Source organism: Ornithodoros turicata, chromosome 1, assembly GCF_037126465.1.
Source record: "Ornithodoros turicata isolate Travis chromosome 1, ASM3712646v1, whole genome shotgun sequence".
Lineage (NCBI taxonomy): Eukaryota > Metazoa > Arthropoda > Arachnida > Ixodida > Argasidae > Ornithodoros > Ornithodoros turicata.
This window is the reverse complement of record NC_088201.1, coordinates 219,577,872-219,649,960: the sequence shown is the minus strand read 5'-3', so window position 1 is coordinate 219,649,960 and position 72,089 is coordinate 219,577,872. Positions and strand designations below refer to the sequence as shown.

Sequence of the window (72,089 nt, the reverse complement as noted above, 5' to 3'; positions counted from 1 at the left end):
AAGGCAAAGCGATCGGCACGCAGAGCCCAGAACACGAAGATTATTAATGAGGCAAGTCTTCTTCTGGAATCTATCTTCGGAAGCCGTCAAGTGTCTTAAGGATCGACTAGAGAAGAGTAATGCGGAACTTGAGAGAATCAATTCCCTACACGAACAGTTCATCAAGCCGGAGGAAGCGGCTGCCGAGTTTCTCGCCGTTACCGACTATGATGATCAAGCGGTAGGAATGCGATCGAATTTGCAGTCCCATTACGTTAGGCTTCAAGCAGCGGCCCAGCCAACGCCAGCGCCGTCAGCTTCCCGTTAACCCGTGAGCGACACGCGCCAGCATTCTGAGTCTAGGCCTAAAGGTCCAAAGCTACCGTACCTTACGATAACGCCCTTTGATGGGGATCTCACCAAGTGGACTGCATTTTGGGAGCAATTCAAGGGCAAGGGACTTCCTCCGAAAAATTTCACTATCTACGTCGTCACCTGACGGGGTTGGCAGCGTCTGCCACTGCTGGAATGCCGACAAGTGCCTTATGCTATGATGATGCTGTTCATCTTCTTCAGGATCGTTTCGGGGACCTCCAACAGATTCGCGAGATGCACCTTAAGCAGATGCGTCAGTTACCTGTTGTGCATTCGGTCGATGACGTCCGTGGACTCCGGAGACTCTATGACCAATTGAAGTTCACGGAGCCTACAGGCTATCGAAATTGAACAATCATCACATGCGGCTATACTGACGGAGATGTTGACACAGGCCCTATCTTGTCAGATGACCGTGGAATTTAACCGTCAACGACTTCACGCAAACAATAATTCTCAAGGGGGTGCAGCTGATGTTGGTATTCAAACCGCATTTTCTGCAGAAAATGACATGAAGAAGTTGAGGGAGTTCTTCAAAATCGAAGTAGAGAGCCGTGAGCACTCCCTCCACGATAAACGGAGTAGCAAGGAGGAGGTCCCAAGGGTGGTCAAAGTAGGACAGTGCCGTCTGCAGCAGCCTTGTATTCTGATTCAACTTTATCGTCTTCAACAAAAGGCAACTGCCTCTTCTGCCAGGAACCCCACAAGACTCAAACTTGTTCAAGCGAGATACCTTGGGAGAAGAAGGCCAGTATATTAACTAACGATTATCGGTGTTTCCCATGCACGATAAAAGGTCATCGAGCGAAAGACTGCAGGGTTCGCATTACTTTTGCAAGTTGCAATGGAAACCATGCCGCTTCTGTGTGCAGAAAGGAGCCCTTGGACAAAACAGAGAACAACCGCGCAAACCTTGCTGCTGCGTCAACGGGAGCATCGCGGTTCGTTCGCCTATAGATGACGTTCTATTGCAGACTTTTCGAGCTTGGGCTTTTGGAGAGAGAAAATTCCGCTATGTTCGAGGTGTCATCGATGGCGGGAGCGACAGGACTTTTCTGATAGAGTCATTGGCAAGTAATTTGCATCTACCTGTTGTCGACGAGGTAACCCTGAGCATAGCCACCTTTGGCAGTGATAGGCATGCATCGTCTAGGGGGTACAAGATCGTAAGTCCTCGAATACGATCTCAGTATGATGTGCGGGAATTTGAGATCAAGGCCATCGTTGTTCCTGTTATCTGCCACGATATCCGTACCATTCCAAATGATTTGCCATTTCTTCAAGAACTGAGAAATGACGCAAAATATCTTGCAGATGAACGCTGCTTTCCTGGTGACACGTCACGTGACAACACAAGTTTATAAGTCGGATCCGATCAAAGTGGGCAATCCTCACCGGAGAAGTCGTCAGAAATAATGATTGTGACAAACTTGTAGCAATGAACACCTCCCTGGGCTGGACTGTACAGGGGCCTGCCCTCGTCTCAGTACAAATGGAACTTCAAGGGAAGACCTTGGTTAGGTCGTCTTTGGTGTCATGCGTTTTCAGGGTGTGCTCCGCCACACAACACGAGGATTCGAGAGATGACGAAGTCACTTGGGAAACCGCTCTACGTTCCTTTTGGGAGATTGACAACATGGGAATCAACCCAGAGCCTTCAGCTTCCTCGAAGAATCCTGTGTTGGAGAACCTCGCGGAGACAGTCCGCAAAAATGACGAGCGATATGAAGTTGCGTTACCATGGAAGCAACAGACCTGCTTAGAGTTAATTTCGAAGTCGCAATGAAAACGTCTCAAGAAGCTCTTGATAAAGCTACAACGAAGAGATGGTCTTCTGTTGGGGCATGACAGCGTCATAAGAGAGTATTTCAATCTTGGACATGCCGAAGTTGTCGATGAGCGACTAGAGATGCAAAATCCAATCTATTACATGCCCCATTCAGCTGTCATTCGAGAAGATCGTGTCACCACCGAGGTTCGAGTTGTTTTTGATGCTTCATCCCATGCCCCCAGTTGTCCGTCGCTGAATCAATGTTTTGATAAAGAGGTCTGTCTAAACCCTGACATCTTGCAATTGCTACTCCGCTTTCGAAGGTACAAGATAGCTCTTACGGCGCACATCGAAAAGGCATTTCTTCAAGTTCAGATTCGCCGAGAGGATCGAGACATATTTCGATACTCCAGTCACCAAGTCCAGATGCCTTTCCTGATGTTTCGCACAACGTTCAAACGCTGAGAGTGACGGAGGGTACCCTTTGGAGCGACTTGAAGCCCATTTCTCCTGACTGCTACCATTCAGCATCACCTCGCCTGCGTAACTGGTGATTATGAAGCGACTGCGATGAGACCTAAGCAGTCATTCTACGTGGACGATCTGGTCACCGGAGCAGATTCAGTAGAAGAAGCGTGGGCTTTGTATCAAGAAGCACTCATGATCATGATCATGAAAGAAGCTGGAATGAATCTTCGCAAGTGGATGACTAATAACGAAGACCTGCAGTTGTTATTGAACGGTGAGCAGAAGCAGCACACCGAAATCACGAAAACAGGACCTCACCTGTTCAATCAAGATAAAATTCTAGGCGTGTCTTGGGATAGAGATCAAGATAAGCTACAAGTCCCCATAAAGTCCCCTTTCACTTTTCTTTTAGAAACAGCTGATACCAAGCGCTACGTTTTACAGGCTTCGGCAAGAATATTCGACCTCTTGGAGATCCTCAGCCCCTTTACGGTCCGCGTCAAAAGGCGTTTCCAGAAACTGTGGATTGATGGAGTCGGGATGCAGGACTTCCAAACGGAGTACTACAGGACTGGAAATCGTGGTGTAAGGAACTTCCTACGCTGCGTCTCGTCAGTGTCAGCCGGTACGTCGGCATACGAACCACGGCCAGCAGAAGGCATCTTAGTCTATATACTTTCTCAGGCGCCAGCATTCACGCCGCAGCAGTCTACGTCAAGGTAGAAGATGAGCTACCCCAATTGCTAGTAGCTAAGGTCAGAGCTGCCCCACTGAAAGAGCTGGTCCTTCCAAGACCCGAACTGATGGGAGCTCTTGCGGCAGCACGACTGGTCAGCAACGACCGAATCGCTCTTTTTGACTGTTCTGTTGATTGCCATTTTTGGACGGACTCGTCTATTGTGCTTTGATTGATTCAAAATGAACCTACTCGTTGGAACCAGTTTGTGGCAAATCGAGTAGCAGAAATCCGAATACTCAGCAGTCCTGAAACGTGGAGTCATTGTATCTGCCGTGATAATCCAGCGGATTTGTTAACAAGAGGCATCACAGCAGAACGTTTGGTGGAAACACAACTATGCTGGAATGGTCTGCAATGGCTTAACAATGATCCTGTTGAGTGGTCACTCGACAACGGTTTAGTCCACGAAACAGATTACGAACTACGACACAAACACATGAAGAGAAAGCACGCTCTTCACGTGACAATGGGACCCGTGGAGGCTGTTCTCGACATCAACAGATACAGTTCGCTGGACCGTCTATTAGAGGTAACAGCCTATGTCCAGCGGTTCGCCAGGAATTGATTGAACCCTCAAGACAGAAAAACAGGTTCATTGACCCCCTAATGAGGTACAGGAGGCCACGGTTTACTGGATTCGTAGGGTTCAAGAAGATTCTTACAATGAAGGTCGTGATCATGTGCCTCCGAAGGACATTCAGTTTTTCGTGGATACCGAAGGCATCATTAGAGCAAAAGGACGCCTTCAACATCTACAAACGTCTGAACAAGTGAAAAAAATGATCCTGCCAGCAGATCATCATTTTGCGGCTCTGGTGGTACAAAAGGCCCATGCTCGAGTACTTCATGGAGGCGTTCAGAGCACTCTCGCGGAACTCCGAGAAGTATATTGGGTTCAGCGGGGTCGGCAATCAGTGAAGCGAGTTATCAGAAAATGTCCCAGCTCAAGGTTCAGAGCTCGCCGTGTCGTTGTGCCTACGGCCTCCCTTCCGAGTTTTAGGATAGAAGCGAATCAACCTTTCACAGTGGCCGGCGTCGACTTTGCTGGCCCGCTATACGGAAAGAAAAGTAATAGGTACTGCATAGTCCTGTTCAGGTGTGCTTCTATTCGCGCTATTCATCTGGAGGTTACGTCGGCGGAAAGCGCTGAAGCGTTCCTGATGAGCTTCCGCAGATTCGTTTGCAGAAGAGGACTGCCGACAACTGTTTATTCCGACAATGCTCGGAGTTTCAAGAAGGCAGACAAAGAACTTCACATTCTATGGAAAGCGACAACAGACTTAGATGTCTGCGGGTACTTCACGCGTCAAAAATTTACATGGATATATATCCCCCCTGGGGCTCCCTGGTGGAGGGGTTGGTGGGAGAGGTTAATCCGGACCGTGAAGAATACACTTCGAAAAGGTCTTGGGAAAGCTTCTTACAATTCGAAGAGCTGCGACCGTTGATGACAGAGGTAGACTCGGTTTTAAAGTCTCGTCCCATCACCTACATAGAAAACGACACAGACGAGTTTGATGCTCCGGCACCGTCTCACTTTCTTTTGGGCAAAATAAGTATTGCGCTGCCTCCATCGGTTACCCCATCGCACCATGACTGCTCGACCGCAAGAAATGACGAGTTTACGCGTCGGTTGAGACACCGAGGGAAGGTCATGGATTATTTTTGGCAACGCTGGAAGCGTATTTATTGCAACTCCGATCAGCTCCTTACTTCTCTTCATCCTTCACGACGAAGTTGGCGGTGGGCGATGTTGTCCTCATCGAGAGCAAGTTGCCGCGGAACCTGTGGAACTTAGGAAGGGTGGTAAAGACGTTCCCTGGGCAAGACGGCACTGTGAGATTATGTGTCGTCAAACACACTAACGGCAAGTTCGTCACCACTGCTGTTCAACGCCTATTTCGCCTGGAAGTTTAGAACTCATCATTCGCCGCGGGAGGATATGGAATATGTCAATGAGGACGAAGACGATGATCGAGAACGGCTAGCGAGCACTTTTGATTACGCGCTTTTGGGGCATTCTAGTTTTGGAACTGACCGTTAATAAACGCTTTTCAGGTCTCCTATATTTAACACCCATACAATAACGAGAAATTACATGAGGATGTGAATCTAATACAACAAACGAACATCGCTTACCTGGACAACGTTTCGTGCATTGCTTCTCAGTGTCAAATAGGTTCTGTGTGCCCCAACAGCCACCGTAAGTATAGTTGATGCATTTTCTCACGGTAGAGTTGTATGTGAACTTGGGAATAGCCATCCTACATGAATACCTGCCAGTTATAGGTGGGAGCTTGCAAATGTCGCCATCGCTTGGGCCTGCGTTACACAATGAAGGAAAAACATAAGCAATCGTGATAGCAATGAATTAACACATACCTAGGCCGGTCGGTCTAGGAATGTCATTGCCAGCGATGAAACGCACACGCTCATTGATTGTAGCCAATGTAGTGATGAACACTGGAAGAAGCTGGGTTCGAATCTTATCACTGGCTGGGATATCTGAGGTTGTCCCCTTGTTTTCGACCAGACTTTCTAGGCGAATGTTGGCACAGTTCTCTCGGCCCAGCGGGCCCACTAACCCTGTGTCTCTCACTCCATCTTGCTGTCCTGTCTCAATCTGTCCATTTCGATACGCCGCTGAAAACCACAGCTGCTTCGCGGCGCTAACACGGAATAAAAAAAAGGAATGGCAGGACAATGGACGAAGCAACATTAAAATTTCACCCCAGTACTAACAGAACGTGAATGAGCCCAGCACAAGCATGGACTCCCGACCCGTCCTGCGGGCCGTGCCGGGCATTTTATTGGCTGGATCCCCCAAAAACAAAACGCCGGCACAGCGGGTCGCGCCGTACCCGGGATGGCAATCATGTTTCCGTGAGACCGTCCGGGCCGTGCCACATGCTCCATCAATGCAAGAAGATGAGTTCATACATTCACATGCTCGTGCCATTCTTATGCCTATATTTGCAGAAGCAAACAAAGGCTATTATGTTATGGGTCGGCGCTCTAGAACCTTCTAAAGCCAATTCGCATTGCTCATGACCTCTCCCATCTTTCACACTGGAATCCGTAAAGATCGGTCTGAGGAGTAGCGATTGGAAGGATGGGCCTGTCGACAACATTTACTTCCACAAAAACGCGTGCTTTCGGAACTTTGGTCTCGCGCTATTGTGCTGTTTTTTTTTTATTGTTCTGATTTCGTGTTAGCGCTGCGAAGCAACGGCGACTGTGAGCTGCGTACAGATGTGGAGAGATGTAGAAAGGACAGCAGGAAGGACTGGGGGACAGGGGAGTTAGTATGCATCCTTGGCAGACTTGAGTAAGAACTGTGCCGACATGCGTCTGGAAAGTATTCGGGAAACCTAGAGGACACCTCTGACAGCACAGCCGGTGGTCGGATTCGAACCCACCACCTAACAGTCTTGAGCACGACCTTGGCTACCACCAACGACTGGGACGCCTTAGCCTTCTTGGCCATTCCGCTGGTCTATTGCGCATTCGAGCCGCCATTTCCAGTGTGCTTGTAACATTGTGTTCTCATCAAAAAGTTTACTCAATAATTTGTTAAATAAGGCTGATGTCACAGCTGGAAATGCTAGGCCGGCATCTCGAGTAAAGCATGAACGTAAGAGATTTCAGAGTGAAGCACGTGACCTCTCTCGCGCTGCCTCACTGCCGGTGAGAAAATACTACAAAGATTAATACTACAAAGATTAAATGTATATATGTATACAAATATAATTATAAAGACACAAGATTTAGTCCGTAGAAGCACTTTAAGTGCTTTCTCTACACCACGACAGTACGACTTCTACAATGCCCTGCAGAACACTGGGGCACCGCTAAACAATTGCCGACTGCTCACTTTTGCATTACGTGCCAAGGTAAAAATGAAACGATGAAAAATGCACGCAGAAAGCTTGCCGTTAGAAGGAAAAAGCTAGGATGACCCGAAAGTACTTGAAAGCTTTGAAAGCGTGTTCCGGCAATCAAGGAGAAACGCAGGGCAAAGAGATGTGCCGTGAAAGAGCAAAGAAAAGTGTCAACAGCTCAGTCCCAGCCGTTGACAAAAGAGAATCGCATACGGAAGGGCAGGGTTTATATTCGCTGGAGAAATGTAGTTTTCTCTTCTCGGGTGCATTGGCCTGGTGCATTGTTCTGGTACAGGAGCATCCATAATTTTGAAGAAAAAATCGCAAAGCTCAATAAGGGCCGGGCGCACAAGTATTTTTTCCAGTTACAGGTTGTCGAGATCGATTCAAGTAATTTTATGGAAATGGTCGTTCAGGATTGTTAATTGCAGTGCTCGCCACTAAAGCGATGATTTATCCGAAATAACATTATTCACTCTTGTCTCCATCTTAGATCAATGTAGGCATACTTGCTTCTGTTGGCTTCGTTGAGCTCGTTGTTTCATCACTTTTTGCACCTTTCTTGGAACAATCCGGATCGTAGACGTTGTACTTTGTTGTTCCACACAGGAAATCGAAAAGAATGGTGCATCGCTTCGGAGGGTTTTTCTCCTTTTGAAGTATGGTTGCAGACACCCACAGTTCGCACGCATATTGCGATTCTGTGAAGAAAAGAAAAATGAACATTTATCCTCCATTTCCTTGAACGAACGGAACACATTCCTTTAAGTGCATGCAATGGGTTAGCAAAACGTAACCTGACCAAATGACAGACATGATTTAAAGTGCCTACTACACTCTAGGAAAAAGAGGTATAATTTTCACCACATTTCGGTACAGCTGCAATGCAACCACATTTCTACTCCAACCAGTTTTACCTTTTGGGTATAGCTGCAGAGTAGAAACAAACTATAGAGTAGAATCTGTCGTTTTACCTGCCTGGGCAGGAAATTCTACCATTTTCTCTTAGAGCAAACGTGAGAGAGAGGAGCAAGGGAAAGGAACGCCGCCGCTTATACCCGCGGGGGACAAGTCGCGTGTGGATTGGCACAAAATGGTAGAAGTACAGTCCAGCTGCAACTTTGGGTAGGAAATTTTACCTTTTTTTCTTAGAGTGTACGGTCTAAAAATCAATATCCATCGTATTTTGAATTGTACTACCCATTTTACACACGGAGTATTCAATGACCTTTGAACATGCACATAACGCCTCGAAGTGTGTATCGTGTCAACCTCCCATGGGACCATTCGAACCATTCGTACCATTGCTCTTTAAATAGTTGACGTCTTACACGCATGGTGGCGCTGCGTTCAGTAACCATTGGTTTCGATCCCCTTCCAAGTCTGCCGCAGTAAGCAAAACGCGTTTCCACGAATTTTCGAATAAACCCGAAACGCTGCATAGGTTCTCATCACCCAAGACTATGCCACGTAATGTTGAGGTACGTTCCTTTTCGCCTAGCAAGAGTGCGCGCTTATGCTCTCCGTCTTATGCTCGAAGACTAGAAACAGTGTGTTGTGAGACATTTGGTAGGTCCACCAAAAGTCGTTCTCGCGCGGTGGGACACCGACGCGGTTTCTATATCACGCGCACGAGAAATGCTCCATGTGAGATCTCAACTTAGACCTCATTCACGCAATCCTCAAAGTGGCAGCGAGAGATGTCCCACGCATATCCACTTTTGATCCGTGGACATTGTGATCTATTTCGGACGTCCACAGCAGACAGTGTTCCCCCTGGGTTTATTTCACCAAATACTGCCTGTACTGGATTATCGACATGACTGTCGATGAGATCGATTTTGTAAAACTCGCTAATACCATTCAAATGTATGAAGTGATACATCAGTCGAGCGGGCAGTGCCTCTTCGACAAAATATCTGAAAATTATCCAAGTCTTCGCTCTGGAAGATTCTTCGCCGCCTCTAAAGCACCACTTTCTTTCATTCACCAATTGTACTACCTCTTTCGACATGACAAAAGTTATCCGCAGGCACCATACGCGATTTGGAATATAAATTACGGAGACGTTATCCATGCATCAGGCGACGGATAATGTCATCCATAAGTCGCTCTACCCGATCCGTAAACGTGGTCATCTTCCTCGAAGAGGGTTTGGAGGCAAGTCTCCTGGCGAGGTGTTTTTATTATGTAACATCAATTATAGTGGAACGATGACCTAGTCGCCGTACTCATCGCCTGGCTTCGAACGCTTGGTTATGTCCGTTGTTATATCTGTGTCATCCTGAGTTCACCATCATGTCCAGTTACCACAAACACGCTCTTCTTGTTTTCTTGTTGTGAGGGGCAGGAACGCAGAGATGTTTTCTTTTTCTTTTCTTTTTTTTCGTGCTTCGTGCTACGGGTCAGAAGCAACAATTGCTGTTAGCGGCGTCCAGATGTTTACAGTTAGCGAGGACAGCAGGAAGGTGTTGGGAATAGGGGGTACATTTATGAGAACAAAAAAAAAGTTAAATTGTTAGTCAAACGGTAAGTCGGCTTGCTATTTCATAAAAAAATATTTTCAAAATCGGAAATAGAGGATACACCAATGCCCTAGCCAAACCGCAATCTTAGTGCACTAAAAGGAATTGCAGAACTTCACCTCCTAAGCAAACATCACCTCCAATCGCATCGATCTCTCCCATGGTTTGCGGAAGAGAGGAGGCGTACGCCGTTTCTGTTACAAATATGTACTGAAGAAATATCACCAAAAAAAAGGCGTACGCCTCCTGTTTTGAACAAATCAGAGAACGATATCATTGGAGTTGATGTTGGCTAGGAGGTGAAGTTACTGGCCATTCTGTTTAATACACTAAGTATGCCGTGTGTTTAGGGTGTAACAAAAGGTGAACGAAATTCGAAGTAGATTAAAAACAAATAAGATTGGGATCAGCGCTTGGTATGCATCCTGTTATGACATCAGGGCAAACAGTGCCCACATTCGTCTGGAAAATCTGCCAGAAAGTTTTCCAGAAAACAACAGTCAGCACTAGTCGGTGGCGGGATTCGAACTCGTATCAGCACCTACCCTCGGCTTGGAAGGCTGTCATAGCAAGAAATGTCAGAAGGCTTTTCCAACTGAGGGTGTTTAAGAAAATGGTGGAATTTAGAGGGGGGGGGGACATTTCTGATGTAAAACATTCTCGAATAATTGTGAGAAATTCCATAGTCCTAAGGTGACAAGCAGGCGGGCATGTCACCTACTGGAGGGAGTTTCAAGTTGGAGAAATGAAGCATGAGTTGGAATATTGACAGTTGAAAGCAGGCCATAAAGCTTAAAGCCTGGATTAATCGATTAATGTGGCCATTTGTCAAGGAAACACGGCAGGTACGCTCGGTCGACACCTGTGAAGGAAGGAAAAGCTTACCAGTATCTCTGTAGGGATCTCTGATGATTGCACATTTGCCGGGTTCCTGGTACACCACGGGAAAATATTGTTTGCCATCTTCGGGATCTGAAAAAAAAAGCCAAGCGAAACACAAAATCCGGACGTGTATTAGGGAGGTTGGAACTTCACGGAAATTTTAGATTTGGAAAAAATTTGAAAACGTTATTCCCAGCTCTTTGCGGGGTCATTTCCTAGTATCATATCGGATGGACCTCATTCCTGAAGCCATCAAAGGCGCCCCAAAAGGAGCAGATGTCTTCATGGCACCCAACTTGCAAGCCTCGTAACTTAAAAAAAAATACGGTTGTGAACACTAATGAGGGTACCGCCCATGAATGAATGTATGAATGAATGTAATTCAAGGAAGGCGCCCCACCTAACCCCGAATAGGAGTACGTCGTCATTGATTATAATTGGAAAAGGGGATTTACTGTGAGACAAAAAACAATACAAAACACAGACAACAAACAATACAAAAGACAAGCAAAAAACAACTCTCACTCTATACGATACCACAGTTCGTCTCTGCGCAGGGGAGATGGTTCAATTTGGAGGGACCACGCACTCCCAAGGTAGCAATGAGGTGGTATTCGAAGACCACACCGAGGCTCACAAGGAAACCACGCGCCCCTCAACGACAACGACAGCGGGTGCCTGTCACGCACGCACATTCTGATTCCGTTGACTAACTCATCTGCATTATGATGCTGTGCTGTCCGTGTCAGCATTATCCCCTGATTTGGGAAGGGTACCTATCAGTTAGCTCAATGGCATTAAGAGACAGAGAGAGGGAAGCTGAGGAGCTGCGCGGAGATCTGCCCGATTTCCACAGCGTATTGTTCTCCTACACTCTGATTATAGGCGGAACCTGTCACGTTAGAAGTTCCACCATCGTCAGCTTGGATGCTTAGTCATGAATCTATACTGTCCATTGGTGTGGATCTACCATACAGTGAAATAGCCGCCCGTATTTTCCCGATGCCACGAACCTTTTTCTTATTTCGGTGCGTGAGCCGTTATACTTAAAATTGACGCTGAAACCTTAGTTGACACTGACCATAGAGTTTATCAGCAGGGCTAAAAACCATCGCAAAGACAAAAAGAAACGCATGCCAGCTGGACTGACTAGTCCTAATGATTGAAGTACGCTTGTTTGTTAGAGCACATTTTGTCAACACGAGGGCTGATTTAGCACATATCAACTTTCAATTCAATCTCGCTGTAGAGGTACGACCTGTGCTTTGTTTTCATACACGTCACCGGGGTAAGCCAAGTTCGGAAAAGCATGCCACGAAAAAGGAAAGAGGATTCTCATAGCTGTAGTACTCAAGAGCGTGACGTGACTTCAGCAGAAAGTGTTACTGTTCCTCTCTCAAGTTCCCGATCCGCTTCGCGACACCCGTAGAGATAGTATTACTTTCCGCTTTTCATTTAACTTGCCATGTACAGTAAAGAAACATCGGAGCTGTTGTTTTGTTGCGCGGCTGCAGTAAGTATAAAACAGCGTAACACTTCAGTGCACGGTTCTGGGCACTGTATGCACTTCAGATGAATGCTATGCTTCAAATCAAAGCTCACACTGAAGGAAAACGAGGACTTCGCTTGGGGTACGGCCTTGTTGGACCCACAATGGCGTCACTTTTTTTTTTCGCCTCTCCCTCGATTCATCTGGCAATGCCGAGTGGGAACGCAGGCACCTATGTTCGAGTGCAGTTTTCTCTCTCTTTTTTTTTTGCTAACAAAAGGGAAAGTTTTGCTGTGGGTCGTAAACTTAAGTCACGTTCTTTCATAATGCATCGGAAACGGGAAATCTTTGAGAGGTCTTCCCGTGTTTCATTGAAACGAATATCAGCGACAATAAAGCGAGGTAGGCAAATGCACTTACATTTGGTATACTCCGCACTGAAGAATGTCGAAACGTTGTAGCCCTTCAGTGTCATGGCCTTAAAGGTAAGGTTCGTAACCCTCGAAAAATAAATAAACTCCATGAGCAACACCAGTGACAAGGTTAAGTCTTGAAGAAGAGCACGATATTAGTATTTATCGGTCTGAAACGTGATGCTTAATCATGACTGCGAGGTGGGAAGAACACTAGCTTTTGTTCTCCCTCTCATTTAAAGGGGCACTAAAATGCAAAAACAAGTTGACTACAAATTATGCTACAAGCTACGTTAATTTCGTACTTATTATCTTATTCAAAACATCGATTCCGTTACGGAGCTGCAATCGAAATCATATAGAACTCTTCCTTGCTTCGGCACAAAGGAGCCAATGTCGTTTCAGCTCGTTCATCAGTGGTTCTAGCCCATGCTGCACGTGCACACGCGTGTCACGCTATGAAGCAGACCCTGTGAAAAACATAGTGCGTGTTGCGAAGCGGACTGGCGTCACTGTCCGAAGGATGTTAGGATAAATGTTGTCAGTGGAACATTCGCGAGAACTGTGGTGGGCTACATTTCAGTGAATCAGTATTGAACAACGGAGGTGAGCGTATCACTTCACGCATCTACGGAACACTACCATCTGGGCCGTTCCAAATCTACACAGCCACGATAGGTATGCGCGCGCCTCCGCACCGTCTAATTGGATGCCGTCAAACTTTGCATCCTGGGGAGTCCGCTCGTTGCTGCCAAAGACGGCTCTGTTTTCATTGCGTTTTTTTTTCTTTTCGAAACGGTAGCGCTGTGTGAACTCAGTCTGCTTGCACCACACTAATTGAAACATTAACTTCCAATTGAGAGCAAGTTGGGATATACTACAGCAATGGTACTGACTTCCGCCATCCATAGTGAGGCACAGTCTCATGCCCGCAGCGCCTAGTGCGTCCCTAGTCCGACCCCCAATCTGGGTAATCTAACCTGACCTAACCTAACTAAAAAACGCTTACCTTACCTAACCCTCATACTCATACCTTTCGCAAGATCACCCATCCGAAACCGTTTCAGCGTGGCCATGTTTTTCCGTGGTTCAGATGATGTCTAGACCATATAATTTTATAATTCTTATACTTTTAGACTCGGTATAAGGCCTTCCTTCACTCCCATGCATTATTTCACTGTTTTTCACAACTTGCATTACCCATTTTTTTTGTGTGAAAAACCCACCTGTTTTTCACCCATGCATTAGTTCACAACTTTTAAAAGCCACCAGTCCTACTGGTGTAGTGCAGCCGCAAGCTGTTTGTGCAATTTAGGGTATGGTCACGTGCGTTTCAGTTAATTTCGAAACTAGAGTGTCCTTTCATTCCTCGTGAATCACCGACCACTTTATCGAAATTTCCACGCGAAAGAGTGGCGTAGTTTGACCGTTATTTGATGGAATACAGCGACAAGAGCAGACGACGTATTTCTAGAGTATCCCGTTTTCATGTGACAACTGTCAGAAATCTTTCCATTATTAAACAGTTGGATGCACGCAAAACCCCAAATCCACAAGCACGAACGAACGCCCAATCTTGAGCAAATACGGCACAGTGATCTGCTAGCTACTGCATGCTTCACTCACCGACAACGCACGCGAAACGGTTTTCTCAGGCATTTGGCATCCTTTCAAGTTCGAGAAGACGCCACTGCTCGGTTCACCGTGAAGGCGGGACGTCCGTGTATGCCGCCATAGACGCAGACGCCGTGGCCTTTAGTGGGAGTGAGTGTTCTGCTTACGACTTACATTTTGGCCCTCGTGCACAAGTGTAAGCAGGCGTGTAAGCGGGGACGTGTGATGATTCCACTGAAGTCGTGTTTAGTATTCTGTACGCAAGGGGATACCCTGCTCACTACACACTACATACATACTACATACACGCTAAACGAGAAGCCAGGCAAGGTGAGTGTACGCCCGCTGTTCCGTTGGGCAGGGCACACGGCAAGACAAACTGCCTAAGAGTGCGAAAACTCTCTAATGATGGCTGCGCCTTAGTACGCCGCTAGATAATGGAATAATGGATTTGAGTCTCCTCAGTCTTAATGGATCCTCAATGAGTAAGTGAGTAAGCAAGCAATACCTTAAATTGTCTGGATAACAAATGAATGCAACCTTACCACCATGAATCATTGTTGTGGAGTGAAATTGCTCCAAAAAAAGTTTTCTCAGTCTCATTGACTTCCACTCGCTTCACCCACACGCACGTAGAATTCTGCGGGTACTTCTTCTCTATTTCGAACGTCTGGTAGAGAAGCACGATCCGTGATGTGCTGTTCAGGAACTGCAGTATGCATACATGCAATGAAAGAAAACTGTTATAGCTACTAACACACGCTGTCTTGGAATGGGCAGCTATGGTACGTGAAAGCGAATAACGTATAAAGGAAACGACACACTACATTAGCCTTGCAATGTCGAGTTGCAAAGTTCCAAATGAATATCTCTGTAAAGGGAAAGGGTAAACCATATAGACTGTCTGCTCTGCTGAAATCCTGAAACAGTAACAGTACCTCAGCAACCACATTTCAAAGACTGCTTCTTTAAAGGGGCACTAAAACATAAAAGCAACACGCTCTCAAACGAAAGTCCGTTTTTCAATTAGTATGATGCAAGCAAAATTAATTCACCCAGCGCTACCGTTTAGAAGGAAACGCAATGAAAACATTTGAAAGATTGGCGGTATCCAATGAGACAGCAGGAGAAGCGCGCGTATACCTATCGTGGGCATGTGGATTTGGAACAGGTCCGATCGCAGTGTTCCCGATATGTGCGGCATTATACGCACTGTCACATTTTTCAATACCGATTCACTGTATTGTAGCTCACAACAGTTCTCGCGAATATTCCACTGACAACATTTATCTTCACGTCCTGCGGACAGCGACACCACTCCGCTTTGCAACGCGCACTATGTTTTTCACCGGGACTGCCCCATGGCGTGGCACACGCGTGCACGCGCAGCATGAACTACACAAACCGATGCACGAGCTGAAACGACGTCCACTGCTCAGCGCCGAACCAAGAAAGAGTCCGATATAATTTCGATTGTAGCGCCGTAACGGAATCAAGGTTTTCAATTATGATAACAAGTACGAAATTAACACAGTATGTAGCGTAATTTGAAGTCAGCTTGTTTTTGCATTTTAGTGCCCCTTTAAGCCAAGTTGGCGGAGTCAAGCAACACTGACACCCATACGAGGCAAAGTGTGTTGGAAGCGGTCGCGGCAACACTAAGCAGCTCGTCCGAAGCAACTTTCCTTACGCGCGTAGTTCATTGCGATTTCTTGATACACAGCGCAGATGAGGCAGCCGTGCAAGTGTACAGATTTTTTTTCTTTTCTGCGCACTACAGCCACATGAAGATGACGTTCGTTTTTTCGTCCTAGATGTCACATCTGTTTCCACATACCTGTAGAGTATCAGAAAAAAGGGTAGAGTCGTTACACGTTTTGGGAGGTAACCGGTTTGCTACATGTGTTGTTGCCAAAAGGTTGTAAAGTTACACTAATAGTAATGGCTGCAAAGTTATACCCCATGCAGCGGGCAAACTATGGCACCTATAGAAGGGTGTAATGGTGATAATAATGATTCGAGGCTTTACGTTGCGAGACAACTTTGATCATTAGCGCCACCACAGTGGTCGGGTCTGTTGGTTCATTTTGCCCACCTGACGGTTCTTTTAACGTGCGCCGAAACCTCGACACGCGGTACACCCTACCATGAAGGTGGCAACGAGGGCAATTATACCCCTTGTTGCCTTGTGCAAGGAGGTACGTATAAGGTGGTAACGAAGGTAGTTAGACCCCTTGTGGTGTTGTGCAAGGGGGCACGGGCACGCATGAGGTAGTGACGAGGGCAGTTAGACCCCTTGTTGCCTTGTGCAAAGAGGGACGCATAAAGTGGTAACGAGGGCAGTTAGACCGCTTTGGTGTTGTGCAAGGAGGTACGCATAAGGTGGTAACGGGGGCAGTTAGACCCCTTGTTGCATTGTGCAAGTAGGTACGCATAAGGTGGTAACGAGGCCAGTTAGACCCCTTGTGTTGTGCAAGGCGGTACGCATGAGGTGGTAACGAGGGCAGTTAGACCCCTTGTTGTCTTCTGCAAGGAGGTACGCATAATGTGGTAACCAGGGCAGTTACACCCGTTGTGGTCTCGTGCAAGGAGGTAACGTACGCGTAAGGAGGTATCTCGTGGATTTACCATCTTTTCACAGCTTCTATTCTGAGAGAGTAGGGAGTATACGACGCACAAGAGACAGGCTAACGGAGGGCGCATACGTTCCTGCGGGTTGGAATTTCTCAATAGTTGTTCAAAAGCTGTATGTCAGTTTAGAGCTCCGTTGAGTGACGTCGGTTGAAGAAATGGCACAATTATACCCTTGCCAGACGGACAGCTTTAACCCAGGTTACGCTTAACGGCAGTTAGCCGATCAAACCGCAGTTACCGTGAACCACGGTTCGTTGCAGTTACACACAAATCAGTCAGACCTTTGACGGAGGTCACGTGCGTTTCTCGTGGTTTCCTACGCCGCGCATTGATTACTTTCTTCCTCGATTGACAAGAGGTTTGTTAGCTCGCAATTGAATGGCGATGTTTGCTGCATCTTCTTATGGGATCATCAGTGTTATTATTGTACAGCACAGCATTCAATTGTCCTGCCATTGGAGTATAATTATTACGCCGAGTTCCCCCCGTAACGTCTTCGGTGACGTGGCATCATACCTTCTCCTCCTCATTATCCCCGGAGTGGCGAGTTAATGGTGAACGCGTAGAGCCACGTTGATGTGAGTTATTGATTTATTTTTTTTCTGAGTAACAAATTGCACACATCAAAACCTTTCGCGCTGTTCGGTAAAATGACACACACACTTTCATCAGACATCTTAAAACAGCATGGAAATCATCGTAATAAGACATGACGGGAGAAGTAGAAATTACGATTCCGAGTGGTGTGATAGATATCCGCACAAAAAGTTTGAGCGTAGCGCGCAATCCTGTCGCGCGAGGGAGCTTTGAATCTCGCGGCAGTAACGCCCCTTCTCTCGGTTGCCGGCCGAGCAGGAAGCGTTGTTGTTTCTCGGACGTCGTGGAAAGGACAGGTGATGAACTGAACACTCTACAGGCGACACGTCTGCCCTTTTTATGGAGTTGGAGTTTAAGCTCCGCCAGCTTCGATTTTGCCACACGAATGACCTGAAGACTCAAAAGCGATGCTACTAAGTGTCAACAAACATTCGTATTGAAATACAGTGCTTCTTCAAGGTTACAAATGCATAGTCATGACGATGCAACGCAGTGACCAGTGTTTTCATTTGAAGAGGTCGTCATGACTTCCATCCATCCGCCCATCATGACTCCTCCGTGTTGTGGTCAACACTATGGGCTCTGAACCGCATGGACACTGGCATATCCGAGGCGAAAGAGCGGACCGATAAATTCATAGCTGTGTAACATTGCACTTACCATATCTTACTGCACCAGGAGCGCAACATCTTCACAACAACCACCACAAATAAATTAATGCTAATGAATGGGCAAATTCGCCACATAAGGTGCGGCCCACTGCCCCATCTCCACAGGCTCAACAACACGGATACCAAAGTAAAGTCAGTAGCGTCAATAGCGTAGCAGCTCGCGATCTGTGGAAAACCCCAAAACACATGACCAAATAAGCGTTTTTTTATTAGTCATATGCAGCATACCCATCAGTGGCACATGAAATAAATCTCCAACTGACAGAAATGTATTTAGTCGTATCATATATATATATATATATATATATATATATGCTGCACACACAGGCACAGGGGCTCAATCTTGATGTGCACATTGCGATCGTTATAGCTATTTTGCAAAATTTGCGCGCTCATTCCGTCACGCGCATTGGCCGTCAACCGGGGAGCACGAGCGTTTAGCAAGCGTTACGGGATAGCGAAACGTTCAAAATCTAGCCCCAGTACTGTTCATAAGGTACCGACACCTCAACACAATCGGAGCAGAAACCACAACCGCGTACGATCCACCTCAACCCGGGCCATCTCGGCAACACAGAGGCCTAGCCACACCTTATACACTGCCTGCAGTCTTGTTTTATGCGAAACGTACGAGACAAATCATGTAAGAACGCAAGTGAATGTCAAACGCAAATAAACAGCAACAGCCCCCGTCTCAGTCGGTAAGTCGCCACGATTCCGGAGCTAGCAGACGATTCTGGCAGGGAGCGGACGCTTCCGGCAGCCAATGAAGTGCACGGCCACCTGACGTCACCACATGGCAGACTCGGCTGGGAGGAGACTGTCGCTGTGGAGCGCATTCTTACAAACTAATTTTCTCAGGAAATTCGCGCTTTTCAAAGGAAATATGTTGTGTGGCAGTTTATAAACGTAGTATGTTCATATCAAGCGGTGAAAAATATATGTTCCAAATGATTTCCACGCTGCTTTAATCTGACATTTTTTAGAAGGCCCTCTGTACACCTTTAAAGGTTGAAGTTCGTCGTTCCTGGCTGTCTCTGTGTAGCTTTTGTCGCCTTCGCTGTTGCCATGTCGCAAACGTCCCCGCTTTTTTCTTAGTTAGACATTCACCCGCTGTTATAGTTCAATGACAACAGTTTTCCATCACTAGTTAGCGCAAGAATGCACTAAACTGCACGAGTACAGAGGCCCAATGATAACGTCAATACCGTTCATGAATCTTGGGCCGAATGTTTTTCTATTTGTTGCTCAGAGGCCACTTCCGCAAAAGGCCTGGTGCAAGCTTTGTCTAGAAGCATTTTTTGCCAAGAAAATGAATTTGTTGTCATTTCTCGTTTGATACCAGGAGTTGCACAGATTCATAAATCGTTAAATAAATATCTACTTTCCACTAGCACACGTGGTTGCGTGCGCGATTGTGAACGCAACTTATCTGTTACACTTCCTGGCCATGATCATGCATTAACTATCTGGCATTCAGTACTAGCGTGCGAGAAGGTCCTGACATTCGCATTTCGACAACCAAAACATAATCATTATCAAATTTTCTCACCATCGAACGTCGACACGCGGCACTAGGCAAACGTAGCAATGTACTTGATGAATTCTTCAAAGTACTTTACGGAGTATTTTCTGATGTACTTTAAGTGCCCTTACAATTTTGGTACTTCGTACTGCACCTCAAGTGCCAGCGACGTCAAGTAATTCATACTCTACTTAATCGAAAAGGTGTTTTTAAATGGTAAAAAGGTACATTCCCAGTTATACTGCTTTCACCTTAGATTCTCTCCTCACAAAAGGAGAAAAACGATTCTTTTCCCTTGATTTGAGAGGAAGGCGTATAGGAGGTGTACTAACGTCACGGAGAAGAGGTAACGCATACAATCTGTTCGTTCTTCCACCTTCTCTCCCCTCCGCTTTGCACTTTCTTCCAGGGTAGAGGGAAGGTAGCTCCCAATTAAAAAAATAAATAAATAAACGCATTCAAAGCTCAAATGTACAGCTCAATGATGACTAGAGAGCCGCTTTTAAAGAACTAAAAGCGTCTGTTACACGTCTAAAAAACCATTGAAAGAGGCCCAAAAGGGCACGATGTTTCTTAGGAAGGGCACGATCAATATCGCACTACCAACATTAAGAACAATGCCCTCAGCATGGGTTGGTTTAAGGTAAGATACCACTCTATCGCGTGCACTTCTGTGACAATTGCTCCTAAAAGATAATACGCTTGTATTGTAACTTCTGAAGTCACAATAACCGCTCTCATCGCATGTGGGCTGTTTGAGATGTTTATTTTCAACAACTGCTGCATTCCATGTACGCTGTTCCAAAGCTTCAGATGTGGTTACCTTGAGCATGGGTAACCGGAAGTAATTTTTATGCTCTCACGCAGAATCTCACAAAAACTGAATATAAGGTGTTTCGCTCACATCGTAGATTTCTTAACTTTAATAATTTTTCAGTACACACACTGAAATCAAGCATGTTCATAATATAAAATACCTCGGTGCTATTTTCTACTTTTTTTTTTGCACTGGAGGCCCCCCATCAGGTATATATGTACTAGATTATCACAGGCATATGGGGTTTTGCTCAGAGTAAGGAACATGCTTCCAACACCAGTTGTGAGATAATTGTACTTTTCCCTCGTACAATATATTGCGTAGAATCATGAGGACACACTTACAAATCTTATCTAGTACCCTTAGAACTACTACAAAAACGTATCGTCCGTATAATCTCAAATTATCATCCTATGCAGTCAAGCTCCGTGTTGTTTAAAACCCTAAAAATTTTACCATTCGAACGAGTGTTCTTTGAAAGATGTGTTTTGTTTATTCGTAAAGACACTCTCAATGAGGAAATTGTTGCTGAATTGCAATTATCTGCTGTAACTCGTATCAGTAGATATGCATTACCCCATCATTTCAATGTTCAACAGTTTAAAAATGTATACGGTAAACGGTTATTTGCTCACGAAGGCGTAATCAAGTGGAACTCTCTACCAGTGTCTGTTGTGACGTCAGCTAACTTCCAACTGGCTGTTAGGAGATACCTATCTCACGTAGATAATCTGGACTAGGTGAACTAGCAGGATTGCGTAACTGTAGGACTATGTATGTGTGGCCCTTCCATTGTAGTAATTTACAGATTTGCTGTGTGTGAACCCGTTATGTGCTTTTTGCAGAAAGACTAAAAACGTCATCGTCACTGTGCATTTTAGCCATTTATAGATTCGTTGTATGGGTACGTGTTGTTTATGCTATACAAAATCGTATTTCGAGTATTGTGAAGAGACTAACAAACGTATTGCTTTTTATTGCCACAGGTTGCTGCGTACAACATCTAAGATGCATATGTTTTTAGGATCGTACTAGCTTACGCTATGATTCGTACGGTACGTTACAGTGCTTAATATGTATTCGTCTGCAAGCAAAATAAAATAAAAATAAATAGAGCAGTAACTCAATTACATTTCACGAGTAACTGTACCTGTTACTGAGGTATATTTCAGCCTAATTAACCTTTCCTGTAACTCCTTTACTATTAAAGTCGTGTAACTGTAACCTGATTCCACTTTGTGTGTAACTTACATTGATCTGGTCACCACTAAGTTCACCTGTAAAGGCGGACACGATGTAACACCGTGTGCTAGGAATGCAGGCGAATAATAATCCACTCTCTGTAACAGGGGGGAGGGGGGACTCTTGCAGTGTGTGACGTTATGTGACGTGAAACATGTCCTCCACTGTTACCAACTTCTTTTTTCGTTGCAAAATCTATGAAACAAACACGCAGCAGCAAGTAAACTACCCGTCTAGGCACTAATATATTGGGTGCTAATGGGTACCCTTCGACCGTATTCGTGCTTAGAACATTGAAAGGCAGCACCTGTAGGTGTCGCGACGGAAAGGCATATGCCTGAAAATCTTCCTTCTAATTGATGACATAATTCCTGCCATTAGTCCTCATAATACTGCAGTATACATGAGGACTAATGAGAGACAAGGAGCACCCATCACCCGTCACTCTATAAGAAAAAAAAAAGGTGTGATTTTCGACCCATTTCGGTAGAGCTGCATTGCAACCGCATTTCTACTCCAACCAGTTTTACCTTTTGGGTATAACTGCAAAGTAGAAGCAAACAACAGAGTAGAAACTGTCGTTCTACCAGCTTGGCTAGGAAATTCTACCATTTTCTCTTAGAGCAAACGTGAGAGAGAGAGAGGAGAAAGGGTAAGGGACGCCGCCGCTCATACCCGCGGGGGAAAAGTCGCGTGTTGATTGGCACGAAATGCTAGAAGTACCGTCCTGCTGCAACTTTGGGTAGGAAATTCTACCTTTTTTGCTTAGAGCGTGGTATCACCTAAAGTAGCCGTATAACATACGATTGTCGAAATACTTACAGCCCAAGCGTCCTGGTAGTTCTGTAGTTCTTGAACGCTCTCAGGGTAATCAAAGCTTGTTGGTGGAGTGTCCTCACGACCCACATGTATCACAAAGAAGGCTTGCGCATAATAATACAGGAAACCTAAGATATCCATCGTGGCTTTACGTTCACGTGCAACGTCCGGACGGCAACGAGGAGACCAGTATTAATTTGGCCGCCGTGGTATTAAATACATGTGGGTTCGCTATCAGAAAGCGTCACAGCTGCTATAATCATCGAATCACGACTGACGCCTCGCGCCCCGCGCAGACATCCAGCGATGTAGGCGATTAAAGAAGTAACTGAGCATTAATATGGATCGTAATAAACCCACTCGATGACGTGCAGGTGGCTTCCCCAGGTTTTACTCACACATTGTCTCGATGTCGCGCAGAGAGAAACAGTTGGCGCTCGATGAAACAATGCCACTTAACTGTACTGTCACTCCGGAGTATAAACAATGGAGTGTGCTTCGACAGACGGGCAGGAGGTAACTAGACGAATTTATCTGGAACGTCAAAGCAGATTGAAACGGTTTGCGCGATTGTATACGTATACACCAACGCTGCTAAACTTATTTTTCAGGCAGATAACCAAATGCAGTCTACAGGGTGTCCCAGAAAACGTTTCGAATAAGCTACGCCACCTAGAATCAAGCCGTCAACTGCATTTTTTTTAGTTCTGTGTTAGCGCCGCGAAGCAACTGTGGCTATGAGCGACGTACAGACGTGGACAGATGGAGAGAGGGGGCTTTGTATGCGTCTTGTGCCGACTTCGGGGGGAACTTTGCCGACATTCGTCTGGAAAGTCTTCGGAAAACCTAGGGAAAACCTCAGACAGCACAGCAGGTGACAGGATTCGAACCCCTGTCACCTCCCAGTCTCGGCGTGGAAATCGATCATCCTAACCACTATGCCACGGGAGGTGGTAAATGCATTTGTTCTTACTAGGTTTTTGCCAACTCCTCATGTGAATGTCATGTGACTTAAGTTTTATTATGGTAAATATTACCAACTGAACTCGCAAATTGGCGGAGTAAACCTGGATTTTTACCTCACCATTGTGAAGCGCGTGCCGAATTTACTCAGGTTCATGATAAATAACAGTGACAGTCAGGAGTTATCCCATTGGAAAAATAACCCAACGTTAGGCTTTTCGGAGCCTCCAAGGCATAGCGCTCGACGGTTTTTCGAGTGCTTTTGTGCTGTCCGACAAAAAGAGTTTGCAAAACCCAGTGCAGAGAGAAATAGTAGAAAAAGTGAGAGTCATTGAAATTCGAAGAGATAAAGCATGATTCTAGCGGAAGCCGGATTGTATAAGCCATCCCTGTCTTATCTCTTTCTACTGTCCCTGTGTGGGCTGAGCATAGGAACCCCCCTTTCGTCGGGCTGATACCGAAGGCGCGCAAAAACTGGTCCAGCGCTATGCTCTGTGCGCTCAGAAAAATATGACGTTAGGTTATTTTTTTCCGATGTGATAGCTCCTCAATATCAGTTTCAATTATCGTAAACTTGAGTAAATTCGGCCTGTGTTTCACATTGGAGGGGTGAAAAAGCGACCTTTACTTGGCAAATTTGACAGATCAGTTCAAAACTGACATTCTAAACTCTGATTAGATTAGACTCACATCAGGAGGTGGCAAAAATCTAGTTAAAACCAATGCTGTTGACCGCATGGGTCTAGGTGGCGTGGTTTCTTTGTTATAATTTAACGACACGTTTCATGGGGCACCCTATATAATATACATTAGACTTCTTTATTTGTTTTCTCTCTCTTTCGACTCAGTAGACAACTTCCAAGGCCGCCGATCGTGCACAGTAGAACGTGCAAAGTACGGTCTGTGTTCAAAGTATCGGAGTCTCTTATCCTGGGTTTCGTCCCTGCAATTCCAATACATGGACTAACATCCAAGGATCTGGAATTTGAACAGTGTGCTGTCGATAGTCGTCCAGTGGACGCAGATAAAATGTTTTTCATGCACTTTTCTCGGTTTTAAAATCTTGCATCTCTTCATTCGCGACACAAATATCGTTTACCTAAAAATATTATCGCTACGTTACACATATTTGGAAGGTGTGTTTGCACATGAGTGTACTACGCATTAAACTGTACATGCATTCAAGAAAGAATACCGAATTATAATCATTATTCAAGGAAAAATCCCCGTTCAAATTAGATCAACGAAGGGATATTCCAAATATGAACATGGAATTTGGTGGTCGTGGAGATGGTCATTTGATGAACACGTCAACCAAAAAAATTAGTTCTGAGGATATAAAAGATCATTGAAAAAAATTCGAGGATTACGCAAAATTTGATAAACTAGCTACATTAACAGTTGAAACACTCAGCATGGCAGACGCGACATGAGTATTATGTCAACGCTAAAAAAATGGTGGGAGCGTTCTCTTAAAAAAATTGGGAGGGTGCCTTTTTTTTTCTTCTTTGTTTTGTGTGTGTGTTTTCGTAATGATTTTTCCAAAGCAACACGTTTTCTACAGGAAAGCGCCGTGCTGTTGTATGATCCCCAATAAAACTAATAGACATACAGCGGCACCAGATCGAAGGTACACTTAATTTCAGTGACATCATTAGATGAACGACGAGGAGTGACGAAGTGGTTACGAAGAACAAAAGGTAAACGCTCATAGCAACAGTTGCTTCGCGGCGCTAACACGAATTTAAAATGAAAGAGAACTGAAGTCATCGCATTTGAATCCATTTCGCCAACAACAACTTTATTGTGAGATGAAGAATGGGGAGTTTCATCGCCAGGGGCGATACTCTACCCCATGGCTGGTGGTGATGCCTGGAATGAAATAATGAGCCCCTTCACAATAAGGGTCGAAGTCCTATGGTATCCAGAAAGGTGATGAATCTTTGAGGGCAGAGCGTTGGCTGGCTGGATGTGGCCAGGAACCAAGCAATTTTCAGAGCGAGAGGGGGCGAGAGTCCAGCTCGCTAACGGATCCGGAGTGTGCGGTGCGGGAAGGTTGGTACTGTGGGCAATGGAGAAGAATGTGCTCTAGATCTACAGCAACGCAGTGACAGCATTGGGGAGAGTCAACTTGCCTCATCCTATTCATCTCCCCATAGGGGCCATGTATTCGGGATCTAATAGCGTCTGCAACACATTTTTTTTTTCTCTAGGTGATGTATTGGGGGCAGGGGTATGTTTATTATATTTAAGAAAAGGAGGGAAAGGGTAGCCACCCCTATCGAAAATAATTCCTGAGGTTACCTCGGAGTCTGAGGTCTTGAGGTATTATGGGGCATCTGAGGTCTTGAGGTTGCCTCAGAGGTTGAGGTTCTGAGGTTGCCTCAGAGCTTGAGAAACAAAAAAAAAAAGAGGAAAAAAACATATTGAAATCTTGAAGGATCCATTTAGGTTCAAAATTCTGAACATGTAAAGAAGGTTTCATTTGCTACACTAAATCGTTGGTTTGGAGCCCACCGGCATCATATGTGCCATGCATTCCCAAGCACCTCATTCAACACAGAAACAACTAATATTGTAGTACAATACATGCATGCTTTGTGTGAATGTTGACGAAGCTGTGCAAATGTACGTCACAAGGTTGCAGTCTCTGTTTTTTTTTTTCTTTTTGCTGTCCGAGTCTATATTTCCCGGGACTTTAAATTCGCGAAGAAATCTTAATCGCCAAATTCGCCAAGATGAAGTCCTCGCACAAATTTCTACCATTACAGTATACGGCAAGTGAAACGCAATCAGGAAGAGCTATGCTGAAACCTGCAATTGTATGACAAACCAAACATTGTAGAGGTGTATCGTTGTGATTTGTAATGCGTGGAGAAATGTTTGGATATCCCTTAGAACGCATTAGAAAACATGCATTTTGCATGAACTCCCGGCTCTTATTATTATTATTATTATTATTTTACTGATGCCCCGGTGATATACTGTGTTTCGCAACCCGTCGGGCAAAATGACGGCCGAACCTTGACATTTCCTAGGAAGACCCTGGAACTGTTGTTCCAAAATTGAGCGGGAACCAAGTTTATCGCGAACATAATGCATAGTCGAGTTCAACCTAAACGGCATCAACTTTATTTTTATATGTTGAATGGGGAGTTTCATCGCCAGGGGCGATACTCTACCCCACCTAAACAACGGCACGCTCAAGCCACGTTCTACGCAGTGGCGTCGGTAGGGTACGCGTCACCCGGTGCGGGGGCTCTTCGCGTCACCCCCGCCCCACCCCATTCCCCCATTAACGGATCCCTTTCCGTACCAGGCAATTTACGATAAATAAACATATTACGCCACACTTAGAAAAAAAAAGCCTCATAGAAGGCCCCTCATGCTGTTTTTGACGTCATCGTGCCGCAGTGAACGGGAGGAATCAGCAGTATTGGAGCGGCGCGTCACCCCTTCCGTCGCTTCACCCGGTGCGGACCGCACCCCCCGCACCCCCCTAGTGACGCCACTGGCTCTACGCTTGATCCTATTGGCTGAAGTAGCCCGTAAGTCGTCACAAGCAGTGCGCCGTCGCCGAAACGACGGGGGTTCTACGGGAAACAGGTAGCCTAAGAACATTTCTAGGTACTTGTACTTTAGTTAACTACATTTTCAATGGTGTACTTTGCACTGTGCTTTTGGTGTACTTTTCTTAACTACTTTCAATGAAGTATTACTCGAGTACTTGGGAGTCGCACAAAGACAAAAATTGGAACATATCAAGTAAGCTTTGTGTTTAGAAGCATTTTTAACAAGAAAATGGATTTGCTGTACTTTCTCATAGTATGCACGTATGAATAAATCGGAACATAAATGTATACCTTCCACTTTGCCTTCCCTATGTGGACGTGAACGCGAATTATCTGTTACACTTTATGTTCATGAGCATGCAATAACGACCTGATCTTCAGAACTAGCATATATGCAAAAGGCCCTTACATTGACATTCAGTCAATCAAAACATAATTACTGTCAAATATTCTCACCATGCAACGACGACACGTGATGCTATGCATACGTCGCAATATACTTCACGACAACTTCCAAGTAATTTTGCGAGTGTTTTGTACTTGATTTTAAGTACATTTACAAAGCTTGTACATCGTACTGCACTTCAAGTACCAGCGACGTCAAGTTTCCTCTACTTTATTTTAAGTACAGTTACAATTAGGGTACTTTGTACTGTACTTCAAGTGCTAGCGGCGTCAAGTATTTTGTACATTACGTTAAAGAGAGTTGAACACCGTTAACCGAAAAGGTGTTTTCAATGGAGAAAAAAGTGCATTTCCCAGTTATACTCCTCTCACGTGAGAGCTAGTCCTCACAAAAGGAGAAAAGAGGCTTCTTTTATTCCGCTTCATCTGAGAGGATGCGTATAGGAGGTGTACGATCCTCACCGAGAAGTTGTAACGCGTGTATTTTACTCCTCCTTCCACTTTCTCTTCCCACTGCTCGGCCGCTTTGCACTTTCATCAGTGCTCATATACACGGTAGCTCCCGAAATTTTAAAACTTCTAGGCGCGCTAAAAGCTCAAATGTACACCTCAATGACGACATAAAATAGGTGCACTCTGTCTCTCATTAGGCCTCATATATACTCAAAGTATATACTTTGCTCGCCACTGGTGTCACCTAAAGCTGCTGTAGAAGATACGATATTCGAAATACTTACAGCCCAAGCGTCCTGGTAGTTCTGTAATTCCTCAACGCTCTCAGGGTAATCGAAGCTTTTCGGCGGACCGCTCCCACGACTTACATGTATCACAAAGAGGGCTTGCAGGCAATAATACAAGAAACGTGTAGAGGAGGTGGTGTCCCTCTACATGAGTCCTGACCGGCGATGATGGAATGTCCCAGCGGGCAGATGGTCGTGGCCTCACGCTAGGACGGTGCCGGTAGAACTGCCGTGCCAGCGCCGTAGCGCGTGGCAGCAGAGGCACGTCTTCGTCATCACACACGAGCCGCCACATCACTCCCCCCCTCAGACGCGGAGCGGTGTAGAGCTAGCGGTTGGGGTCCGCGTCGATACATGAAGAGGAGGAAGACGGGCGACAGGTGGAACAGGGACGACTTGTTCAGAAATCGCAGTAGCAGCAGAATGGTTGGTGCGGGCAAGCGCTGACCGGGCGGGTTCCAGGGGCGGTGTGAGGGCAGGTATGCCGAAGTAATTCAGAGGGGCGACAGAACCGCGACCGGTTCGTGAGCGCTGGGCTCGTAGTGTTGTCGCCAAGGAGACTGCGGGGAGGACCATCGTGAAGCACGGGGAGACCGGGAGTAAAACTCACTGGGGCCTCCGTGCGTGTCCCCGGTGGAATGTTGGTCCCGGAGCCTCTTGACCGCATCTGGACGAGCTGCCAGTGTCTTGTATGGAAGCCTGGTGGGAAGGCGAGGCGGGCAGGGTTCTTGGACCGCAAGCGTAGCAGATGCGGGTGGGGCGGTCGACAGCGGCGTACCGCGACCGGTACAGGAGCGTGATGCTCGGGAAGGTGCCGCTGGTGGAAGCCCGAGGAGTGCCATCATGTGGGACCATTGCGACGTGAGATGGGTAGATGGGTACAACCACGGTGTTTCGCGGCCGGGCGTTGCGATGAGTAGAGCCGCGGTGGATTGGCGTCGTCGCCTAGCGGTTCCTCGGTTGAACGATGCACCGCACCTTCGGATATGACTTCAGAGGTGGGCTTGCAGGAATTTCGGATGGTATTGGGCCGAATTACGCCGAACATGGTGTTCGTTGTTCGGGTCACCAAATGTAGAGGAGGTGGTATCCCTCTACATGAGTCCTGACCGGCGATGATGGAATGTCCCAGCGGGCAGATGGTCGTGGCCTCACGCTAGGACGGTGCCGGTAGAACTGCCGTGCCAGCGCCGTAGCGCGTGGCAGCAGAGGCACGTCTTCGTCATCACACACGGGCCGCCACAAACGTATCATATTCATCGCGGTTTCACGTTCACGTGTGAACTCTGGACAGGAACTAAGAGATCAGTGTTAATTTGCCGTCGTCGGGGTGTTATATACATATGTGGTCACTATGAAATAGTAATTGCAAAACATGACAGCTGGTTTAATGATGAAATTACGACTGATGCGTTGCGTGACGCAAACACATCCAATCATGTCGGTGATTAACGTAGTATCTCATTACCTGTAACTTTATATAATTGTAATAAGCCAACTTCATAACGTGCAGGTGGCCGCCCCATTTTTTGCTTACACATTGTAAAATCGATGTCTCAGCGAGAAAGGCTGTTGGCGCCCACATCAAACAATGTCAATTATGCTGTCACTCCGGACTAAACCAATGGTGTGTCCTTTTCAAGAGACGGGCACTAGATAGCTGCATGGATTTATCTGGAACCTCGTAGTTTGAAACGGTTTGTGCGAATCTAGATACACCTACACAGCTAAACTTAGTTTTCACGCAGATAACTGAATGCAGTGCAGCATATTGAATATAATATAAAGATCTTCACAACATGCGATGGTAGTTCTCGTGCTCGTTCAAATAATATGACACTATACAAGATTCAACACCTCGTACAAGGGCATTTCTGTACATGAGGCCGATCACAGGGTGGCACTTTTGCACTCATAGTTTTTGGCTGTTCATTGTCCTGAAAGTACGCTACGACGAATCATAGTTTGAGTATACGAGATAGCCATGAAGGGACGCAAACACAAAGAAAGGGTCCACGTCTTCCCTTACGAAAATAGGCTATGAACATTTTATACAAGTGTATAAAATTCTACTATATACACTGTATACGTTTTGCGTATACAATCGAAACACCTTTTTTGGGCATTCTGTATACCCAGTGTATAAGGCTTTTGTGATACAAAGTGTAGAGAAAACATTGTATACAAAAGGCTTTTCACGACGAGTTTATTATGTGTATACGCAGTATACTTAAAGTGCAAAGCATAGTACCTCTGTCCACACTCTTGCCCGTCATGCCTTACAATCGTTGGAGGAATGTCCGGACGCTCTGCTTGATTTTTGAGAACTCTGTACCGGGGCACGCTGCGCGGCACTAATCTGTAATCGCGATGGTAATATACGTCTATGCAAAACACAATAGTGAAATTACTGCTTACCAAAAAATTGCTCGCATGAAGACCGGGTCTACCTTTTCTTTTGGAGACGCATCTTTATGTGCGTTGCTTGGGTTTCCAGTGATGGGCTTGGCCACAAACTCCTGGTCAGTGACAAATCGAACACAACAAATCTCGAACTAATCCTGTCCGGTTTCCCCCACTCATCGTCTTTGCGCGGTCGTCTTGTAGTTTGTGAACCGGGTGCACATCTGCACCCCACACCACTTGACAAGGATATAAACCGATCACCACTCAGACAGCTCTGACGGCCGCGGCACCCCAGTGCCCAGTTCAACCGCTGAAACTTCGAATCGTCTCAGTTCAAACGCGGCGTCCTTTTCGCTCACAACCGTGACTCACACTGGCCCAACCACAGGGGCGAAAGTGAAAAAGCGAAAGAGACGTCCGACCCGCTACTCGCTACTACGTCGTGCAGCTAGAAAGCATGGCCTAATAACTAATGAAATTCAAACACAATATAGGACTTTTGATAATGATTTTCGAAATTTAAAACACTCCCAGTAACTCCCAGTTACAGAACAGAATATGATGCCTAGCGTGGCGTCCGCCGCCGTCGCGCCTTCTTTTTGGGTCACTGTGGCAACTTTGCAAATAGCGCCTTATTGGAGAAGCGCGATGGAAGCCATGTTATTGATATCGCAGATTGTGATTCCAATGCAATGAATTGCGTTATATTGTGCGGACTGTTCTACACTTCCCTCAATATGCCAGAATGTTATGCTCGTTGTCACAGAGCGCTCACATTCCTCACAATGAGTTCGGAAATATGGACACAATCAACTGGAAGGACATATCATGCAAATGTATTGCTATTAACTTCCAAGAAAACATGTTTGCATGCCCAGTCTGTAGGCATCGTATATGGAACAGCTGATTGGAGCAACGAGAACATATGCGTTCATGTCACAGTTTATAACCCATTGAGCGATGCAATACTGCAGTGTCATCGCCTCTTTTAATATATCAGGAGGTAAAACTGTTCTCCAATTCTGTTACTTTCAACATGCAACTTGCATATTTGTACAATGTTTCGAATAAAATTCTGGGTTACAAATGCTGAGAAAGACTTTTGTATACCATGTGTATGCGTTTAATCTTTACAATAACTATATCAATCTCGTACTCGACGTGTGTAAACACGTTTTTATATCCTTTCTATACAACTATCCTTTACGGTGTCTATCTCACTTCTGTATTCCGCTTGCCTAAAAACCCTTCTATACAGTTAGTATACATTTCTTTTATGCCATCTCCATGTGAATTTTATATTCACCCTGCATGAAGACTTTTCTATAAAAATTGTATTCGCTTTTGGTTATAGACATAGAGTCGATATACAATTATATGGAAGTCTATAGGTACTATATACCTGGTCTATGGGCCATTTTGATAAGGGACATGAGATTAATCCCTTGGGTGCATTCATCCCCTTGGTCGTTGGCTAAATACCCTTAATACATGTTTGGAAAAGGAGGAAGGAAGTCACTGAAAATGTTAGCCACCTGTCTCGATTATCCTGAGTGCAAATATCCGGAAAAGTCGTTATCCGGACTATATTATCGGGAACGAACGTGCCACCATTGGATTTTGCCTCGGTTATCCGGAATTGGTTATCCGTATCCGGACAGCAAGTACAGACAACGATCTTCCAGGACATAGGTCATTCTGATTCGCTTATCTGGAGAAGTGTTAATGTCCTCTGTTGCTTGCATGTGTTATATTCGCACTAATCCGGAAAAGAGTCATATCTCGCCATAGCATTCTGTACTGTTTGACTCCCCTTTCTTCAGAGGTCACTCCCTTTTGGTGTGTGTGGACACACGATAAGTGGAAGAGGTGCCCTGTTCCCGCATGGCGCAAGAAATCCACATGTGACCGTCATGTCCAGGCCTGTTTTTTGGCCTATGCCAAAGGCATTTGCAAAAAGACAAAAACATGTGCGCAGGACCAACCTTCTGAGACATCATCCTTCTCTGAACAACAGTGCGACGCAGCGGCTGCTGTGGCTGTGACGAAAATTCTGTCACACACATGCCTACAAATTTCAAGCAGCTCATTTCGCATCAATTTTTGAACAAACAATCTTTTACTTGTTTCCCTTTTTGGGGCTGTAACGAGGTCTTCCAAATTTTTCGGGTTTCCGCGGAAGTTTGCTTGGTTCGGTTTGCTTGGTTCGGAAGTTAACTTGGAACTTAACTAAACTTACTTTGGCAAAGTTGCCCGAAAAAGGAACGAGTTACCACGGCGCAAAATTACCGAGTTAAGTTACAAGTTACAAAAAAAAAGGAACTTAGTTACAGTAACGAGTTACGTCTAACTCTGGTTATGATACATATGACATTACAAATCAATGTACGAAACAAGAAAGGCACAACTCGTGCGAGCAAGAGGGGTGAGATTTACAGTTTAGGAAATACTTCTTTCGTCATCTTGCAGATGTGTGTAATCTTCACTGTGTCACGGATCAACCCTAACTAGGGAAGGGTAAGGACAGGCAGGGTACTGATGACGAGAACAGAAACGCGTACCACGGTCCTCCATTACCGGAAACAGAAAGGGAACAAAAATGATAGTCCGGTGCTGAATTTAATCTAATCCGGTAATAGCTACTCCTGTTGTGCAATGATATCAATGGCTTTTATGTATCGTGGTGGCTCCATTCCCTATACCGTATGACGTGAATACTACAAGATAGGATAGAAAGCGCAACACTGGATCTCGAGGGCGCATTAATCGCTTGTTCGCCCTAGTCCCCGTGACTCAAGACCTCGACACATGCAACTTGTAACAGAGTTTACGTAATAGCATGAGGATGCAAGGCTATTATTTTTATTTTATTTTGCCGTGGCTATGACGGTGTGGAAAACACTTGTGAAAAACCGGGTGCTGACAGAGCTCAACGAGCTGTCCTCCACTACACTCTTAAAAATGAACTTCACCGCATAGCACGGTCCTAGCCGACCATCATCTTTAATGGTATCGTTATCCTCCTTGACTTGTTGAAAACGGGAAGCGTACGCCTTTTTTTGTGACACTTATGCCGTTTGTAATTGTCTTTCGGCTGCTTTCATCGTGTTGGAGGTGGCATAATGTTAATTTATCAAAACTCTTACGAAACGTCTTGCAATACCCATTGTCGCATCTAGATGTAAACTAATTACGCAAAGGTGAAGGGCTCAAGGGTACGTATTACGTGGCATTTCCGAAGCAACTTGCACTCTAAAACAACTACGTAATTTTACTCAGAAGTCACTGCCTACTCTGTTGCCCGCATATGTGCCATAACCCTGTTATTGCACAGCTCCCATAAGCGAAAGGAATGACACTTACATTAAATGGATGTTGAATTGCGAAAGCCCTGTTCGGAACTGTGCGGTGTGCACTCCAAACGGATTTTGTACAGCATGTAAGTTACAGCACATATGCCGGCAACCTGGTTTGCAGCCACTTGTGCTGTCAAATTACGGAAATTTTTCTTACAGTGTGGGGACTCCAAGATCATTTCCATAACATGCGACTTGGCTACATCTTTTACAGTGTAACTATAACTAACGAGTGCACTTCTTTGAGGAACTTAGTCGGCCTCCAATTTGAATCTATAAAGCCCACTATAATTTTTTTCTTACAGTGTGGGGAATCCAATATCATTTCCATAACATGCAACTCTGCTACATCTTTTACAGGGTAACTATAACTAACGAGTGCACTTCTTTGAGGAACTTAGTCGGCTTCAAATTTGATTCTATAAAACCCACTATAAAATGTGCTGCAAGACCCATTATGACTTCAAGGACTGGGCTGATTGCTGAAAATTTGCTTGCTGCACGGAAACTCGACAGCATTCTAAACTTTCTTCGAAACTTCAAGTTCCTTTTTGTTACTTGTAACTTCGTTCATAACTTACTTCTGCCATTATGCAGCTACGTAACCTTCAGGGAGTTCCTTTTGTCGACAAATACCTGTGCCACACGGGCAGGAAAGTGTATTTGAGGGTTATGAATTGAGCCTTAATGTCATTCGTGCCGTGTAATACGGATATATTTAATGTCATTTGTCTGAACAGTTTTTGCTAATGAGATCGGCACAACTCATTCGTCCACGAAATGCGTACCCTCGCTCCCATTGTCTGAGCAATTTAAAACTTCCATAAAGTCACTCTGTACCGCGCACCGCGCAATTATTTTATAAATTACACGAAAGTAAACATTATTTTTGAGAACATGCCTGGCGTTGTTAACGATTTCTCTTTTAGATAGCTGCATCTGGCGTACACTGCCACCTGGCAGGCACGATGAAAACAGTTTTCCGGCATAGTACAGACCATCGATTATGAAATAAAGTACATTTTATCATTTTGTGGGATGTTATGGGTATTATGGGTATTTTCAATCTCTTTGAATGTGAACACGTTTACGCTTTTCAAGTACCCCATCTCTTGTGGTAGACCCGCGTCAACATCATCGCGTTTAATGACATTCTAATCGGACGTGTAGCACGACTGTAATTAGAAATGGCATTAGGGACCTGACTGGCATTACACGCCAATGTTTTTTTTTTCTTCCCGTGTGGTACCGGTATAAAATGCCCGTCGTTAGTATTTCGTCTGACAAAAAACAGTTGCATGCATGAACATGGGGGAGCCATTGGTACATAATAACTACACTCTAAGAAAAAGTAGTGTACGCCTAACAGTGTAAAATATTTATCACTGTGCTCACTCCGATGTAGCCCTACGCTAATTTTTTTCAATCCCAAACGTTACGCTACCGTCGAACAGCACTGTGTAGATTAACATCCTAAACAGTGGCATAGTCAGAAAAATATATATATATATTTTTTTCAGTCTATTACCACTGTGGTATTGAATGCATTTTGCAGTACAAACGGGAAATCCAGCATACGTTTTCTGCTTCTGTAAAAAAAAAGGAAAAAAAAAGAAAAAAAAAACGTGAGTTGGACTTGGCTAGTTTCCGAGTTCAATTGGGAAAATTAAATTTCTCTCGAATTATATTTGATAAAAACGCTCAGAAGAAATGGCAAAATCTTCCCTGAGATAAACATAGTTGAGCCCATGATGTTCAGACAAGTGGATCTTAGAATATAATTTTATGACACGGTAGGTGAAACGCCCTGTATATGATATCGTCTTACCGTTCGTCGATGCACACTCTCAGGACAGAACTTCAGCGCATAGCACCTTGTCCGCAAAGCATTTCCACGAATGATAGAGTTACTGCTTATACTTCGAAGAGACAGGGGGGCGTACTTCTTTTTGTAGCCACATGGATCTATGATAATTGCTACAAAAAGGCGTACGCCCTGTCTCTCTCTCACTCTGTCTTCGAATTGGAAGTGATAAACCTATTAATAATTTTAATAATTGGGTGTCTACGTCGCGAGACAACTGAGATCATGAGCGACGCCACAGCGGTCGGTCTGTGGATTGCTTTTGCCCACCTGAGGGTTCTTTAACGTGCGATGAAAGCTCATCAAACGGCACCCCGTATTTAACGTCCCTCGCCGAAGACGGCGTGACTAAGCAACTTGTACCCTGCCACCAAGTTGCTGGCGTCCTCGGCCGGGTTTGAACCCGCGATCTCGGTATCAGAAGGCGCAGATAAACCTATGATTCGTGCCCGTGCTTGACGGACAACGTGCTACGCGGTGTTACGGTGTGGTATAGGGATGACATAATTTTAATTTCGAATTAATTTATTAGCTGTCAATGATATAGTTAATTCACAAATGCAGATCACGAGGAACAAAATTTTACGCCCACAACATAAGGTACTGTCGAATGCAGAGACCCCCCCAAGAAGATCTTATGTAGACCTTATCTCTTCCCAATCGTCTATTGCTGATATTAAAAAGAGAAATCCGTAAAACATTCCGGCATGGTCGTTTGGCATAGGGTCAATAACTTCAATTATTGTAACTAACGAATTTCATCGGCTATTAGCGACTAACCAAAAACCAAAACGACGACATAACACAAATTGAAATCCATAAATGTAGATTATATGCCCAACACCTCCACCGAAAGCTCTCCAGCGGAAGAACCCCCGGCCCAAATAAAACAGCAAGCAACACTGTAGAACTGCCGAAGGGCACAATGTGCATGCTTTCCCCTCCTGGATTTTAGGCAAATAAACCGCATAAGTATATCGCATCAAGTGCATTTTTTCTGTGCAGTGTATTCTTGGAGGAGATATATTACGAAAGCACACCACTGGAGAGCTTGGATAAAGTCCTCCAAGATTCTACGTGGTACGCAGCCCTTAGATGCCGCGAACGGCAATTCCTCTTATCAGGCCTATCAGGCCAAGGTTAAAAGTTGGAAACGTGCCAGAGTGGCACGCTGCCTTCATTCACAAGCAGTTATCGGAGTCGACCTATCCTTTGTGTTCTGTCTCTCAAAAGGTATTTGCTTTGCGCTATCTTGTAGCGTCTGCACAGACAGTTTATTTGGGTGTGTTCGTGGAAACCGGCAGGACAATTTCAGGAAGGCCATTTCGATATCCGTGTCCCTCTGTGCGGTATCCGTTGATTTTCGATTCCGACGCCATTCAGGTGTAGGCAGCACACGGCTGCAGACCGATAAGATGCAAGTGCTAGGATTGTTTGCGGTGCCGGACTGGATGATCCTGGGCGTTATGGTGACAATATTATTGTACATGTAAGTGTCATAGCCTATTGCATCCTTTGTTTGTGTGTGTGTATGTTTTGTTTCGATGTGAATTACGACTGCCAACTGCCTGATGCAGGATGGGACAAGCGCAATGCTTGCCACGCCGGGCAACTAAACAAGACAATAAAACTAAACTACATTCTAAGACCAGTCGCGGATAAAGGACGGATAAGAGGGGCATATTTTGCTGCTGCTGTTAATTATTGTCTGCCAGCCTTATCCGCCACACTAACGAAACGTTAACAACAACAAAAAGAACGCAATAACAAGACAAAGAAAACAAGCTTCCCGCACGTGTTCACTGAAAGAAAAGTGGACGTATTTCTTTGTTTTGTTTGTTGAGCTCCTAGCGAAACAGTGTGGCGGATAGAATCGTGGCGGTTACCAATGTTCCCAAGTTCGCAGCTGTGTCATTGCTGCAGGTTGCATCACGTCGTGCAACTGTCGGCGTCTTGGTGGTGGTTGGTTAGGCGGACGCCGCTTATTTTCGAAGCAGTTTCTCAGTTTGCCTTCTTGGCTGTGATACATTGTGACATCGCCGGCGTTGTAGAAGGCCGGCGTATAGACTGATGGGCAGTATGATCGCATCGTTGACGTCGAACAACTTTCGAAAGACACAACAACTTTGTCCGTCGGGACATCTGTGCACAGTTGGTATCCGCCGATCAGCCATGAAAATGCTGGTACGCAACAGGCTGCGCATTGTGTGCCTTTTCGAGCACGTTTACGAAATATTGTCCATACTTGCAGCACAACCACCTCTCGTAGTTGCCTCAGACGAAGAAAATGACGTTCTGCGAGTCTATACCGGTAATTCACCTTACCATGATTGCGTTTCTACGTTGCACTTGCGTTTAATTTACCTCCGTGTGAAACTCTCCTTTCTTTCAGACTTAACTGGTGACGCTCCGTCCTCCGACTACACTGGGGAGAACACTGTGATCTGAATATTTCGGGTAAGGACATTTCGAATTATTCGTTTACTGAGATAGCTTAAGGGTAACCCTTATGAACTCGTGTCTATGTCGCACTATTTAATTCTCAATAATAAATTAGAAAGATAGGGGCATAAGCACGATAAAATCACGACACTTGAAAGTCGAAGAGAGTGAGCATGTGAATATGTGTCACAAATTATTCGGTTAATTGTAGAAATGCTTAAATGTCTGCACTGATCTTTTTCTCTTGGTCCCAGGTCCATCAAGCTCAATTGAAGAAGCCCTTATGTGATGAAGTACCTCATCCACTACAGTGTCCTTCAAGTTCATCAGACATTGGTGCTCCTGGTACAGTACTGTTCCCTGCTCTAAAACTGATTTGTTGTATTAGCAAGGGAACAGCATGCTGAGGCACGAAATTCTTCAGCTTTATTTCTGTTGCTGTTGTATCTAATTTACCATCTGGGCAATGCATTTTGATTGAAGCACTAAAAAAAAAGAATAATGTTCTTCTGCATTGCACTTGTTTTCAACAAGATCACCAGCAACAACCACGCTCGCATTGCTCTATTATAGCTCTTTTTTGTGAAAACCCAGTAGCTTAAGAACACAACTATCTTGTCATAAATACACCCGCAGGTCTGAAAGATACCGAAGTATTGGTGCTGTACATGATCTTTGTGTGTTGTGTGCCAATAAAGATTGAAGTCGCTTTCTACACAGGTGTGTAAAATGTGGTGATTGGAAACATAGCATATAGTGCATACCGGTTAAACCGAATAAAACGCGCAACGCATAGCAGTGGAGGCGTATAGGAGGCGCGGCGCATAGAGCACGCGGCGTGTAACGTGGAGGCGCATAGAAGCCGTGGCGGATATCCCCTGTGACTGATATATCCGGCCTCAGAGTAAGCGCTATAAACTTGCAAAAAAATAGCGCTTAATTATCCGCCACTGGGTTTAGTGTGTAATAATACCTATATAATTGAATTCCACCGAATATTGTGCACCAACGGAGATAAAGAAACAGAGTGAAACATCAAAGGTATTGTATATGGTGACAATTTTCGAAAATGTTTGGCGTCGGAATATCTCGATGCGTATCTTCCTCAATCGTGCTCAACGAATATGTTTTTAAAGTAACAGGTACTCTTCTTTCCAGAAGGCACATTCTACTTAATCAATACGGTGTTTACCTTTGGCATACTGCTACTGTTGTACGTGTCCTCGGTAGCTTAGTCTGTAACGTGTTAGCTTGCTGAGCTCAAGATCACGGGTTTGATCCCGGCCGAGGACGGTAGCAATGTGAGGGAGGTAAACATTGCTTCCAGCACCGTGTGTCGGAGATATCCGCCGCAAGTCAAAAGAACCCAACGTGGTCGAAGTTATCCGCAGTCCTACGCTGCGGCACGCGCAACATGTCGCCACACTGCGCGAACAAACCTTACGTGTAACATCATGCTACCATTATTATTACTGTTGTACGATATGTGATGGTGGTGGTTACGTCACTAATGCTCCAGTGTCCGTAACCTTCAAAGAAGTTGAAGGGTTACACACAAACAGGAAATCCAGTATTTAAATCCTGGACAACCACAAACCGCCCAATTAGTGCACCTTTAGTGCACCCCAGTCAGCAAGTGAAACCACGAAGACACCAAGACATTTGTTTTTCAAAGATATTCCTTTTTAAGAGTGTCTAGGATACTCCAGTTAAGTGATACGGGAACGCTCTCTAATTATACTTGGCAATGATAATTGTATTACAAGTAAAATGTGTTCGAAATCGCAAGAAATTAAGCATCTCCATACATGAATTTGAACTAGGCTTCTTAAAAGTACTTTACATCCGCGAAATCCGTTCTCAATTATCTGTTGCACTGCTTGAACCACTCTAGTTACCGTGCCAATGATGGGCGGCACCGAAGGGTAAACTAAAAATGGGGTCCAGCCATGGGAACATCAGCGCTATTTTACCGTGGTCTGCATAGCCATTCACGGTGTAGTTTCGGAATCATTGAGCAATGAGTGAGTTTTAGTACATCGTACGCTGTTGCCCTTGCGTACGTAAGAAATAGCGCGGTGGTTCTGAGCAGTGCTGAAAGCTCTGCTTATAATCAGCTATCCCTTACGTAGTCAAAGGCGATAGCGTACGATACACTAAAACTAATTAAAGGGAGACTTCGCAAGGATTCATAAAAAAATCTGGTGAGCATCATACCGAACACGGACCGCCCCGTTGATACCGATTACAGCATTCGCATTCACTTTGCGCGAGTAATTCATACGTAAATGATGACAGTACCAAACCGAAACGGATATGTAAAGCGCACGGCGGTTCGCCCGGAGGAAGATACTGTGACGTCACCCAGCATTGTCCTCTGCTACGAAGCTTGCATTCTTCTATGCAGGATGACGTCAGCATGTGTTGCTTTCCGCGCCCTCTTGCTTCACAGGGGCGAAGGGCTCACTTCGTAATAATTCGTTTGAATAAAATCTGCGCACTTTTGGAATGCGATATTTCGTATGTATGTTCCCGATATCCCAAGGGTTACTGCTATGCCACAATCTATCTGGTGATTTTGTTGCGGAGTCCCACTTTAATGTGTCCGTAGCGTAGTTTCGGAATTCCAGAATAAATATGGCCGTAAGCGTTTGAACATGGCCGCCAGAGAGGCGTGTGCAAAGCGTTCTCCTTGGTGAACGTATAGGTAAAATGCAAGCGAGCTGTTGTATGCTTGACGATGCTTGACATTGCTGATATGCTTGACTCAGGTGGAACAACCACATTACATAGACTGCTGGGAAAGCAAGTCGCACGTTAAGGCTAGTAATACGGACCTTTAGAAATATGCTTAGCAAGGTCAAGTAGACTATGTATTTTACATCACGTTAGACCAATAGTTGAATATGTGTGTATGGTACACCAATTACTCATCCTGTACAAGTAAAATAGAAAAACTACAAAATGATGCAGCCAGGTTTGTTTTCAATCGGTATCGTATCGCAGATAGTGTTACCGAAATGAAAACCATGGTAGAATAACCGTTACAGTCAACACCAAGAAGAAACCTGCATCTAAAATGTTTGTACATCATGACCAAAACATTTTGACCTCTTCGAAGTATTTGTTTCACACCAACACACATGTGTTGCAGGTGTTACAGGATATATACAGGTCGACTAGGATTGATCATGCTGAAAAAATATATGAATATAATAGAGGACAGACGTTTTCAATTTTTCTTTTTTCTCTTGGACGGTAAAACACTGGAACCGCTTGGCTAGCCCTATATTTGAGCAGTCTAGTGTTGACTTCTTTTATAAAGAACTGTGCAGCAGTGATGCTGAATAATGTTGTTTATGTGTCGTGTAATTAGTTTATTTTGAATTGTGCGTTACGATAACTGACTTCTATTCAACTGTCGTCCCTTATGGCGATGTAGGGTTACGACGAAAACAAAATGCAGTGGCGACCTCCAGAAATGAGAGTTTTTCCACTTGGCTGTGTTGTTGTTGTTTTTTTAATAGATAATTCAGCGTACTTTGTTTGGCATGATTCGTACCATTCAGAAGCGTGGAAGATCGGGTGATTAGGCTAGTTGGCAGAAGGTAATCATTGATTGAGCAGCGCTGTAGAAAGACACCGACGAATATATAGGACAGACGGGGCGTAGTTATTCCTCACTCCACAGATGTCTCTTTCCGAAATATTTGAACCAATATTACATGCAGATCCAACAGTACCATATTATAAGCCTTCGTCGCTGCTGCGCCATAAAAACGCTAATCATCATCATCATCATCATCAACAGTGCCATGAGAAATACTATATTTCTTGAACCAAGGTAACGTTTAGGTAGAAATAAAAAAGGAGTTTTCAATAACATACAAGCATCATGTTTACTCATCAAAAGATATTTAATATATGCACCGAGCGCATTACCGGAGATTAAAAAAATGCATTACCGAAGCAAGGATCGGAGGAGCTCGTCTACCACGGAACGGTAGCGCCCCGCTGCGGCCGCAAAAGCTTCGTGAAAGTAAGGTCAACACTCTCTCATTCGCAACCATTGGACTGGTAACAGTCTGCGAAAATTGGCTGATGTCCTGATTTTCTGCATCTGCGTGCGAAGGAGTAAGAGGATGCATTAAGGTGGCCTTCTGTGTCTTGAGCCCGTTGAACGAAGATGGGCCTCCAACGTGCCCTGTGCGCAAAGCGGGCCAGCTCGTAAACAATGTCTCGTCTGCGAGCTGCAATCTTATTCCGCCCTCAAACGTATGCTATCGTATTTTTTTAATTACAAAAAATAAAATAAAAATAATTCGTTACTCGAATTCTGACTCTGGGGAATAGACGCAGGCAGGAGACGACAGAAACTCCGCACACCACGTTTAAAGGGGAAACGAGTTCCGAATTATTGAACAAATCAACGTTGTGTATATTGTACGAAAAACACACACCGAGATGCTATGTGTCTGCCATACCGCGTTACGAAACTGTCGCAATCCAAAGGACACGGGCTGGACAAGCACTTACGTTGCTCTCAAATCTTCACCTCCTTGTTTTCGGGGTTCGTTTTGTTTTCAACCTTGCTTTCGGAGCCCGTTTTCGGAGCGACGTCTTATCATGTAGAAAGAGTGTGATACTTTTCCGTTTCCATAACGGTGTAGAAGGTTGCCAAAAGTGAGCTGGGCACCGGAGAGCTACCTTCGGTATATCGTGACCTTCTGATACTTAGGCAAGCGTGCACAGATAAAACGTCACTTCTCTTTTGTCTGCCGACGTCTTTTGGCTCTCTCGTCACGCTGTCAAGGTTAGATTTAAAAAAAATGTTGTTTGCAAAACCCACCAGTTTATAACTGTTAAAATGAGGAATGTGGAACTTTGTGTTTAGAATGCATGGGCAAGAAAAACGTATGAAACGGAGCTATACGTATGTTTAGTGGGCTACCTGTGATTTATCATCCACGGTGAAGACACCGCTAAAACCCCATTACCATGAACGAGCTGGAACATCATAGCCGCCATAGCCCCTCCTGGCTCGTCATTTAATCATAAATCCTTGCTTTTCTAAAATGTAGCTTACGCTAGTCCCATCCTACAGTTGGCAATACAAGGTCTAAACGGTCTAATGGCCGAGTGCAATACTACTTTCGAAATGTGATTTGGGCTAGCTTTCGCTTGTCCCATCCTACAGTTAGTTGGCAATACGATGTCGGTTCGGTTACGGTTACAGTTCAGTGTCAGAACTCTGAAAGAGTTTACGGTTATCGGGTTCGCCGTTTGGATACACATGCACATCCGGTAACCAAACAGTTGAACTCGTATGTTTTTCGATTTTCCCCAGGATGTATCTGCAGGCTGCCCGTATGTTGCAAAATGCGCTACACAGTGTAAACGAGTAAAAATGAACATATTTTTCTGTTGCGCTAGGAAAGAGTGGTGCATGCCATCTACCAGTTCGAAGAAAGAGTGGGCTCTTTCTTCGGCGCACATTTGCCGTTTGCACCATTCCCTGCAAAATAATTTGACGAGTTATGATCTCGTGCAAATTAATTTCGCTCGTGCTGTAACAAACTACAAGGCAAGAAAAACTGCCCGCGTTCAGCGGTTAAGCAAACAGAGACGAAAAAGAAAAAAAAAAAAACCACGTGCAACGCTTGGTATCTTGAATAATCACAATAATACAGTTCATAACTCATAAGGGGCGTAAGCAATACATGCCATACTGTGGGTACCTCATCCGTTTATGGTTCCAAGCTCATAAGATGGTGTGTTGTCTACAAAACTTCCGAGTGAAAAACACGTGACGAATAGATCCACTAAACAGAAACACGTACTACATCACTAATCAGAGTCAGAAAGCGATACAAATATCGCATTCAAAGTTGTTCGCGTTCACGCTTGAACCAATTCATCTGAACCGGAAACCGAAAAATTTGGGTTTCAAGCGGTTTTCCGTTTCCGGTTCCGTTCAGGTATCAGTCCCTGCATAAAACACGCCTATTTAACAACTGAACAATTTTCTGTAGAGAGAATTGGTAACATAAACTGTCCAGCTATTTGAAATACTGTTACATTGCAGTCTTACATACATTTCTAGAGGCCAATTTCCCATTAAAGGAGCAGTCTAGAGGCACACAACTTTGTTTCTGTTTTTGATCGGTATGGAATGTTACGCGACTGAAAACAGTTTCCCATAGTTAGTCAACTGTAGCGAAATCGGGACGCCTGCAATAGCCCCCCAAATCTCCCGTGCGCGAAACATCCTCCTTCGCCTTCACAATCGACACGCGATAAGCGCCGCCACTCGCGTCACTATGTCACGTGTGTTGTAGGGACGCTCCTCATTGGCCCTGGGATCATATTATCGAGGTGAGCAACATCGCGCACGCCGGAGCATCTGCTACCGCTTCAGAGACGCCAGGCATTCTCCGGCTGCGTGATATCCGAGACAGAGGATTTGAGGGCTATCAACGACACGACCTCTACATTTGGGGACCGCTGACGCCACGGGAAAAACGAGTGGTGCAGCACGAATATAACTGTGTGTTGTTCAGCGATACCCCAGTGCGTCCCGACAGCGTGCGGCCTGTCTGACCGTTACAGGCGGCGCCACAATAGCGCCGTCATTGCTTGCTTTCTGCTGCAGTTAGTTTTGGATTGCACAGAAGCCACGGGTATTACCCTTGTGATCGCAATCTTACGTTGTCCGTTTGTATCTTGTTGGATGCATACATGCTTTGTTTTTCAGAAAACGTGATATAAATCATAAAACTAATAGAGGTCAACAAGAAACAGCTTTCAATGTTCGTAGCAGGCGGTTTTTCCGGCTAACGAATGAAGGGACTCTCTACCACAAACGTCACACTAGAGTGGGAGACTTGGGTGAGTGGGAGGGCGATTATGCAAATTAATTGCGCCGCGGTGAAACAACTTTGGACAGAAATATTTTGCGGGAACGTTTTTCAGATACTGCTTTACAAGATGGCAGCAGTTTTTGGACATGTTAGCTACCACTTTAAAGCTCCTTTAAAAATAGTTGGCTTTCCCTCATTCCCGCTCACGCGGCTTTCTCTCTCGCATTTCTCTGACGCATGCAGGTATGCTGCGCGACACCGCAACTACTGGGAAAATCAGAACGTCCCTGCAGAGCCGCTCGCCCTTATTTTTCGGCCATGTTTTCAGCTATTCACCAAGGTAAGTGTGACAGGACTGAACTAGCAATATTTGCAGCTCTCGTAGCAGAATGTAGTTTTCAGATATGAGGAGGTTACTCGACAAACGAAAACCACTACCAGTTAAGCTACTCACGAAGCATCATGTTAGGAATTCTTTTGCTTGCTTAATTTCATTGACACGGGAATGGAGTCCCCAGGCGCAAAGGGCATAAGCATGAGGAAGACGCCTGGACCATTACAGACCTATTCATGCTGCGAGCAGTCATTTCTCTTACCTGTATGAGTTTTTTTTTTTTTGTTCAACACGACGTTTTTATCAAAGACAACTATCACAGCTGCAGAAATTTGGCTTTCTCATGTGGGCTGTACGCCGAGGCGGACACCCTGTATGGCAGCGTTTGCAGGGACTGGATGGCCTGTTAGCTAAATTCATCAATTAACTGATTAATTAAATGTGTTATGGCATATACGAGAGAGCAGAATCGGAGACTGTCATTATTCAAATCAATCGTCCTTATTAAACAAACCGACCAGCGGACGTACCTTGATATATGACCCATTGCGCAGGCTTCTCAAGCGAGGAGATCACCCATCGGCCTGCCGCATCAATACCATTCTGTCGTTCCAATAACGCGTTAGTTGTGGTTAGCAACTTGTAGCGAGTGCCCCCAAACACAGAACTAGTGAACATGAGAGAACTGAAGTTCTGAGGCAGGAACACATAGAAAGGACAAAATACATAGAAAGCCTCAACTGCCTAAGAAATAAACAATGAAAGTCACTGAAAAGGTTAGCCAGCTCTAGGACTCGAACCCACATCTTCTGGATTACTGATTGAATTGTCCCTTTATATGTCGCCCCTTGGAAGTCGCTGGGGAGGTGTGTTAGCTTAGCCCAATGGGCCTGTTGCTCTGGGCCAGGTGGCGCGAGTGAGCAGCAACATCAGCGCCCCAAATCATGCAGCACTCCCCAGTTTAGCAGACGACGCGGCACTTTCAAGTACACGGTTTCGAGTTGTTCGCGCTTTTCAAGAAGCACCGCTTTTTCTGTTGATTTCCTACAGGTTTTGTAGCTTCCTTGGCACCATACCGTTTGACACACCATGCAAAACCCGCTGATGGAACTCCTCACTGTTTGGATCCGCGGCCGTTTGGGCCCGAAATGGCGCTGTGCAAACTTCAGTGCAACAGCCCTATTGGTACAGCCCTGGACCGGTAATCCAGAAGATGTGGGTTCGAATCCTACAGCTGACAAGCCTTTTCAGTGACTTCCATCTTTCATCACTGAACAAGTGTTGGCACGACGAAGTCACAGCCTTTGTACAGACGTTGACAGGTTGAGGATGCCTCCCCGGTATACCTCATGGAAGCAGACCGACAGCCGTTTGGAAAGTGTCCCAGAAAAATCAGGGAATGCCTCATACGGGAGAGCCCGTGGTGGATTGGAACGCACCACCTCGGAGAGCTCAAAACGTCTTTGAACGGTACGACCAACGTACGGATACCTCACCCACTGAGTCACGCTACTAGTTGTACGAAGTGTGACAGACGTTGCATCCGTAATGCAGACCGGAACATTTTGCCGTGAAATGCTTATGACACTTTGGACACTGCTCTCCACGAAATGCCATGATATTTGGATGCGCGTTTGCGTCAAATCCAGTTTGACCTGGGTCTCCGCGGAATGCTTGTAAGATCTCAAGTGGTGCAGTTTTCCCTGATGTGACTATAAGACATTTTGAAACCTTCCTCCTGAAAGTTTGAGATTATGATAAGATACGGATATTTTGTTTTCATTACAGCCGACCTACATGCTTGACCAGGAACGATACCACAAATATGGAAAAGTGTTTGGGTACGTAACATGAGAGACTTTAGAGGTTCGCAAGTGCCCTCAGACTGCAACTCCGTATCCCTGTAAGCCAATCGGAGGGCGGCCCGCAGAGATGCAGGCCGAGCTCTTTGAACCAAGGTCTGAAACTTGAATTTAACACTTCACGAAAAGGAGTTATTGTCACTGAAACATTCATCACATCACCAACTACCGTTTCTGAAAAGGAATTGAGTGCTAAGTTTTACCCACAACCTACTAGATTATTGCAACCATTTCATGCGGACCCCTTTCCAGCGCTGCTTTTGGAGGTTAGCGGTGGCGCTACTCACCCGCTCGGTTATTGGTTCCTCAATTTCTAGAGTACTCTGTAGTTTAAGTTACATTAGTATTCTCGTACATGCGGAGGATGTCCGGATGCGGAGATGATTCCTTCTAAAGTTGAGTATCATTTTCATTCTACGCGTTTTCATAGGAACTGTTGCTGTCGTCTGCTAGGCTAATCGTACGAGGGTGGTTCCATAAGTTTCCGGCCAGAGGTAGAAAATGCACGCGGATTTGAAAATGCGATTAAGGACTCGTGGTGCCATCTGTTGGAGAGCCGGAGCACCAACCTCAACCCTCTCCATGCTCTTGTCGGTTGGAGAGCGGCATTTCAAACAGCCAGGGTGCACTCTTCAGTTAAAATGGAAAAAATCGAGTACCGCGCTGTGATAAAATTCTTGAGAAAAGAGGGACTTTCGCCTAAAGAAATTAAAGCGCGACTGGACAATGTGTGCAGGGAAGCCTCTCCGTCGTACACAACAGTAAAAGACTGGGCTAAGCAGTTTCGACTGGGGCGAGAGTCCATTGAAGATGATCCACGCGATGGTCGCCCAGTGGAAGTGGTGACACAAGAGAATTTGTCTCTTGTCGAGGAGGAAGTGCTGAGCGACAGGCGTCTGAAGGCTGGGGCTTTCCAAAACAACCGTTTTTCGCATCATCGGCGAGGGCCTTCACATGAAAAAGGTCAGTCACATGAAAAAGTCAGTGCGAGATGGGTGCCACGATTTCTCTCGTCAGTTCAAAAGCAACAGCGCGTCGTCTGTGCCAAAGAGTTTTTGGAGCTCTGTCAAGAGAATGAAGAAGAATTATTGAAGTCAATTGTCACAGGGGATGAGACTATGGTGCTCTACTATGACCTCCTTTCGAAAAAGGAGTCGATGGAATGGCGCAAACCAGGAGAAGCACCCTCAAGAAAAGCCAAGGTCACACAATCCACAAAGAAGATCATGGCAACAATATTTTGGGATTGTCACGGGATCCTCCTCATCGACTTCAAAGAGAGGAACACCACAGTGCATACGACTTATTATGCTTCACTCGTGCACCGCCTGCGAGACGCCATCAAGGAAAAGAGGCGTGGCAGGTTGAGTCGAGGTGTCCGGTTGCTTCACGACAATGCCCCTGTCCACACGGCTTCTGTTGCAAAGGCTGCACTGATGGAGTGCGGCTTCGAAGAAATTCACCACCCACCCTACAGTCCAGACTTGGCACAGAGTGACTACTTCCTGTTCTCAAACTTGAAGAGGGATCTCAGAGGACGGAGATTTCAAAACGATAGTGAGGTGCAAGAGGCAGTTTTCTAGCATCTTGCGGACAAAACTTCGGACTATTTTTTCAAGGGTATAAGAATGCTGGTTGAAAGGTGTCAAAAGCGCATCGAAGTTAAGGGTACTATGTCGAAAAATGATACACTTGTTTCGTCTCTATGACTATTAAAAGTTGGTCTGGCCAGAAACTTATGGAACCACCCTCGTACGTCCGCTTCTGCGCCTTTAAGATCCAAATTTCCGTCGTCCAATTATGATGCAGATCTCGTGGGCCGATAAGCAGCGCCCCTAGTGGATCGTGCTATCTATCGCGCTATAATCGCGCTATAATCTAGTAGGTCGTGGCTTTATCAACACCTGATCTCGGATCAAAGTTAACTGGCGTTGGTGAAACCGAGCCTAATATCAGTCAAATAAATATAGGATCAGGACGAGGCAGCACCACTTGCTTGGGGAACCTCATGAATCACATGCACGATGCTAACGGTGGACGGTGATTTACTTGATAGCGCGAAATAGGCTGTTAAAGATAACAACTAAGCGTGCGGAATGACAAAGTGATCCATAAATTTCCTCCCATTGCATGCATATGCGGCCTCGTCGGCGTTGTCGGAATCATACCATGCGAAGGCGTCTGCTGCGCTGAAGCAATTGAAAGGCCGCTCGCACGACACATAGGGCGTCGGAGTCTCGATGCGCTTATGATTCCCAAACACTCTCAATTACGGATTCCTGTAGCATCTTACGATTACAACAGCTTTTAGTATCAACGACATAATTCTGTAGTGCCGTGCGAATATCCGATTTTTTTCAATATCGTGGCGAATACTTATGTGTTCGATTCGAATTCCCAACAGGATACGAATTTCGGTATCCGAATTGCGAATCGAATCTAATGCCTCTTCCACACTGAATCACACTATTCGAATCTTTGCCGCGCAAAAAGCGACGGAAGAACAAGCCATTAACCTACAGCAAAACTGCCGCGAACAGTGTTTAAGTGCACTAGTAGACTCATCCTATCCATCTCCTTCAGTCAAAACGAAATGACGAATCAATCTGTTCCGTTCTCGAATGTATCGCCTTCTAAACGCACACTGACAGAGATTTGGCGCTTGTATACCACCACAAATTACGATATATCTGTTCTCTACTAACATTCCCGGTACGTTTGCACTTTATTTGCTATCGGCCCATGCGTTCTACAGGTCTACAGTTCTGCGTTTCGCCATTCGAATACCGAAATAGGTTAGTCGCTTTCGTGTTCGCTTTGATTTTCAAACTCCCTTCGCACGGGTCTAAATCGTACCATACGACGGCGTTCACTGCGCCTAGGCCAACATATATAATACAGGCCTCAAAGCTTCGCGGTTTCCCCAGTTGGCCGCGTCAGGCAGTGGCGCTCTTTCCGTGGCCCAGACTGCTGTCTATGTTGTTGGGAACGACCTATTTGTGTGGCGGCCTGCGCAAAGTTTCGGATTTCCCGCCGCATCTCTCGTTTTGAAAAAAGAAGTGATTTCTCAACGGTAATATGGATTAGCGCCACGATTGCATTCACGACCCGTCTGGAAAGACGGATGTACATGACCGTGAGGTATGCGTGTCGCTTTATATGCGTCTCTCTTGTATTTAATATATATATGTATCTTGATGAATGGGTGATCGTGTACTGATGGGGCAATAGCCTGCACTTTCACGCGCCTTCTCAGTGGGAAAGAAAAATTGTCACCAGCTTTTCTTACGTAATTTTGAGCCATTTCATTGATTTTATATTATTCTTACACCGTGACAGAGCAGGAGGACAAATTATATGAAAATAATATTGCGAAGAATATGAACTGCGGGAGTTTCGACTGCCCAAAAGCGGGCATCAGCAGTTTAATTGGCACTACTGAGCAAAACGTAGACAAATACTCATTTGTCCCTAAGACAAAAGAAAAAACAACAACAAAAACAAAACTATACTAACAATGGTTATTTACAAATATGTACGACACATCCAGTCATATTTCTGAGCTATTTACATGAAGTAGTAGGTACTACTTGCGACACGGTTGTCTGAAATCTCGATTTCATGATTCCACGGCATCCTTCGGTCTCCCATAAAAGTGGCCACTTAAAACGTGTAGCAAACACAAAAAATAAATTCTGATGTACCTGTTTGTTACTTGTTTTGAAAGGACATTTTTGCGAGGGACCGAAGGACGCTGTCGAATCATGATATCCAAATTCCAGACAACCGTGTCGCAAGCAGTACCTGCTACTCCATGTCAATAGCTCAGAAATATGACTGCAATGTGTCGTACATATTTGCAAACAACCACTGTTAGTATAGCTATGTTTTAGAGGGACAAATGAGTTTTTTTCTACGTTTTGCTCAGTAGTGCCAATTAAACTGCTGATGCCCGCTTTTGGCAGTCGAAACGCCCACAGTTCATATTCTTCGCAATATTATTTTCGTATAATTTGTCCTCCTGTTCTGTCACAGTGTAAGAATAATATAAATTCAATGAAATGGCTCAAAGTTACTTGAATAAAGTTGGTGGCAATTTTTCCTCCCCACTGAGAAGGCACGTCTACGTGCAGGCTATTGCCCCATCAGTACGCGATGATTCATTCATCAAAATCATCAAAATACATATATGTATATATATATATATATATATATATATATATATATTAAATACAAGAGAGAACTATATCAAGCGACACGCACACGCGCATACCTCACGGTCATGTAACATCCCTCCTTCCAGAAATCACTTCATTTTTCAAAACGACAGATGCTGCGGGAAATACGAAACTTGGCGCAGGCCGCCATACAAATAGGTCGTTCCCAACAACGCCGACATCAATCTGGGCCACGAAACGAGCGCCACTGCTTGCACACGCGGCGAACTGGGGAAACCGCGGAGCTTTGAGGCCTGTATTATATATGTTGGCCTAGACTGCGCTAAAGAACTTCAAAAGGCCGCTCCGTATAACCCAGTCGCAAGACGCATAGAGCGTCGGGGTCTCGATACGCTCAGGACTCTCTAGAACTCTCAATTACTGATTCCTATAGCACCTTACAACTACAACATCCTTGAATTATAACGACGATATTATTCTGATGTCTTTTACAGTATCTACGAAGGTGGAAAGCCGGCGCTGTTCGTCGCTGATCCCGATATGATAAAGAAGATTTTGGTGAAGGACTTCGTCAAGCTTTCGGAGAGGAGGGTGAGGATAAACCCTTACTTAAGAAACATCCTTAAAAGACACAGCTGTCGACCTACTTCCAGATTATGGTCGTATTTGACTGCCTGCTACGTCTTGCATGCAGGGGCAAAATATCCCAGTAGAGCGTAAGCGGTCTTGCAGAAAGTTACTTCAAGAAATATTCTGTTACATTTGTTGTTTCCGCACGAAAAATTACGCGGTTACCCTCTGAAAATATGCAATTTTTCTTATCAAATCCTAAGGGAATAATCCTCTATGGGATTGTATTTCCGCATTGAATACGGAAATCTATATTTATTTTTCTTATCTATATCTTTCCAATCGGACGGATGTAAACGTACCAATTTAAAATGTAGCGACATCGCTGCTCCGCTACCGAAAAAGGGTAGCGGCGCTACTAGCAGCGCCGCTATGTACAACACTGCGTGAAAGGCAGCAGCCGAGCAGCACCCATGCGGAGGAGCAAGAACGAGAATCTCCTCATCAACTGGCGTGGCGTTTCCGCGACCTTGTGACAAGATGATCACGCCCTCACCCACACATCCTGCTAACGTATACGCTCCGTAAGTAGGTCTCTGCGCAGCGGAAGAGAGCGAGGGTATAAAATGACGTGAGCGGCGGCGTGTCGCGCTCCCATTCACCAAGGCCGCTGTCGCCTCCACGTGCGAACCATAGAAAGATAAATGGTAGGGATTCCGCCATACGCTTCGCGTGTTTTCCTCTTTGTTAAGCGATACGGTGTTAAATACGTGTTGTATTTATGACTGTACTTCGTCGCATTTGGATGTAGTGTGTTTTTTCCCCGAGAAACACGGCTGCGTCGACGGCGGCAGAATGCGATTAACTGTTGCTGCTGGTGGCGGGTCCAAAATGCATTATGCGGCTATGGTAGTGTTTGAGTGTTGTGTTGTGTTTTATGGTGGCTAGAGAAGCAGTTGAAACATGGTGCACTACCAAGGCTCTGCGGCCACCTTTGTGGCGGAAACGGAGGGCACTCCGCCGGTCGTAGTTTAAGGCGCTCTTTTGGGTAGCCGAATAGAAGTCCTAGCGCCTAATAACAGTGCAGCCTCACACCTTACTTGGAACAAGCCTCATCATTGTCTGTTCGGGTGCCACTGCCACAGTATTAGGCTCCTGTTGGCTGACAGTGTAAAGTTCGAACCCGTGATGAGACACGGTTGTCTTCGTCCCGTCGTCCACGGTAGTTTACAAGATTGTACATGTCGTGTGACTACATTTGCCACTTCTATCAGGACACTGGAAGTTCGCCTTAGATAGTTTTCTACCCCGCGAGACCGTAATCTAAACACAATGGGAAAAATGTTTGCAGGATGCTCTCACGCACAATCCTGTACAAGAGCCGAATAGTGCAAACTTCAGCAAACAGATTGCGTTAAACTTCCGTTCGTCTTTTATCGATAAACCAATATCATTGGCAACAGAAAATCGTACCTCTAATACCGAAATCGGAGCTGTTGTAGCTCTCCCTGAGGCACTATGTGCATCGAATGCTCCTTTGTTTAGCTTTAAGAAGCGCGCGCATGGTCCCTCCGGCCGATCGGGAGCGTCCTAGAAGCGTCTCCGTGACGTCATGCGCATTGACCTGGCAGACTTGCATAGCGCATACGCCGCGCTTTCACAAGAGTGATTTCTCGGCTGAAGCGACCGATGCAAATTTTTCACGTAATTGGAAGCAAGTAAGAGGAACGCTACTGGTGTCGTCAGACTGACGTAGTGTGTTCGTCCCTTCAAGCCGTGCGGACCCCTGCGCTTCATAATGTTGATAACTAGTTCTTAAGTTCGGAAAACCGCACTTCCCGCGAAGGAATGCTCGGAGAGCGGACTATTCATATACAAAGAACGTGACATGGTTTAGAGAAAATGTTGTACACAGAAGCAGGAGGCAAGCAGGGTGGTGTTACGGACTTGTAGGCAACATATTCCTTGAGTGTAATGGTAAAGAGAAAAGACGCACAAAACAGGACACATCTAGCATCGTCGTCTGTGCCCTTCGTCCGAAGCAATATGTTGCCTACAACGGCAAAATGATCTCCAGATCGCAGTGTTATGTGTGGGTCGCCGGTCTTTCCTCCAGGACCATGTATGACGTTATGTTATGGTTTATAACATTGTTCTGTCCTCTCATAGCGCACATTATTCCACGACCATTTGCTGGATGAAATGATGAGCGGTGTTCCACTGGAACGATGGCGGAAGATTCGTCCCATCGTAAGTCCCGCCTTCACAACAGGAAAGTTGAAGAAGGTATGTGCCACGTTAGAGGAAACATACGTTGCATAAGGTTGATTGCATAAAGCAGGTCCGATGCTGCATAGTTCCCAGAGACCTTAGGCTACATTTACTCAAATGTCTTTATGTAACTAGAGTTTCTGGGGGGGGGGGGGGCGTACCGTAATCCCTGGAATCACGAAAGGTATCTTGTGCCATGATTGACCATTCTGGCAAGGAAATATCCCCAAGGACACGACTGCCGGACTTTCCATATTCCAGAGACATTAGAAGGAGAAACTGGGTTATTTGACACTGATTCATTTGTACTGCTGCCAACCACGGTATTGATATAGTGGAGCATCATGGGATAACAACAGAGCGGAGATGTGGTAGAGTTAAGTATCCTTGCAGTTTGTAACACAAATAAAAACGAAAAACACTGAAGATACCCTCTTAATGTACACAAGCTTTCGTGCAGTGGCCTGCACTTCTTCAGGAATAAATCACAACTGTTGAACGCATGAAAACATCGAGTGGCACAACGGGGAGAAAGAGAAACCCTAAGAGAGGGGAAAGTAAGGCAGAAACGTGACCACGTGGTGTAAAAGGGAGGGAATAGATCGGAGGAGGGGACACGAGAGGACGCTCAGAAGGTCAGTAACAACTTGTTGTTTTTAGTGAACTGTTTGGTTTATAGCCCACAGCTGGCTATCCTTTTCAGGCGACTTCCATCTTTCATTGTTGGGACAAAAGTTTACGGAACACGGCACTGCCGCATTTCTTCATAGCAGTGGCCTTCTGCTACCTGTGATGTAGATGTCGAATAAGAAACGGGTGACCGGCAAATCTGTCCATCTCTTAGTATCTGTGGTAATTCCTGTTTGCTTCTAGGGCATCGCTCCAATGAAAAAATGCGAGACCCCGTCGTTCCGTAAACTTTTGACCCAGGCTGTACTAGGCTGATCGGTGGCGACTTTAGACTTGCAAGGCGTACAGCGCCATCTGCATCGATACAGAAAGATTGTTTCGTACGAAGTTATGCCACGTTAACGCAATTCAAAGTGCTTAGCTCCATCTACAGCCACTAGAAGCCAACAGAGTGGGCCTCAAGACATGAACAACACCGACCCCCGTAGCACCACTTAGTGTTCAAAGAATTTATGTTGTTACTGAGGTCATCATGATCTCAATACTTCAGACACTTTAATTTGTCGTTCAGTGTCGCACGGGCTCGCTTCATTTTCTTTCTGGTTTCTTTGCCTTTCGCTGCTGCTCTGTTCTTGAGGCACTGGAGGTATGCACATAGAAATAGAATTGACTTTAGTACGATAACCAAAGAAATAATACAAAATAATAATACAAAATACCGAATAATGATTACCACCTTGAGTGAGCGTGTCGACACCTACGAAATTAAAAGAGCGAAAACAAGGTTTTAGGTCCTGAGGGAGAACCTCAGAATTTCCTGAGGTAACGTTACAAGGACCACAGCCGGATCTGCTGTTCTGATGTAGGGCCTGAGGATTTCTTCAGTTAACCCGAGAAGAACCACAGGCATTTTTGGGCTAATCTCAGACAACCTCAAGATATCCCGAGGTAACCTCTGGATTGCCGGGGTAACCTCAAGACGTTTTTGCAATAGCCTTAGTTTGATATAAATGCTTCCTTTTTTGTTTCCGATGGTTCATTGCTTGCAGTTGTTTAACAGATAGCATGTTATGTTACGGCTGTCATTTCTCCTGTACGTTTGGTGTTGTGCGTTTTCTCCTATGTTCGCCATGAAGGACGAGTAAATAATGCACATTTTTCTACGATACTTTCTTGTGGCCATAACAACTATGACTAAAGTGCCGTTGAACACACATCCGGCGTTGGTAATCAGTTAAGAGTCATTTCGTGCGAGTCATCCGCCAAATTTTAGCAGCATTAGATGAGTAGTTCATCACTAGTCTGTCTGAATGCAGTTTAAAAGAAACTTTATATTGCTGTATATCCGGTCTCGAAATCACATATAAACATGCAACTGCGTAGGTGCATATTTGCAGAGACGCTGTGGCATGTTATGTCAACATGTTTTTGTATCGCTAGTAGGTACATTCATATCGACGTAAAGCGGACGGGAACGAGGACAGAACAACTAGACAAGACAAAGCCCTTTTCCTGTCCAGTTCTTCGGTGCTCGTTCCTGTGCGCAGTACGCTCCGCGAGTAGTCTCGTCTATAGCCTGTACGTAACAAAATAAGGCATTTAATACCCCTGTCACACGGACATTTTCGATCCTGCTCGACCGAACCTGCTTGAACCCAATGCAGATCGGATGGTGCTACAGGCCGCTTCCAAGCAGGATCGAACTTTGATCCTGCTTGACTCAAGACAGTTCCCATAACAGGATTGAGAATTTCAAGACGGCTCGACGGCCGCCATTTGCATCCTCGATCCCGGTGAACTGTCATAACTTAAGACGGACATGCGCGCGAAGCTACAAATGATGCTTACATCGGTATACGATAAATTACCACTAATATCGCTGTTATATAAGAAACGCGAAATTAATGAGTCTCGTTTATTCATTTGCACAAGTCAACCATTCAATGCGCATTGAAAGTGGCCGTGTAGCAGCGTCAAACCTCGAGCGTGCTCTGGAAGTTCGATGCAGATCGGATTCGAGAAGGATCGAAATGCCCGTGTGACAGGGGTATTAGATCTTCGAAACACGGGAATACGCTGTCCAGTCGTTTCTTCTCAACACTTCATTTTGCTGTTCGGCAAAATATACAAAGGTTGCCAGATTGAACGGCACTCCTGTAAGTAAATGGCGACCAGTAATCAGTACGAAACCGTATGCTTTGCTGATTTATAGCGGTTGATCCACATTCGATCGGCTATGTTAATGCGAGATGAGTTTGTATTCCTCTACACGACAGCCTATCATGAAATCGCCGGATGTGTTCGGGACCTTACCAATTCGATGCCTCGCCCCAAGACTTCGTCGATAGGACGGAGTTATTGGTGCGCTGGCGCCCAGGTGTAGTGGGGTGTCGTCGTTGCTGTCCACGGGAACACCACCAAGATAAAAAGTTCGCATGCTTTTCCTCTTTTGCCACGCCGACATGTGGTGACGGTTGTGGTTGTGATGATACCGACTGTAGAGCCGTAGCGATGAGAGCCGGAGCGAGAGGGGTAGCCGCCCCGGGCGCCGTCGCTGGAGTGGGCGCCGGAGGGCAGGTCCTGGCAGGTTGGTTCGACAGTATCGAGCGGGAATGAAGATAATTTGAGTTTACGATCTCGGCAGTACAAATAAGCTTGTGGTTTTCTTTGTCTACAGAGCTTTTGAAGGCAGTGAGAGAGAGAGGAGGGAAGGGGGGCTGCACGTTTACGCTGCCCTGGGCGGAAACTCTCCTCGAGACGGCTGTGTCCGCATTCCATTGCTGAGTTCACTCGTGTGGGCAGCGGCACAACTGTAGCCAGAAGGGGATGCGATTAGGATATGTTGAAAACATGGCGGCCGAAAGTGAAGAGACACCCACGTGTAGTTAGTCGTGATGTCGGTGTATGATGGTGTGTGGTGGCCCGGGACCCGATTGTGCCTCCACCCAAACCCGAACCGAACCGAAAAAAAAAATCGGTTTGATGCCCTGCTTATAGGTCCCGTTTCCAATAATATCTGCTAGCACAATAATGAATCAATCAGGCAAAGCTAGCACATATTGGCGTCGCGCTCTCCTCCCTAGGGTCAACAACATCCCCCTGCCCAACATGGAAATCCTGTGCAAGGTGATGATCGGTTCGTACTGTGTTGTCGACTGCGGCATACACAACCGGTACTTGAGCTTGCGGCTCGTAATTCGGAAAGGACTACCACCACTTATGCCCATACCGCAACGATTGTTCATAGTTTATCTGAATTCGCAACTAATCCGCGGGTATCCGCTTTCATCCACGTGCAGGACATTACCAGGGCAATGTTTTATTGCTAGTGCAGCAACGCCGCTGAGTAGTAACATGGTACTCTTGAATTTTGATATCCAGGTAACATACTCCACGGCACCACATTAATGAAACACTGTTTTACAGATGACTACCATCATTGAGGACTGTGCAACAATCACTCGCAAACATTTGCAGAAGGCAGCTGAGGAAAACGAAAACGTCGAGATAAAGCAGTCAGTATGAGTCCCTTTAATACACGTTTTCATTAAATGTTGGTGTAAGACATAGTATTTTTTTTTTCTTTTCAATGCAGATTTTTCGGCCATTTTTCTCTGGACATTATCGCCAGATGTGCATTCGGAACGTTCCTCGATTCTCACACGGATCAGACAAACGAGTTTGTGACCAAGTCGAGACGAGCCCTTGGACACGGCTCAGTCAAACTCATCTTGTACGGTAGGAATGAATGTGTTAAGCGTGCTGGTGGGGTCTGAACATGAGTGAGAACGCGGAGATACAAAGACGACACACACACGAAAGCGTTCACACACACACACACAACACGACGCACACGCGGAAGCGTGAACGCTTCCGTGTGTCTGTCGTCTTTGTCTTCCCCCCCTCCCCCGACGTTCTCAATCATGTTCGTCTTGTACGGCAAGTTAGATCCGGGTAACATGAGCAACAATAACAGATACGAAAACAACTTTAGTAATGGCAATCATTGGGAAGCTCCATCGCCAGGGGCGACACTTCACCCCGTTGCTGGTGGTAATGTGGTGAAATGAAGTCAGTCGCCTGACGGCGATTGAATATAAGTGATTTTAGGGCAGAACGTTGGTGGGCTAGATTTGGCCACGGGCTAATCAATTTTGACAGAGCGAGGGTGCAGCTCGTGTAGATATATTTAAAGCGTGGTTCTTAGAGGTCAGTAGTACGGGCAGTGCATCCTTACACGCACCTCGTGAACGCTCTTGCTCGGGTGAAGCGACTTACGAGTGCCTATTTCAGGTCTCCTTCCCGGACTGTTCGACCTTCTCAAAATTTGTCAATTCGATGTGGACGCATTCCACTACTTCCAATCGATCGTGGTTAATATTATGAAACAGAGGAAAGAAACGTCCAGGGTAAGCCAGTCCATTTCAGTAATTCAATTTCAGGCGCCCATTTTAGTATTTTTTCCCCAAAGTGTTCTTTAACTTCCTAATTGTTTTAGAATGGTGTCGAAGGTTTAGAAGTGTTTCAGAACCCTATTTACAAGCCTGGAAGAAATAAGAAGGCTTCAGTTTAATGGTCTAGATTCAAACCGTATTTGCGGAAGTGTGTTCCTCCATCATCCGATGGCACAATTGGTGCCCGAAAACGAGTGGACACTCAAGTCAAAGTTTGCCAAAAATGTTCATACCCCTGGGGCTGATGAAATATATCAGTAGCGCGTGTTCTTTTTTTTTTTTTTTACATCACATTAAACGGTTTGTGGCACTTCAAGTCTACGAATGATACGTAGTAAAATTAAATCGACTGGCAGCACGCAGCTGTGGTCATAACAGTCAGTTTAGAGCTGTAAACAAAGCAATAGTCATAACAGGTCATAACTCATGCAGGTAGTCCTGTTCTACCCGATTGTAGTACATAGAAGATCTGCGGTTATAAAAAGTGAAGTTATAGCAAAACAAAGAAACAGTAATAATAGGTAATAAGTCATGCAGGTTGTCCCCCACTATTACAAAAACTAGTATTGTGACGATTGTGACGTCACTTACCGAACCTATTTAAGCATTGTGCAACCTCTGAATCCCTTTTGTCCTGATGAAGACAGTGCCACTTTCAAAACGTCGGCCGTTCTTTTAAACGTATCTGAGTACATTATAATATTTGTAACACGAAAAACGGTTAGGAGCAACTAAGATTTATTTGAACAAGAACTTTCGTGCAAGAGACTGCACTTCTTCAGGTTACACAACTAAGTGCGACACAAGTATATATACCAAGAGAACAGATGCAATAAAACAGGTTTCCAGAACTAAGTAAACAGAAAACAACCAGACAGTAATACAATGCATCACGTGAGCAACCGTCACATAAGAATCAGGAAAGAGAAAGTGTACGGGTAAATGAGACATTCGGAGAATTGGGGTTCAAAAGATTTGTTGGTGAAAAAACGGGGGCACAGGTGGATGTCTAGCCGCGTACGAGGACAACACAGCTTTTGTTGAACTGCGTGGGAAGCTCCGGGTGACCTTATGGGCTGAAGGGAAAATGGAGATAAGAATGCTAAGAACAGAAGGTGAATGAAGTAGCTTAGCTGGATGATGGGTTGAACAACTGCAGAGGACCGCCATGGACGTTTAGTCCCCGTGGTTTTAGAGAAGAAAATTTAGAAATGAAGGAGGACTCGCGATTTTTGCGTTTGCAATCGGTGGTGTAGCCAGATTCCAGAATTGCAATAGACAGGTGTGTATCCATGTCGTGCCCGGGAAGATTAAAATGTGTAGCAACGGGAGTGGGGCGATTATTGACAATGTCGGATTTATGACCGTATAACCTCTGACGCATGGTATTGGAGGTTTCACCAATGTACTGAACATTGCATTTCATACATGTTATCAGATAACAAATGTTAAAGGAGTTACAGTGCAAATATTGTTTAATTTGAAAGGTGTAGTTGTTTATGGTACTGGAGACCGAGGTGCAGGTAGAAATAAGATTACAGATTTGGCAGCGTTTGCCATTGCAGGGACCCGAACCAGGTGTTGTAGTACGGCGCAAACGCGAAGAAGTAAGGATATTCCGGATATTCCTTGACCTGCGGAATGTGACAATGAAGGCAGAAGGAAATGGTTTTCAATTTTTCGTCACTGTGTAGAATGTTAAGATGGCGCTGAAAATAGTTTTCGTGTTACGAAGGGCTGTGTATGTCGCTCGCTAGGCGACCCCTGGTTTGCCAAATCCAAACGATGCGCAACTACCCAGAGCTGGCGAGCCGGAAACACGGCGAAACACGTGTCCTCTGGTGCTGTCGCAACATTCCATGAGTATCTGCTTCTCTGCGTACAGCCATAGAAGCCATCTTAATCTGGAATATTGAATTTCAAACACGTCTAGTGTCATTTACTTGTTGCTTTTATGGCTTTTGTCCCTCATTATAATTCACTGGCTTGCACTGTGGCATTGAGGAGTGCTCAGTCACCCTCCCAGGTGTATATCGCTCGCTGGGCGACCCCTGGTTTGCCAATTCCGACCGATTCGCAGCTACCCAGAGCTGACGAGCTGCAAACACGGCGAAACACGTGTCCTCTGGTGCCGTCGCATCGTTCCATGGGTATATATATATATATATATAGTTGAAATAAATGGGAGACAGAAGACGAAAGTAGGGGAAGTAACAGGGGCAGGTAGTAGGGGTAAGGGAAAGTAGGGGTAGGAAGTAGGGGCAAGTAGTAGGGGCAGGCGGAAGATCCGCCTTCTTCGGGACAAAAGAGCTAAATGTGGCCACGAGGCTGATAAGGGGCTTGAGAATGACGTGGTCGGTTGGGGGAAATTCCCGCCACCTGGCGGTTGTCAATTGGGGAAATTTCAGAGCGTTTTTGTGTCAGGTCCAGGAGTGGGGTCATCGTCCTTGTGGGTCAGTGGGGATTTTGATCTGGCTGAAACGAGAAAAGGCAACAGGGTCTTATCTAGGTTGTTAGACTCCTTATTGTTGACAGCACGCCAGGGTCCTTGTTAATGGCCGATCGGAATTTGTAAATTAGGTAAGATTCCCGTTGTTCTCGGGAGCGGTCGGAGGTAAAGTTCGACTGGAGAATAAAAACTGAGGCTTCGTTGATTGAATGTTCTGGTTGTTTGAAATGGCGTGAGACTGGAAGATTAGGTTTCTTGGTAACATCCGATCGGTGATTGTTGAATCTAATTCGGAAATAAGTTTTTGTCTGACCCACGTATTGGGCCCGGCATGTGTTGCATTGGATTAGATAGATAACGTTGCATGAGTTACAGTCTACGTCTGCGTTGATCTTGACGGTAAAGTTGGAATTCGTACTTCTGACCGTTTGTGCGGTCTGCATTAACTTGCAAATCTGGCATCTCCTGCCATTACATGGATGACAGCCCGCCGGAGGGCTAGTGGACCCTGGGTAGAGGACGTGGCTAGGACCTGGCTAGAGGACCCTGGCATGCTGTCAACAATAAGAAGTCTAACAACCTAGATAAGACCCTGTTGCCTTTTCTCGTTTCAGCCAGATCAAAATCCCCACTGACCCACAAGGACGATGACCCCACTCCTGGACCTGACACAAAAACGCTCTGGAATTTCCCCAATTGACAACCGCCAGGTGGCGGGAATTTTCCCCAACCGACCACGTCATTCTCAAGCCCCTTATCAGCCTCGTGGCCACATTTAGCTCTTTTGTCCCGAAGAAGGCGGAGCTTCCGCCGTAACGTAGACATCCTCCCTAACTTTTATGATTTTTAAGTTTATTAAACCCCTTTTTTGTTACTTCCCCTACTTTCGTCTTCTGTCTCCCATTTATTTCAACTATAATTACGTAGCCGTCCGATCCAACTCCAACTTTTCAAGATATATATATATATATATATATATATATATATATATATATATATATATATATATATATATATATATATATATATATATATATATGTGACGTAACGACGAAGAGACTTAACTCACGCTCGTGCATGGGCAGGATTATTCATTAAACTGATATTGCTCGGGACGGATGTTCCAGTGTTCATCACATATATATATATATATTCAATCCACAGTGGCATATTAGTCCGGTAGCTGGCTCAGATGACGGGGTTTCAATAGTGCTTAAGATATTCTGCGTCTTGCAGCGGAACGATGACTTCTTGCAACTAGTCATGGATGCCCAAGAAGGAAAGCTCTCTGCAACAACAGAGAGTATGAAAGGCTATGAAGAGGAAATATACCATTTGGAGGATGACGGAAAGCTTGTGCTGTTTTCTTCGGAGAAAAGTACGCTGTCAGCGCTTCGAAGCAAACTTGTGACTCAGTCGCCACAGTAAAAAGAAAGTAACCATGTTGTTTGCTTTCTCTGTCAACCCAGCGCTTACAGAAAGTGAAGCTATTGCGCAGTGCGTATTGTTCTTCTTTGCCAGCATGGAGACGACGTCGTCCGTAATCTCCTACACGCTTTACCTTCTGGCTCTGCATCCAGAGATACAAGATAAACTAAGAGAAGAAGTGAACGAGTGTTTCGCCAAAAACGTGAGTATCCCAATTGAATACGAAGGTTGGACTTACTTAAAGGAAAATTTAGCATGCCCAGCTTACGATATCTAAACAGGTTCGACAAAAGACTGCATGTGTGATATTTATCTTGCAAACTGTCTCATCACACCTATAGTAAAGTCACCATGAAGAGGTCCTAAAAAAATTGAGTTGTTGGCAGAGAATGGATCTCAAGAATGAGTTTTGTCTGAAGCATATGCAAACCATGCAAATTTGAGTGTAAATATGCAAAACAACAGAAGAACCGCGTGTTGGAAGAAACTATGTAAAAGTCGCACACAATGAGGGTCATTGCGTAGCCGAGCGGGCGTGCTGATGCAGAGATTACTACACAGTTGCAGCGCGCGGTGCCAACGCCGGGACAGACAAACGGCTCTCTGAAAAAACGGCACTGACGTATATTACGTAGCCAATGGGTCCCCGACACCGCCCTGCCCGCATTTATTTAGTAATTATCTGTCATCACTGGCATGTCCATTCTCACTATGACGGTTTCGCTTCTTTCAGGACAACCGACCTCCCTTCGAGGTGGTGCACAAACAGAAGTACCTTAATGCCGTCATTTCGGAATCGTTGAGATTGTTCCCACCTGGCATCAGGTGAGTGATATTCTTTGCGATAAACACAAGTGACGAATCCCCGTTGTTGACGTTTATTAGATAGCTTCCTAGGTAGAGGAAGCACGTCCTTCTGGCATTGTAGAAAAGCTTGCGATCGCAATGTCTGGGAAGTAATGGACGCAGGTTCAGTGTCCAGTACAACACAGGAAAAATACGTCGGCTACACCTATTGAGATTACTCTACAAAACCGAAACACATTTATATAGTCGAAAAGAACACAGGTGTCATGAACAGCCTGTGAACTCAAGTCGTCCCATCTCAATCTTGAGTGCCCCACCCTCACCTCTCACCCTCATACGCATTACTCTCGTCTTTTCTTAAGAGGCGTCTTTGTCTTTAATCTATCACATGTTACTTTCACGTCCACGCCCTCTTTACAAAGAGGGCGCAAGTAGCGAGGCACCCTACAGTCGGCTGTGCACAAGTATCGTTACACAGGTGTCGAGGCACCCTACAGCATGCGTCATATTGGTGCACTCTATAGAATATGTAGGGAACCTTCTTCGGCGCCTTGAGTGTCACAGAGCGTGCGCAAAAGCGTTGTGAATACGGTCCATTATTGCATTATTTTTAGGGTGGAGCGTACGGCAATCGAGCCGTACACCATTGATGGAATTACCGTTCAGAAAGACTGCATCGTCTGCATCCCAGTCTATGCGATGCACCACGACCCTCAGTACTTCCCCGATCCGGAAAAATTTGATCCTGAAAGGTATTCTCTGAAACACGATGATATGCTTTCGTCTGTGCATTGCACTGTGTCGCATTCTATAAGTGAATTCTATAAGTGAATAAGTGAAGTCATTGTTGTTCAGGTTCAGCGAGGAGAACGCATCATCTATCCGCCCTTACACGTACCTACCTTTCGGTGCCGGGCCGAGGAACTGTGTGGGCATGAGACTTGCCTTGCACGTTGTCAAACTGTGTCTCATGCACGCCATCCACTGCGCTAAGTTTGTTCGAACGCCGAAAACTCAGGTAATTCCGTCTCGACCTGCATCTTCGATGTATAACACTCGTACAGCTCGCATGAGAGTTAATTAGAACGCCACCCGGGCCTGCTGACCCTGACGGTGCTTAGTAGAGACAACGGCGGAGGGTGTTTTGGTCATCTATTTACAGTTAGAGGGGATGAGCCTCGTTATGAAGGCGTTGTTTTCTGCTGGGCGCTGCCAGGGTGGCTTTCTTCCAGCTTCGCAGGCTGTAGCGCTGTTCATGTGAACTCTGGCGAGAGCCATACAATATTATAAATCATGGCTGTACGTTGCTAGACTATGTCCTGAGACTACCTTGGAACTATAACTATTATCGTGAAAGGCGCCACAGTAGTCTTCCTGTCGATTGATTCTGCCCACCTGAGGTTTGTCTAGCCAGCGCCAAAATTTCAACGAATCGTGTTTAACGTATATCGCCGAAGACGACGATCCTCGACAACTTCTTCCTGCCAAAACAGGTGGGCTTCCTCGGTTGGGTTTTGAACCAGCTACCTTGAGGTCAGTTGGCGAGCAGGATGGTGTAAGAGGGAGCGTTACACATGCGCTGTTAGAAAAAGGATTGAAGATGTGGTAACCTCCTCGTTTCCCACCTCGATGACATCACCCTCGCGTGTTCGTGTCTACCGCCGCTCGTTGATTCCTCGAGTGCAGCGCGCCCTCGCGGCGGGTAACGTCTGCGTGGTAAGTATCTAATGGCTGATACGTTAAGGTGGCAATGTTGCACCCTGTCTACGGGGTTTAATATTGGTGCCATTCAAGGGCATTAACTTCAACACCTTTTTCGACTAACATATGTGACAGCTCGTTACCACCTCAAGGGAATAAGCACTAACCATTTTTTCTTCAAAAAGTGTGTACATGTGTTGTAGTGGCATACACAATGTCTATCGCGGTGAAGACTGTTATGTTGCCTATTATATTTGTGCGATAATGAGCCTTGAAGTTATGGGTAGTGTTTAAGCCACTGTAGTCTCTATAGTAGCAGGTTTGTATATTCACGTTACCCTTGTCCACTCCTACATTATGTAATGCCATCTTCTGGGCTTTTCACCTGTTACCAAATGAATAAAGCCGCCGTGCAGTTCACTGCAGACAAACGCCGCCTGTAATTTTGAACACGGGAATCGTATTACTACTGGTCACTGGCAGCCTACGCGGCGAATAGCGCTTCTCTCTGTGACAACCAGAACAGGAATGCGATTGGTAGACTCATTTGAGGGAGTGGCACCAGTGTCACGTCAGGCCTTATGCAGCCGAGATGGCTCCATTGCCACTTCTTACTTAAGTATCACATTATGTATGTTCCCTTCAACAGGTTCCACTGACCTTCACCAAAGGGTTCACCGTTCTGAACGCGAAAGAAATCACTGTCGGAGTCCGTCCGATTCATGAGGAAGCAAGCTAGAGTAGAGGACCGTCATGCATCTCACGCTGCAGTATGTCTGAGCGTAAAATCGCGAATCTGAGAGATGCTTATAGAGCAACGTGGATTGCCAAAAGAGCGCGAGTTGGCTGCAGCAAGGGCGATATCGGAAACTAAAAAAAACAATGTGTTGTAACTAAAATGTAATAAAATAAGGAATGTGTTGGTGTTCAGATTGTGGGTGTTGGGATTTTCTTGCATCTGTGATTGTTTCCAACAAACAAAGCCTGTACTCTACTTCTCAGTAAGGGATGCCCAGCCGGTACACAAAACTCTGCCGATGGAGAAATGTTGTGGACACCTTATCGACAGTGCTCTGTCATCCATTCTGTTGTTTAGCTTACTGTGTTGCCTCATACTTTTCCTGCTTACAGTCTTCTGGGAAGAAGCATCCATCATGGCGTTTCCAGTCCACGTCCAGCACAAAAACATAACCCATGCACATCTCTTAATGTGTTGGGAGGAAACAACTGTCGTGCCACCTCATCAACGACGCTGGTGCGCACCAGGGTGGCGGAGTTGCCACTCCAGGGTTGGAATGATTCCGGAATCATTCCAGATTTATCAGAGCCCGGAATGGAATTGGAATGGAATGGCGGAAACTGTCCTGGGAATGGAATGGGAACGAAATTAGGTATTTTTTCGCAGGCGGAATGGAATTGGGATGCAATGGTCTGGGTGCCACACGGTCAAGGGCGATGGTTTGGTTTGGTTTTAAGAAAAAAAAAAATGGAGATTTTGGCTTTACTAGTGTGAGGCCCGCAACCCCACATCACTTGCACGAGTTACTTTAGTGGAAAACTCCTGTAATAATGATGTCAATGAAGAGGAGGAGGAGGAGAGGAGGAGGGCGAAATAACCTTGTCTTTGCGCTTTTTCCGTCCTGGGTAATGTCAATCTTCTCTATGGCACTGCTGGGCTAGCTAGTACGGTTACCGGTCATAATTCTTTTATTGGAATTAAAGGAATGGGATGGGGTTGCCAAGCCGTTCCAGGAGTGGGAATTGACCATAGCTTTTCATTCCGAGGAATTGAAAGAAATGGAACTATCACAAATATTCATTCCTCGGAATGGAATAGGAATGGAATGGGTGATCCCATTCCGCAACCCTGGTGCGCACACTGTGCCCACACTGTGTCACCTTGTCCACGGAGCTTATACGTGCAGCACGCAGGCCAGCCACGCCGTCGGTCCCACCATGACGATTGCTAGCACAGCAGGACGCTGTAATGGCTCCTTCCTGCTCAGCGAAATTTCATGTACAATGTAAGTTTGTAAGTCAAACGTCGCCATGCCATGGCGATGTTTGACTTAGAAACACATGCTATCCGTGCAGCCAAAGAGCTCCTGCTAATTTTTTCCTTCCTCATGTATAATGCAAGTGTTTCCAAGACTTGGTCGAGATAAAGGCCTCGCGACTCCTGTTATTAAGATTTTTTTAAAGAATGATCCTCTCAGTTGCTCTTTCTGCGATTTACACAGGTGAAAAGAACAGGCGACAGGAAGCTGAGAAAAAAAGCTACGATATGTAGCTCGACATGTCCTAGTCCTACTCTTTAGGCAGCACAGCAGCTCGAGAGAAAAACAGATGGAAACATACATACATTTCATGATGCAACAAATTGAGAATGCATATATGTATACATATAAAAACCCAAACTTAATATGCACATTATAACACGTAGTAGAGAAATGTTACACATATTCGTAGAGAAAACTGGAATCACTCATCGGCGGCAAAGGATAGGGACCAGATAATACAGCTGCTCAATGTTAGAAAATTGTATGACTGCTAACTATTTAATAATGCCGGTTGCGTGTATGACAATGGCCGTGTTTTCATTCACAGTCTTTGAATCTGCTAGGTCGGAACTTCAGCAAACAACATGCGTGATCAGTATTTTCTACTATTGCAAACTGTGGAAGTTAGGATTATAGAGATAATTTATATATAATTTCATCACATATAATGTGCGCTTCTGTGGGTTAAGCGTCGCCGACAATCATACAGGAAGAAAAGCAACCCCGAGACTGAGGAACCACACAGACCTCCACAACAATTTCGCGAACCATATAGCTATGTCACTCTTATGAGGACTCCTAAGTTTGTGACAATATGTTTTGTGCTAGAATTATATTTTGCAATAGTGGTAGCTCGGTCTGCTTTTTTTCCCCAATAGAACTGATGGGCCCTGTTGAGATGCGACACTTATTAAGGTTCCGTGCATTCCGTCATGTTGGTATTATCGGTGTATTGTCCTCCTCAGGAGCAATCTTTTTCCTGCAAAATCAGCCACCAGTGGCATGGCCGAGCAAGAGAGCCAACCCATCCTCGGTGGCAGCAAAGATTGGCTTTGGAGGTGGTGGGTTGGAATCCTACCACCAGCTGTGCTGTCTGCTATTTGCCATGGGTTTTGCGATAGAGGTTGTCGACGAATGTCGCGCAGTTGTCCCGTAGTGGGCACAGGCCGCATGCTAAGCCCCCTGTCCTCCACTCCTTGCTTCTGTCCTCTCTCCATCTGTGAACGACTGCACGCCGATCATGGCAACAGTTGCTTCACGGCTCAGTTAACTTCACCACATCGCACTGGCGTCGATGGCTGGGAAGTTTCATCGCCAAGGGCGATACTCTACACCATTGCTGATGGTGGTGCGGGGAATGAAATAATGAGCCCCTTCACAATAAAGATCGAAGATCTGTGGAGTCCAGAAAGGGGAAGAGAGCCTTGAGTGCAGAGCCTTGTTATGCTGTATGAGGCCAGGTTCCAAGCAATTTTGTCAGAGAGAGGGGGCGGTCGCAACATTATGTATAAGGAGAGCTTGGCCATTCTTTTATTTTTTTGCCGTCTCGAACGCGGAGTCTGTTTTGACTTGCTGCCTCCCAAGATCGAACTGGGTTCGACTCCAGTCCGACGCATGTTCGACTTTTTTTGTGCATTATTTTAAATCTAGGAGAGAATTCAGTGCAGATAAAATTGCGTGTAGAGGGACGGGAACACGTCGTTACTCCAACCGTCGCGTCGGTGATATTGTCAATATTTACATTACCAGCTGCTTGCAAGAAAGCTATGCTACGTAGGATAGCTTCCTTGCAAGCAGTTGACAGGCGTTCGACTCCCGGCCGCCGCATGTTTAAATATGTGTATGTATTTTTTTAAATCCTGGAGAGGGAATTCAGTGGAGATGAAAATGTGAGGATGGGGACAGGGATACGTTATTACATCAACCGTTGCGTCGGTGGTATAGTGTAACCGCTTCGAATAACTTGAAAGGGAATAAATCCCAACACAGGTTTTTCGCGCGCTCGAAGGAGAGAGGGGGAGCTTAAATCCTGTTAACAAGACTCTCACGAGCGTCCACAAGTCCACATCGACTGTTCTTGTCTTCCCAGAAGGCAAGGAGCCACCTGCACCCATCATGAGGCTCGATCAGTCTCTTAGCACTATATGAGGCTGGCAACTCGCCACCATCGACACCCCTTAATGGTGCGCGCTTTCGTTCTTCGTCCAGCGTCTGGGTACAACCAAGCCGTTCCCCGAAGCATCATCCCCAAGCACAAACCTCTGTCGAGGCACCCTGTTCCACTCTGTGGGCATTGCCCACACCCCCTGTCCGTGTCGACGTACCTGGAGTGTCCCCGAACAAATTTGCGCCGTCGGTTGTTCTTCGGCAGCTCACCTTGGCCGGACTTGACAGCGATACAGGCACGATTCAGGGTTTCACCGACGCATCAACGACGTGTTCCTGCTCTGCTTGCGCCTATGTGATACCGCAGTTGTCAGCTGAAGGATGTGCAAGACTCTCACACCGCACGTCGGCGGTGGCAGCGGAACTCCGCGCGATTTGTATGGCGCTTCTCTTCATTGCGTCCTCTCCGTCCCCAGCTCACTGGTCCATCTACACCGACTCCAAAGCCGCCCTACAAGTCGTTCTCTATTCTACAGGATCTGGATGTCTGTCTCCAATGGTGAATGACGTCCTTGAAGTGCGCTCCTCTGCCGTATCACGGGGACACGACATCCAGTTGCAGTGGGTCTCTTGCCATTGCGGTGTCTGCGGAAAATGAGGCAGCGGATACAGCTGCCATGCGTGTCCATGTAGCGCGTTGCGTTCGCACGCACCAGGTCTACTTCACAAGAGGGGATACAAAGAGCACGATAAACGCAGTAATCAAGCGTCTGAGCAGGAACACTGGGGTCGATGCGTCCTACTTTCCTCACTACTGTACAAAGTGGATCCGGACCTGCAGTTTTTAATCCGTCCAGCGCTCTTCCGGCCCGTTACCTCCATCATTCACCGGCTCCGTCTCAATGTGCCATATACCGGCCGCCTCCTCTTTAAACTTGGGAAGGGTTCCTCACCGAATTGTTCTGAGTGCGGTGTAATGGAGGCCACAGAGCATGTTATCGATGCCTGCCCTCGATACACAGCGCCTCGTGTTTCCCTTGAGGCGGCAGTAGCCCGTCTCGACAATCGCCCTTTCTCCGTTGGGAAGGCTCTCGCCTGCTACCCTGCTCATCACCAGGTGACGGCATTGCGAGCTCTTGTGAACTTCCTTACCGCTTCGAACATGCTTGACACTCTGTGACAACTTCTATGGCACTGTGTTCGCACGGTACCTGACATTGTGCAGTGAGTGTTTCTCGGTGCCCTAACGTCTCCCCGTTTCCTTTCCCTCGTTTTCCTTTATGCTTTCTCCTGCTTCACCCACTCTACCCCTTTCCTGTTTCCTGTTTTTGTTTGTTTGTTCTTCTCTTTTTTCTGGCTCTATATTTTCACCAGTAAACGCGTTTTGGAGTAGCCAGTTCTGACTGGGTCGGGACTGAGCTCTCCATATAATTATTTGTTTTCCAATCCAATCCAATCCAAGACTCTGACGGAAAAGAGGGTGGTTGATGACGAGGACGAGGTACCAGATATTTTTGAACAGTATTACAAGGACAAACAGCTCCCGTGGCATAGTGGTTAGGATGATCGCTTTCCACGCCGAGACTGGAAGGTGACACGAGTTCGAATCCTGTCACCGACTGCGCTGTCTCAGGTTTTCCCTGGGTTTTCCGAAGACTTTCCAGACGAATATCGACACAGTTCCCCCTAAGTCGGCCCAGGACGCATACTTACCGCCCTGTCCCCCACTCCTTCCTGCTGTTCTCTCTCAATCTGTCCATGCCTGTACGCCGCTCATAGCCACAGTTGCTCCGCGGCGCTAACCCGGAATTAAAAAAAAAAATACAAGGATCTCTTTGATGAAACGAAATAATTGCTCTATCCGGATACGAACTTCTTGAAACACATAAGAACATTAAGAGTGGAGGAGTTGGATGTGTCCACGGGAGCTATCAGCGCTTCGGAAGTTCAACTGGCCACAGGAAAGCTAAAGATCAACAAACCTCCAGGTCGGGACAGCCTAACCTCTTGCTTCTACACGGTCTTCATGGAAGACCTAACCGGGATATTGGTTAATGTACGAAAGAAGTGGAGCGTACAGAACAATCTACACGTTATGCGGACTGTGTTTCAAGCTGCGCAGGCAGCGGGGATCCCTGCGAAATCTTCGACGTGCACTTTAAACAGTCCTTCGACAGGGCTGCGCATTCG

At 45.6% G+C, this 72,089-nt stretch overlaps 2 protein-coding genes across 2 annotated transcripts in view; one reads left to right on the top strand and one right to left on the bottom strand.

Moving 5' to 3' along the window:
* The window catches only part of LOC135376705 (tissue factor pathway inhibitor-like), a 25,923-nt gene extending 3,049 nt beyond the window's left edge, over window positions 1-22,874 (bottom strand). Inside the window, exons 1-6 of the mRNA XM_064609196.1 lie at window positions 22,445-22,874; window positions 14,682-14,845; window positions 12,530-12,609; window positions 10,624-10,710; window positions 7,723-7,914; window positions 5,472-5,654 (exon numbers count right to left, since the gene is read on the bottom strand). Of these exons, the coding sequence (XP_064465266.1) occupies window positions 5,472-5,654; window positions 7,723-7,914; window positions 10,624-10,710; window positions 12,530-12,609; window positions 14,682-14,845; window positions 22,445-22,582 (844 nt within the window). The 5' untranslated portion in view covers window positions 22,583-22,874. The remainder of the gene's footprint in view (window positions 1-5,471; window positions 5,655-7,722; window positions 7,915-10,623; window positions 10,711-12,529; window positions 12,610-14,681; window positions 14,846-22,444) is intronic.
* Window positions 22,875-36,994: 14,120 nt separating this feature from the next.
* Window positions 36,995-66,661, top strand: LOC135394787 (cytochrome P450 3A2-like). The gene is made up of 14 exons (XM_064625774.1): window positions 36,995-37,236; window positions 45,293-45,389; window positions 47,172-47,224; window positions 51,918-52,014; window positions 54,163-54,279; window positions 58,321-58,409; window positions 58,490-58,632; window positions 59,188-59,303; window positions 63,034-63,175; window positions 63,267-63,427; window positions 63,959-64,050; window positions 64,647-64,784; window positions 64,888-65,050; window positions 66,383-66,661. Exons 1-14 carry the CDS (start codon window positions 37,163-37,165, stop codon window positions 66,470-66,472), a joined length of 1,572 nt encoding a protein of 523 aa, XP_064481844.1. The 5' UTR covers window positions 36,995-37,162; the 3' UTR covers window positions 66,473-66,661.
* Window positions 66,662-72,089: the final 5,428 nt, after the last annotated feature.

What these genes read in the sequence shown, in the direction of transcription:
- LOC135394787 (XM_064625774.1), top strand. Translation starts at nt 37,163, where the DNA reads ATGCAAGTGCTAGGATTGTTTGCGGTGCCGGACTGGATGATCCTGGGC. An exon ending in GTGACAATATTATTGTACAT is followed by an intron (nt 37,237 to 45,292) that starts GTAAGTGTCATA and finishes TGACGCATGCAG; the next exon opens with GTATGCTGCGCGACACCGCA. An exon ending in TCAAGCTTTCGGAGAGGAGG is followed by an intron (nt 52,015 to 54,162) that starts GTGAGGATAAAC and finishes GTCCTCTCATAG; the next exon opens with CGCACATTATTCCACGACCA.